General features: G+C 38.5%; 1 long non-coding RNA gene across 2 annotated transcripts; it reads right to left on the minus strand.

The window, feature by feature from the left end:
- Nucleotides 1–16,241: 16,241 nt before the first annotated feature.
- Nucleotides 16,242–19,784, minus strand: LOC149188506 (uncharacterized). 2 transcript variants are annotated; one of them, XR_016255816.1, is made up of 3 exons: nt 19,631–19,784; nt 16,668–16,810; nt 16,242–16,544 (listed from the first exon to the last, which is right to left on the minus strand). It is a non-coding gene; the product is annotated as an uncharacterized LOC149188506 (long non-coding RNA). The 2 variants fall into 2 exon arrangements; XR_016255817.1 differs by having other exon boundaries at nt 16,668–16,823; nt 19,631–19,770.
- Between the last annotated feature and the right edge of the window lie 52,305 nt (nt 19,785–72,089).

Consider the following 72,089-nt stretch of genomic DNA (forward strand, 5'->3'; position numbering starts at 1 on the left):
TCTTAACCTTCTTAGGCTCAAGAGGGTGGGACACCAATAACTCGGCGGAGTTAGAAGGTCTATGGCAAGGGCTACTTCTGGCGCAAGGTAAGGACCTCCTTCCTCTTATAATAGAGGGAGACTCCCAAATCATCATCAAAATGGTCTCAAGAATTCTACAGGGCTCCCCCTCCTCCAAGATCAGTAACAGTTGGAGAATGGCACAAAGGCTACAGCATATTCAATGCTTGTTTTCCTCCCACAGAGCGGTCTCCTTGAAACACATTTGCAGAGAAGGGAATAAAGTTGCGGACCTATTAGCTAATATGGGAGTCGACTGTGGGATGTATCTACATGTTGGATCACTCACTAACTTAGCATCTGAATCCCAAATCCTGGATTTTAACAATCTAGTGCAGAAGGAAATGCCTCAGATAGAAGAAATGCCCCCGGATGCGGGTGGCACTACAGCTCTTAATGCTCATCATGCAGCACATTAAAGCCTGGTATTGCCAGCTGCAGAGCAGCGTGGCTTCCCAAGAGTTCACCTTGCGCAAGTGGGAGGGAGGTTTTAAGGCTGGATTTGGTATGAGATTTTCATTAATGGCTCGCGCTGTTCAACGCAACATTCCCTCTGTTATAATCATGTCGACCCTTTGTGTCTTCCTCACACCTTGCGCTCAGTCTCACGGCAACGGAACCTGGTTAGATGTGGTAGATGGTGACAGGCTGATTCTTTCTCACAGACGCGAGCTCTAGGCTAAATTTTTCAGGGGTAAGCTCTCCTCTGTTCTTGACTTAAGCATTGGTTGTATTATGCCTTCGTCTTGGGTGTTTTCTGTGCATTCAGTTTGGTATTTTTGTCGTTTAAACCAACCCTGTATTGTAGTCTCTGGTTTCTATAATCTCTCTGCGCCCTACCCTTTGTCAGTCATAATGGTTCGTTCGGGTAAAAAACATCACTCTAGTGGGCGTCGTGACAGTGGCTTGCATTCATCTACCGGTCACTCTGTGGAACCTGAGCATGCGCCCATCAATCCACCCCCCACCCATGAGGTTGTGCCACCTTTGAGCTCTGGGCGCAAACCAGTTCCGAACAGTGCTTTCCAAACCACGCACTTTAAATTTCAAAGCAATTTGAACATGCCTCTGATTACTGCTCACATCACCATTATCCTTTCCAAGTCTCCCCTCTGGCCTGTATTGCTCTTGATCCTTCCCAAAGTAGTGGGCATTCCATGGATAAAGATAGCCCGGAGAATTGGAAAAGTGAGAAGTCTGGTTAGGAGGAATTTCTTAAAAGTATTATGCCCCTTGAAGACATAGGCCCTGCTGTTGAGGAAGGGACTCATGGTGAAGCAAGTCACTCCATGGCAATCCCTGTCAGCGAAATGGATGGCAATGAGAGTCTGAGGACCGGCAGTGCGTGTCTGGTTGAGGAAAAGAATCATGGCAAGGTTAAGGAAGGGTAGCGCCACCTGGGACCGCTTTTTCCTTTCTGTTTTGGCTACTACTCAGATAACCACCTACAAGCATCCTCTCTCACAGTCAGGATTCAGCACTCATGGCCTGTTGTTTTTGGCTTCCCGTTGGGGATTTGGTGATACACTTACTGTTGGTTTGCACTGATTTCGAGCTTCTGTTGCCAATGTCTCCTTCTCAGCTAAACATGTCACTCTCTATGTTTTATATTTGGATTTTTGCTATATGTAACTGGTCTCCCCATCTTCTTTTTGTAAGGGGGCAGTTCTGCTGTGTTGAGTGTCCTCAAGCTATGATATATGAGGCCTCAACTCTATGTAAAAATATTCTTCTTTTCAGTTAATAGAATTTAATATTTGCAGAGAAAAAAAAAACAAGAAAAATAATTATTTCCTCATCAATAGTCTTAATCCTATCTCCTCCATCGTTAAAAACAAATTCTATCTCATAAGGGCCTAACCAATGTGTTTGGAATTTCCCTTGAAAATATTTAAATTTTGAATCAAAGAGAAGGGCTCAATCACATGGTTTGAAGTTTTGGACCTTGATAAAATTGCCATGCCATCTTGTCCTTTGTTTCCAAATTATGCTTTTCCTTTGAACGACTTATTATCTAATTTCGTCCAATTCATTTAGCTTTGCCAATATTTTCTTTTGGGTTTCAGAGAGATCTAGCCCTATTTTTGTTGTTGTCTCATACGTATCCACTTGGAATTCAATAGGAAGTAGAACTTTCTTTCCATAAACAAGTTCATAAGGAGTATGTCTAGTGGTATTTCTCAATGTAGTCTCATATGCCCAAATTGCTTCTAGAATTTTTTTTATCCAATCTCTTCTATGTAGATGCACGGTCTCGGTCAGTATGGCCTCGAGAACTTTATTTGTGGACTCCACTTTGTTGAAATGTGGTTTTCATTGATGCCAACACCATAATTTAGCAACAATTTATCCTCATATCATCTTGCAGCAATTTAGCAATAAGGGATACATTATCATATCATTGAATTTCTATAGCAAATGGTTTCTTCATTTCAGGGTTTCATTTGTAGTAATGGTTTACTATAAGGTTTTTGTTAAAAAAAATTGTAAGAATGTCATTTTCCTTGGTATGTGATCCCACCATAGTTAGTTTAATTTCTTATCATTTTTAGGGTAGTTGGATGATGCAAGGTAGGTGATTGAAGTCACCTTTAGGTTGTAGCCTGAAAACACTTCAAGGTGGTAGAGTGGTGCTAGGGCAAGTTGTAGCTTGCAAAGGTGTTGGAGCATCCTATCAGTAGCATCTGATAAAACTGGGGAATTGGAGTGTCCTTATAGTTGGAGTTGGAAAATTGAATGTTTTTATAAAGTACTAGGGAGTTTGGGCTTCACTTTTAAGTTGGAGCTGAAGCATTTAATGTACTCATAAATTATCAGAGAAGCGTTCGGTTGTTTTCTCCCCATAAGGGTTTCCACCTAAAAATCTAGTGTCTACTATCGTTTGATAATGTGTATTGTTAATTTATGTTTTTGATCTGATGTTGAAGTTAATTACTGCTCTATAAAAAAAATTAACTAATTGTAAGTGAAATATTGATTCACCCCCTTCTCTGTATTTGCAACATAATTTTCCATTAGCTTGTGGATGATATGGAGTGGATTTGTGATGCCTAATATTGTATTGCTCCATGATATTTTGCACGAGCTTGAATGTAAATTGTGCACCCTAATCTAATACAATTTTTCTTGGTACACCAAAAAAAGTAAAAATATCCCCAAAAAGAAATGTAATAATAGCATTTTTGGTTGAAAAATTAAGTGGCTTAGCCTCTACCCATTTAGTAACATAATCAATGCAAACAATAATGTACCTCTTTTGCTTAAATGGAGGATTAATAGGTCTAAATATATCTAGAGCCAATTGTTCAAAATGTTTTGTTAGTACATGTGGTTGTAGAGGCATTTCATCAAAATGAACATATTTCCCCATCTTTTGACAACTATCACACCTCTTGACATCTTCTTTGGCATCCTTAAAAAGAGAAGACCAATAGTATCCTAAGAGAAGTACTTTATATGTAGCTCAACTATTGGCTAAATTTCCTCCACAAGGTTCATTATGGAACACTTCAAGTTTTTTAGGTACCTCATCTTCTCAAACACGTCTTGTAATGAATAAATCTGCTCCTGTTAGGTATAATTGTTTTTCTATCCAAGAATAAGGTGCACTGGATTTGATAACTTTGTCTTACTTTTTTTTTATAGCTAAAGAAAAAAGTTTCTAGTAACCAAATAATTAGTGATATCTACAAACCAATGAGATCTAGTAGATATTGTAAAATGATGTTCATCAAGAAAATTATGTACTACAAAGATTATAATACTATCATTTTGCATCCTGGAAAGGAAATCGACAACTATGTTTTCCTTTCATGGCCTATCTAAAATGGTAAATTCCTGCAATAATAAGAGCCATCAAGTAATTTTGTCATTATTTATTGGTTTATTCATAAGATATCTAATCTCAGAATTATCTATGTGAATAAAAGTCTCATATCCAATAATGTAGTGTCTAAACTTATTGATAGCATGAACAACTACTAAAGTCTCTTTTTCCGTGACTATATAATTTAACTTTGCAGGAGTTAAATTTTTGCTTGTATAGTATATGGCATAAAGAGTTAAGTCTTGTTGTCCTCACACAACCCCTAAATTTTTATGTGAGGCATCAATAGAAATATGAAATGGAAGGGACCAATTTGGCCCTCTTAGAATGGGCGTCTAAAAATTTTATGTTTTAACAATTCAAAAGATTTTTCACAATCAAAATCCCAATGAAATTCACAATCTTTGGTGAGTAATTTGAGAAGTGGTGAATTTTTATTTTTTTATAAATCTTCTACAATAACCTATAAATCCAAGAAAATTTCTTACATCCTTTTGACATTAAGGCGCTGAAATTTGGAGATGATTTCAACCTTTACTAAATCTACCTTAATCCCACAACCTGAAACATGATGTCCCAAAACAATTCCTGCATTAAATATCATAAAACGTTTTTCATTAATTAATGAAATATCATTTTATTGACACCTAACAAGGATTTTTTCTAGTCTTTCTAAATATTTTTCAAAAGTATCTCTATAAAAAGTAAAATCATCCATGTATACTTTTACACAATCATAGAGCAAGTCAGAAAAAATGCCCAATACTTCCCTTTGAAATGTAGTAGGTGCATTATATAATCCAAAGGGAATTATTGTATAAGCATATGTACCCCATGGACATGTAATTTTTTTCTTATCTTGATCTTCAAGTGCACTCTGAATCTGATTATATCCACTGAAACCATAAAAAGGAGAAATATTTTTTCCCTACTAATGTAATTAAAATTTGATCAATGAAAATTAACGAGAAATAATATTCTAGAATCTATACAAAATATCCACTTTCCATTTTTCTTTGGTACAATAACCAATGGTGAGACCCATTGGCTATTTGAAATTGGATAAATAAAGTTTACACCGATCAATTTTTGTAATTCCTCCTTAACAGTTTCCCTCAAATTGGGATTCATCTTCTTTGAGGAATTCTCTTGTATATAGATATGATGCATGCAAATATTTGGATTAATTCCTTTCATGTTTGTATATTCCCATGGAAATGCAGATGAATTTTTTTGCAACATCTTAATCAATTGCTCCTTTTGAAATTCTTCCAGATTCTTGTTGATATTAAATGTTCTTCCTAAACTAATTTCTACATGAGCATTGCCAAAATTTTCCATTGAGTTTAGAGAAATATTGGATTGTCATGTTGAAAAATCTTCAATACTACAACTTTCTTGAAAATTTTGCTCTAACATATGTGCACAATAATTTTTCTTAAAATGTTGAGAAAAATCACAATTATTATTTAGATTCATTAATTGATTTTCCTAATCATTTTTTTAATTGTAATTGCTTGTGAAATAGTTAAAACGAGTTGAATGTCTTCATATTCATCCACAATATCTTGAATTCATTCTTCATTTTCAATTTTAGTAATTGTTTTTGCTGGAGGATACAATGTAATCTTTTTTGTTGAATTACCATCATAAATGATCATGCTACCAAATCTACAGCTAATAAATGCATATGTTGTGGCTAACCAAGGCCTGCCTAGCATCAATGGATGTTCTCCTATATTGGTTTGAGGAGTTAACATCACAAAATTAATCGGATACTCCCATGAATTTAGGTATACAAGTACATCTTCTAATATACCCTCTTATTTAATAGTAGACAAGTTGGCTAACTATAATATAGTAGGATTATATTGGAGATTAGTCAATTATAATTCATCCATAGTACTTTTTGTCATAATATTTATAGTTTCACCTAAATCAATTAATGCATTCAAAATTTCAACATTATTGATGTGAATCTTTGCAATGGACTTCTTGGAACTAAGTATTTTTCAATCATAGTTCTTCCCATCATTATTTTTGCAATTTTTCTAATGAATTGAACTTATTGTATTTCTTTTCTCTTTCTTCCAGGTTTTCTAACACACAAGTCCTTTATTGTTTTTGCAATAATAATAATTCATTTTATTTCTTGACATAAAGGACTCTTTCTTTTTCAACTCCTCTAGCATATCATAATTTGGAAAAATTATTTGTTTCTCTACACCTTTGTCTATTCACATCTCTCTAGAAAAGGAGAATGTTGTAAGGATATAGAGGGTTTGTCTACTAAAGGAGTTGCAAGAGTTGATTATTTTGTTGTCACTAATTTTAGAAGGAATCTCTTTCTTTTTAGGAGTTTTTTCCTTCTCAAGAACTTCATCCTCTTTATGCTCTACAGTGACAACGGAAGTATATTTCTTTTGAAAAATTCTCCCTGATCTAAGATGAATATCATTTAAATCTAAGGGAGTTATCATATATGTTTAAAAATTTTGTACTTCAATACTGTAAGTAGGTTTTTCAGATACTTTATTATTGAGTTTTTGGAAGTGATTGTGCAGGTAGTTGGTTTGGTCTTTGAGGTAATGAAGCAAATGGTAATGGAAGAGGTTGACTTATGTTCAACTAAGGATGGAATTGAGATTGTCGAGCTTTTGGTGTAGAATAATATTGAGGATGATATTAAGGATAGTGTGGGAAAGATTGGGGGTATTGGGGATTTCTACCATAAGGACCTTGACATCCTTATGACCAAGCTAGATTTTGAAGTTGGGGTGGCCAAGTTTTACAAGGTAGGGGTGTATTCCAACTATTTTGAGGTTGTGCAAAAGATTGAAATTATGGATTGGCATCTTGCATCATTCCTGGTTGACGAGGCTACCAAGGCCTTCTAAGAGTAACATAGCAAAGTTGTTATGGTGTTTTACTTGCTCCTCCTTAGTAAACATCCTTCAATCCTAGTAATGGAGGACAATCTTTTTTAGCATGTGTTTTTGCACAAATGACATAAATATCAATGTTATCAATAGGACATTCTCTTAATGCATGATTCTTCCTACATCTCAGACATAATATAGATAAAGCAACATTTTCCACTTTTTGCTTGTTTTGCATTATAAGCATTCAATGTCTTCCCTAAGGTTACCAAGAATATATATTTTTAAATTATCAAGAAAAATACCAAATTCAACTCGACTTACCAATCCTAATGTTGACTTACTCTTGCCATAGTTGGATCTCTAAGATTTATACCATATTTTGTTTTCCCTCTTGATATATGTTTGCACAATTCATAAATTTCTTCAAATGATAATTGAGACACATCTCCTTTACCCATGAAGTTAAGGAGATCTATCCACTCATCCCTGATAGCTCTAAATAAGATGGATTTCAATTCATCAAATCCAAAATTATGCAATTTTTCTTTTTTAGTACTATATATAAATCCTTCTACTATATCCTCAAGGCTCTCATCTTCGTTTGAATCATTTTAAAAACTTCTCTAAGATCATGATGTATATAATAATCCTTATATTTTTCTAAAAGTAATATTTTCATGTCATCCCATCACCTTATAGAATTAGTTCCTAAATCCACAAACCATTTGAGATCATCATCTTTCAATGTGTCTGAAAATGGTTTCAACTTTTGAGCATCAAGAAAATAATTATAAGATCTACATAATACTTCAAATTTAAAGAGAAAAGTTCATGGATCTTTTGTATTCATACCATAGAAGTTAGAAAGCACATATGGAGTTATGTTTTTCATAGTAACAATAGTGTCAGTATCTTGGATGGGAAATCCAAAAGGATCTTCTTATTGATCATCATCTCCATCATTTTCTCTACCACCTCTACCACCATCAGGAGGAGGCCTTCTTCCTCCTCTACAACCTGCGAGTGGTGGTCTTTCTTCTCCTCTTCCTATCAGTGTGTGTCCATCATGGAATACTTCTCCTTCACCTTCTACAATTATTAATTCCTCAAAACTTATGTAAGGTTATTCAAATGGATTTCCTTCTTTTGGCTCTTCTATCAATGGTTCTTTAAGGAAAGTTCCTTCACTTTCCTCCTCTTTTCGCTATATACTTCTAACTCTTGTCCAATAAGTTGTTCTCCTATTGAAGAAAGGAAGATGTCTGCCTCTGCTAAATATGTCGGTTCTTCTACCATTGTTTCTATGGATGAATTTGGTTCTTATCCAGGAAAAATTTATGATCTTTGTACCTTAGGAAGTCTTCTTCTACTTTCAAAAGATGAAATTAATGATATGGGTGGTGATGACGCTCTTACTGCACCACGTGATCTAGTGAGGGTGGTTGGTGATGATGGAATTGAATTATGTTTTCTACAAATCTACCCCTAGAGTCCCCTTCCCTATACATGCATTCTAAAATGAATTCCAATTTTATGCATTTGAATGCAACTAAAAATGAGATGCAATGTAATAGCCTCAATTTGGAAGAAATCCAAAATCATGGTGCGCAAGTTCTTACCTCTCATCTTACCGCTCCTAATGAGAGTTGTGTAAATAAAAAGACATTTTAAATTGAAAGCTTATGCCTATGCATACTTCCTAGCGATGACGCCAAAAAAGTTGGGTAATTTAATTGTGAGTTAAATTATTTATCATTAAAATGTCAATCCATATTCGTACACTTATGAAGTATACTACAATATATGTGCTATGTGCTAGGTGATTAACTTTTCAATTTTAATGTGTAAATGAGAAGTCTATTCTATTGAAACCAATAAAATAAAAATGCAAAGTTTATTCTAAAATGTGAAATGGAATTCCTTTTTATGGAATGAAGTCTAAACTGAGCACACACACATTCAATAGAAGTAATTTGTGAAAAGAAATAAATTTGTATCCTAGGGAGAGCAAATGAATCAACTCTAATTTCTAGGAAATATTTTCAAATTCTATTTCATGAAATTTAAACAATGTATTCTAGGAATCTTTGAAATCTTAATCCAAAGAAAACAATCAACTTCTAATCACTATAATGAAATGGAAGAAAAGTTATGCTATGAAATAGAAGGCAGTCTATATTATGAAATGGAAGACAAGCTATGCCATGAAATAGAAGGAAACCTATAATATGAAAAATCATTGAAATTTTAATCCATGAAATGTAAAGATGGGTTATAGCTAGTTGCAATAAATTAATAGAAAATTAATGAACTCAATTCAGTGTGTGCATGCTTAACTTTAAAATTCATCCATTGAAAATGATGTTGTGAAAAAATTCTTAATCTATCCATGAATATGATGTTATAAGAAGAAATGAAGCAAAGAACTAATAGCAAATCCAATTGGTAAATGTTTTTATGGTTTTCAAAGGTTTATTCAAGAGCTTGGTGTTTGCAAAAAAACAAGAAATGAGTGAGCAAAATTCCTACATAGCGTAATGGAAAAGACTGAGCATAAAAATAGAGTATTGAAATCTTGCACAAACAAATAGAAAAAGAAACGAAATTATAGTCATACACAATATGGGGCCCTCCTATGGTGCACAAGATATGATGACTCAAAAAACTTTATATATAACACAAACTGGCTTCATTAAGGTGCAACCATTACAGTAGTAAATCAATAAGGCAGTGCGTACACAATCAAAGAAGCCAACTTAATTTAGAGGAAACTAACAACAACTGAATATATGGTTGCTTCCCGGTGAAACATTTTAGAATGTTTTATAATAAAAACCCTGAGAAATTCAATGCAAAAGCTAGTTCTAAAAATTGATATCTCAATCATTGATTTTCATAAGAACTCAAATTATCACGATTCACTATCAAAGAATCCCAACATGTGAATATTTATATTTAAAACACATCATCATTATTTAGATCTTCTCGTTCAGTCACGATCATGCTCCCTTGTTACAAAATCACACTCGATTGATACTTTGTTCTAGTGCCAAGTGCCCTATCACATTTTGCCCAAAGGTTTGACTTTGATGTTATGGCCAACATGTTAACTCTTGCTTGCCTCTGATAGGTGGAAATCCATGTAGGCATGATTTGGCAACTATCCATGTGCTTGGGTTGATTTGTCTTCAACGAAATTTGTTTAAGCATTGGACTCCACTACAAAATATTAGTAAGGTTGTGGAGTGTTAAATTCTATAACTCATCCAAATTAAGCCCAATTTACAAAGAAAAACAAATAGAATTGAGAGAAAACTAGACTTTTACCTTATTGCATTTTATGTAGCCTTAATAGCTATTTATTTTCAAAATAGTAGTGTAGTGATGCAAGGATGAGTAGTTAATAGAAGAAAATGAGTGAAAAGTGAAGTAACAAATAGTAAAAAATGATGCAATTCTTGTGGCCCAACATTACCCTTTTGCTTAAGATAATAGAAGACAAAATTTGCATGTTTTCCCCAAAGTTGGGGTTTCTTGGGTATATCTTGTGTTCTATGTGTTCAATGTGTTTGTCTTTTGATTTATTTATTTTCCAGTATGCATTCTAGGTTAGAAAACTTAGTGTATTTAAAATTTAAGTTTCTGGAAAAAATTTTGTTTGTATTTCTAGTTTTATGCTTAGAAAATTGAGAATCAACTATTGAGTTTTAAGGAAATCTAACATGGTATCAAAGCATAGCCTTTGATTGAATACCAAACAAAGTTTTTATCGTTAGAGCAAGTTTTTCCATTTAGATGGAACAAGTTCACCAAGTTGATATGGTTGCTAGGGTTTTTAGGCAATGCACGTTGTTTTTTGGGCAGTGCGATTTGGTAGTCTGGTGTATCGGGGTCTTAGATTTGAGGATATATTAGATGATGCATCCAACTTCTTCTCATGGCATGAAATGATAGCAGTGGTGTTGGAGGAGCAAGGGGTCTAGGAGTTTGTTGATAATGTCCCAACTGCACCCACTAACCATCAATAGTTGGATCAACATAACAAGAAGGACACAAAGGTAAGAAGAATCATCTTCGAGGGAGTAAAAGACCACATTATTCCTCCCATGAATGGGAAGAAGACAACCAAATCCATGTGGACAAATATCATTGGCCTCTATCAAGGTTTAAGCGAGGCTAGAAATTTGGTTTTGAAGGTCAAGCTCTAGAACATTAAAATATCCAAGTCTAATTCCATTGTGTCTTACCTCATCAAGTTTACCCAAGTACAGGAAGAGTTTGTTGGTGTGGGTGAGACAATTCTAGATAGGGATCTGGTAAATTTTTCTATGTTGGGTTTCACCTAATTATGGCAAGCCTTTACATATGGGATTTGTGTTGGACAAAGGATTCCAGATTGCGAGCAATTATGGGTTGATTGTGTCCAAGAGGAGATTCATAGACAAGCTCAATCTGAGTCACATGTTAAGACTAAGGAAGATGAAAAAATTTCCCTACCCAATAAAGGGGAAAGTCAAAGGGAAAAAAGAACAGTGGTGGTGGAGAACCAAACTCCAAGGGAAAGAAGAAGAAATCTCAACAAGATAAAGTTCTTTTTCTACCACCAGTTTTGGCATTATGCTACTAAATTCCCTAATATCAAAAAGAAAGGGTCCAAGAAAGACCAAGTACTAGCCTCTGCGAAGATAGATAGGTTCTCATTTTGAATATTTTTCACTCATTGCGTGCATGGAAAGCTCAGTGGCTACTAGTTTATGGTATGTGGGCAATGGTGCATCTTGTCATATGTCAATAAATAATAAGTATTTCGACAAGTGTTAGAAAGGGACATGCAATTTGACATTGAAAAGGGAGGTGATGGTAAGTATCAGGTCGAGGGTGTTGGTACAATTTCATTTGAGAGGGAGTCTAAAAATCCTCTATATCTTAGAGATATCCTTTACATACCTGGGCTCAAGAAGAGCCTCATTTTAGTTTTAGCATTGGAGGATAATGGGTACAAGGTGACCTTCAAATAGAGTATGGTTTTAATAAAACCCTTAGATTCCAAGGTGGCTAAGAAGATTGAGGTTAGGCACAAAATCTTGTACAAATTAAAGATTGAGCTAACTACAACATTAATTAGCAAAGGAAGTCATGACTCGAGCAAGGATCTTGGGAAGTTGTGGCATAGGTGCATAGGGTATTTTCACTATAGTACATCAAAGATTCTCAAGGAGATAATGACAGGGATACCACAATGCAACATGGATCAACATGAGGAGTGTAAGGGTTGCACACTTGAAAAACATGCCAAAACATCTTCTCCTTAAAGAGATAATAGGGCTAAGGGTATTTTGAACCTTGTTCATTCAAATGTTTGTGGTCCTTTCTCTACAATATCCCTCAGTGGGTACAAGTATTGTCACCTTCATAAATCATCACTCAAGGAAAACCTAGATATTTTTCGTGAAAAAGAAGGACAAGGTCTTCTCAAAGTTTCTAGAGTACAATGCCTTCCTTGAGAGCTAGACTGACAAGGAAATTAAGGTGTTAAGGTCTGATAATGGTGGGGATTACACCTAAAACAAATTTAAGTTGTGTCAAGGAGGGAATCAGAAGGGAGTTGACTACACCATATAACCCTCAGCAGAAGGTGGCAGAGAGCAAGAATAGGGCCATAGTTGGAGCATCGAAAACCATGTTGCATGATCAGGGGTTGCCCAAGTTTATTTGGGTTGAGCTATGCCATACAACATTTTTCTTGTAAAATCGAAGCCCACACAAAGTTGGGGCGAGTTACACCAAAGGAGGCTTTCACTGGTAAGAAACCTGATGTATCACATTTTTAGATATTTGGTACCCTAGTGTACTACTATGTACCCAAGGAGAAAAGGAAGAAGTTGGAGCTCGCAACAAAGGAGGACATCTTAATGGGTTATCGTGAGACATCCAATGGTTAGATATTAGTCTGTCAATGCTATCACAACTCATATGGGGTGAAGGATCCACTAAATGGACGTTAAAACAACATTCCTCAATTGGGTTGTTGAGGAGGAGATTTATATTGAGAAACCAAAGGGATTTGAGACATGCAACAAAGAGACACACATATTGAAGAGTCAAGAGAGCCTTGTATGGGCTCAAACAAGATCCATGAGCATGGCATGTTTGGATAGATAATTACGTACACAAATTGGGCTTCACCAAGAGTGAAGCAAACCCCAACCTCTACTACATTACTAGAGGTGAGCCACTTATCTTGTGTTATATGTGCACAATATGATTTTAATGGACATAGATAAGCTCATCTAAGACTACAAGAGAGATCTTGCAGTTCCTCCAAAATATGGGGTTGATGCACTATTTTCTCAGGCTTGAGGTTTGGTAGGGTAATGGGGAGATATTTTTGGGGCAAAAAGTACGCCTGAAAGATTTTGAGATTTGACATGTAGGATTGCAAGCCCATAACCACGCCTCTAGTCACAAAGTGAAGAAGGTGGATACATCTAGATCCAAACAAGCAAATCCTTCACTTTACCGACAATTAATTGGGCCACTGATGAATTTGGTAAACACACAACCATATATATGTTTTGTAGTTAACTCTCTAAGTCGGTGTATGATCAAACCTACTAGAACGAATTGGGTTGCTACCAACCATGTATTGAGATATCTTAGGGGGAAGACAGATTTTGGAATGTGCTATAAACAAATTGATGCGATGACGCTCGAGGGCTTAGCTGATGCAAATTGGGTAGAGAGCTCCACATATAGGAAAAGCACATTGAAATGCACATTCAATGTTGAATCAACAATTTCTTGGTTCAACTTGAAGCAAAGATTAATTGCATTAAGCTCAGCAAAGGCCGAGTACATGGCTTCCAACTTGGCAAGGTGCGAAGCTATTTTGTTGAGGAAGCTTCTCATGGGCTTGTTTGGGATAGAATTGGAGCCCACTGTAATACATTGTGATGATCAAAATTGCATCAAACTTTCTAAGAATCCAGTGTTTCACGATTGCTCAAAGCACATTGAGATATGATATCTTCACATCATATAGTTACACTCCAATACATACCAACAACGAAGGAAATAGCGACCATTATGACCAAGGCTTTGCCATGATGAACATTTGTTTACCTCAAAGAGAAGTTGGATGTAGTGCAAAACACCTTCCTCTCTAAGAGGGAGTGTTGATTGGAGTCCGTAAGGGTTATGTTTCCTAGGTGTTAAAGATAGCAAAGGGACACACAAGACAGCCACTTGGTAGAATATTAATTTATTTAATTATTTCCTAAAGTTGGACCTGGAGAAAATTTAAAAATCTCAACCCTTTATCAAGATCTAATATTAGCCATTGAGAGTGAATGAGGGGCTTAGGTCAAAATTATAAAAGGAGATAGGGCAAGTGGCCAGTTTAAAGAGCACAAGTAGTGTGTCAACTCAACAAAGGGAGAGACTAGGGTTTCAATAAATCATAGAGTTTCAACAAACAAGAGAAAGAGATCAAGTGAGAGTCAAGTTGCTAACTTAAACAACATTAACTGAGTTTTTTTGCGTGCACGTGTGCGCAGAGAGAGAGCTTCACATCTATACAAGGAGTAGATAGACCAATCTATGTAGTCATTTTGAAGATCAAATGTGAAAAGGAAGATCAATTTATCTTGGAAGATGATCAACTGTTTTCCTACGGTGAAAGGGAAATTTTACCTTACTGTAAATTTTCTAAAGATTACCCTTTTATTGAAGATAATAAAAGCCACAAAGTGTCCAGATTTTCCTTAGAGTTGGGGTTTATTGGGTATATCTTGTGTTCTATTTGTTGAATATGTTTGTCTTTTGATTTATTTATTTTCCATTGTGTTTTCAGGGACATTTAAGCCAACAAAATCACCTAGCCTAGCCTAGACTATGACTAAATTTTTACCCACAAAGTTTCGAACCAATAACCTTTTCACCATGAGTGTCATAATAGAGCACCCTATCATTATTTATTCTACACCTTATGGACTATGTTACACATATAATATTAATAAATTAAATAGATAAAAATAAAACCATAAAAGTACAAATGTATCACATATGTAACATTAATCAACTAAAGTAGAAAAATTTGAAGTTCATAAAAATTCAATATGAAGTTGATAAAAATACAAATGTATAAAATGTATAATATTAATTAACTATCAATATAATGTGAACTCAAAATTCAATGTGAAGTTGATAAAAATACAAATGTATAAAATGTATAATATTAATTAACTATCAATATAATGTGAACTCAAATAGAGGGGAATTTTTTTTGTACTTTCCTATTTCACCAGGTGCTTATATATTTATTCCAGCACATGCTTATATATTTACTTTTCATTATATTGGCATATAGAATTAAGTTATCTAAAATATAGAATTGATTTCATTATTTTATTTTTTTTGAATTTTTTTAATGAAAAATATTTTTACTTTTCAATGAATATACATGTTCTGATTTTCTGGAAATTTGGCCTCGCATCGCTGCCTCATTTTTCACATTGCCAAACTCAGCCATGGTGAACAGAGGAAATACCTATATCATATAAAGATACAGGATTTCCACAATCACCAAAAATTCCTCATAAATAGTTGTCAAAGAGGCTCATTCAACTCAACCTCTTCACAAGATAAAGTGTCAACCAGTTGTTCAAGATACTTTCTGCCAAAATGTGGAAGATTTGTACTTTTTTAAGTTTATGTGAACTCTTTGGGAGACTAGGTCCAGCATTAGGATCCTAAAGCTCTTCCTCCCAAAGTGACCTTTCTCTTTTGATGGTAATAGCTATCACCTGTGATAGCTTTACAGAACTTAAATTGCAAAACTAGAGGGCCACACCAAATGCATGGGCATGTTTGTAACCCAACGACTCTGTCTATCCTAGCTACCCTAGCGCTTCTGCGTTAAAGTTTTAACCCTCTTCACATTATTCTTCTTTACAATTCTGTAGTTATCATTGTTTTTTTTTTTATTATTGAAACTAATGTATGCAAGGTACATTTATAAATCAGCACTTTCAAAGAGGCATTTAAATGCCATCGAGACAAAGCTGCAAACCATAAAGCGCAAGGCTCTCCCTAATGGCATGTTAAAATGCCATCACGTTGACACGAAAATGCTTCGCATATATAAAATTGCAGAATTTCAAATAATCCAAGCAGCAAATTACTCAATCCTTTCTTGTAAAGATTACAATCAAACAAAATGCTCCCTTCTCATCAGTTGCCTTCATTTCTTCAGGATTTAGCGGACGAGTTTTCTATTTAAAATCTAATAATAGCCAGGCAAACGACAGTACCTTTGCAACGTCTCGCTCTAAACTCAATACTTAGAAAGACAACCCCATTGCAATGTTTGTTTCTGTGACTAGAATATTCATTAGCAAGCAAGTTCCTCCCCTCAAGAAGATACAGATTTATATAGAAATTAATAAGGTGTTCCTCATCAATATCTACGCAAGAAGCTGAACTCTATATACATTATTTATGTTGGCTGCATTTGGGGCCATTGCAGTCAAATAGAAGGGTAGAAAATCATTCGTTTTTCTTCTCTGTATGAAGTAGCATCTCCAGAATAGAGAAGACAAATAAGGGACCAAACAGGGGAGGCATAGGCGGCTTACTAAAGGCCACAGCCAGCTGCCCTGTGCTTTCCTTCTCAGATATACTGGCTTCCTTTCCGTTCACATGCGGTTCTTTCACATGATATTTTGAACTGGGCTTGAAATACCCCTTTGTTGGCTGGTTCTGCTGGATGAGCCATTCTGCAATACAGACATGCAATATGAATGTAGTAAGGCTCCAAAATTGTGCAAAGATATTAACTCCGCAACTGGGAGATCTAATTTGACATTTTCAAGAACCACAAGGATTTAATTTCATTTTACCAGCATTTCTTGGATAGAACTTTTTCAGGATATTCTTACAAAGAAACTCTGCAGTTATCCACATACTCTAGGGCTTCAGTTCAGAACACAAAAAAATGAGACTTTTCTTTTTTCGTTAACAACCAATGAATATCTCCAATGACCTGCAATCCAAGTCTACAAATTGTTTAGTATGTGTTCTTGCTTGCACATAGAAATTTTGCTATTATTTCCATCTCATAAAGTTTACAGCATTTGTTAAGCAAAATCCCAATACGTTAGTTTGAACCGATAATGATCCACTGCATTAATTCTCACTATATGCGCACTTTGAAATTTAAATTCAAAGACTAAAACCCCAAGACATATTTGCAAGTTTAGACACAAGACGGTACCTAGAACAAATTTGGTTTCTCAGGAAAGATATAACCAGGAGCAAAGAACTCTCATACTATCAAGGAGTGGCAGCTACTCTATAGAGTGGACCTATCAATTAAGGACATATGTTCTGTCCTTCGAGAACACAAGTTTGAGTCTAGAACAAATTTTGTTTCTCAGGAAAGATATAACCAGGGGCAAAGAACTCTCATGCTATCCAGGAGTGACAACTACTCTATAGAGTAGACCTATCAATTAAGAACATGTGTTCTGTCTTTCGAGATCACAAGTGTGAGTCTAGTGGGGTAGTGAGTTTAGTGGGGGTAGGGTATGTACACTAGCATAAACTCAAATTATCATTGTGTATAGGTGATTGGGATTTCGTCCATTAATTTGGTGTCTGACTAGGGCTTGGCCTAGTTTGAGTCTAGTGAGGGTAAAGTATGTACACCTGCATAGACTACACAGTCAAATTATCATTGCACAGATGTCATCTCTTATCCCATAAACAAAGGTTTCATCTGTTAATTTGGCCTTGGCCTTAAAATTATATCATTCCTATAATTATTCAAATAATTGACATCTAAATAGGCCCATTCCTATAATTATTCAAATAATTGACATCTAAATAGGCCTTGACCTTAAAATTATATTATTATTATAATTTAATTTGGATATTTTTAGTGTCTTTAAAGAAGAGAAGACTAGACTAAGATTGGGCTTATTGCTCTGTTCCAGAATCAACAGGACTAAAACTGGAACTCTGGAGCACCTGTCTCAATATACAAGAAAAATTTGGCCTCTCTCTGTAAAGAGGAGAAGAACAGAGGAAACCAAATCGGTACTTTACAGCAAAGTTTCCACAATACATACAGAGTCTATAACTTGTATGCAGTGCCAAACCCTCTAAAATGAAGTAGTTCAAATGAGTAGTCATCACCAATCCAGTGGACATCACTGAAAAATATGCATCTCCAGGTAATCCAAATGAAATCCCCATTGTGGCACATGTAGATCTGCAGCTCCAGAATAAACGCCAGATGGTCTCAACTGGACTGTGCAATGAGGGAAAGACTTATCTGTGACTCCGCCAGTAACAACCACTCTTTAGAAGGTAGGCCCCGATATAAATACAAACATTTTGAAAGAGTCTAAAATCCTGAAAGGCTCTAAAGGATCATAGTGTACAACGGTGATTTCCCCACAAAGATGTTTTATTAAGGCACGATCAGAGTTGAACGCCGTAAGGTAGGCTTAGTCTTGCACATTATACAAGATTTGATCGAGAAGATGATCCTCAATGTTTCTATCGAAAGCAAACCTAATTGAAGGTGGTTTTTCAATCATTGACAAACATAACATAGCACAAAATGTGCAAACTATTCAGGATATCCAGGATTCCTTAAAAACGGGGCACCTTAACTGGTTCATTTTGTACATGACTCTACCAAATAAAGGCAGGGTCCAGAAAACAGATTAACAAACCCTAATATTGCAGCTATTGTGGGAACTTAACGCATGTTGGGCATGTTTTCTGGAGACGCATCCTTCATAAGAATATCTGGTCATGGATACGAAATCTGTTTACAAGTATGTTTACCTCACAAATCTACTGGCGTTTAGCAAGTAATACTGATGGTCACTCTCTTATAAATGTTTGTTTTAGATTCTCTAACTACTCAGTGTTAGCATATTGGATTGCTTCAAGAGATTGTAATAAGCCAGATATAAGAACAAGAGCTCATGCAGTGTTGGCATATCTGATTGATTGTCTTGACAAGGGATTGTAATAAGTTAGATGTAAGAGCAAGGGCTCATGCAATATTGGCATATCGGATTGCCCTGAAAGAAGATTGTAATGAGCTACAAACTAGATCAAGAGCTCATGCACAATACCCCAATTGCAGGTGTAGGTAAGGGGTAGGAAATTTGCGTATACTGATGGCCAAGCACAATCTTAGGTTCTCAGAAATGAGATCCATGTTCAAACCCCTTAGAGGACATAATCAAGTGGAAAACCTCTTTTGTTTTGTTTAATGATTTGTCATTTTGTTTGTTTAATGATTTGCCAATATCTATTGCAGTACATTCATAAATTCATAAACAAAAAGTCGAGTACGTGGTACAGTCCAAGTATGTGGTTCAACCCTTAAGTGCGGAGGTTTGGACACTCTAATCCCAGTCAAGACCATGTACCCTAGGCTTCGCTCCAATCCCACACAAGACTATGTACCAGGCTTGGTAGCTCCAAGACTATGTAACCCAAATCCCAGGCAAGATTATGTACCCTAAATTGGGAAAAAAAATCATAAACAAAACAATGCATCTATCCACAACCACCAAATAAGTTAGAATTTCATACACGTTTAACAGAACACAACACAGGGCTGGTATGGTGGTAAGCTATGGGAGTCACCAACAAATTCAGTTGCATATTACCACTAAACCTAGAACTTGGAAAAAATCAACTCGTAAAACTTATCTCCCGATTTCAAATCTGATGGAGTATTTCACTTGCAGAACAGAGCCTAAACATTACATTAGCTGATGTTTTCCTGCAAAATTGAAGCCAAAAGATATCTTGTATTTTGCTCGGAAATGCTCACCTCAGAAAACGTAGATGGCAATGTTACCACGGCCGGTCATCAAACGACAGAATTCTGAAAGATCTGGTTGGATTGAGCTCGAACAGCTATGTCGGACCGATAAATCAATGTAAGTTAGAGAATGTTAATTCCGTCGTTATTTATTCGTTTATCGATTCGCCATTCGACGCGATTCCTCTAGAAATTTCGGTGTTACACGTGTCATCTATTGATTGAATTTTCTAGAACCACGTGTCCCTTATCTATTGAATTTACTAAAGCGGTAACAACAGAGTGACACCAGAGTGATAGTGGTCAGGGGTTAAATTTGACGGGCAACTTTACCCATAGAATTATTTTATGCAGATTTTATTTTTAATTAATCCGTATAATATTTTTCGTATAAAAACATAATCAATGAAAATTTATTATTTTTTATTCCTACTATAATTAGTATTAGTCACTTAATATAGCACAAATGTAGGATGCATTTTAATTACCAAAATAGATTATATTAGTCCGTTATTTAATTATTAAAATAGATTAATAGATTCTTGAGTAACTAAATTGGGAGTTGTATTGATAAATAAAATGTATTTTTAAGGGAAAAAATTCATTTTCTCTAATAAGAAAGTTTATTATATCTATATAATCCAAATTTCTCACTCATCTTAAATCTGTGGACCAAAATTCAACAGATCATCATAATTTATATGCATGTTTTGGATAACTTGCATTCCAAATATATGTAATCCTAACTTTTTTAGTGAATACTTAAACCCATTATCAAAGGTATAAACAATTTGAAAAAAAAGGTAGAGGGATTTTAGATTAGAGTCTTGACAAGTTTATTGTAAAATGGTGATTGCAAAAAGGAAAAAATGGTGTTTTTTTTCCTTTGTTTTTTAAAGACTCAAGATAGTGTATATGAATTTTTTTGGACAATTTGCTTAAGAAATAATAGGAATCACAACGTTTATGTTGAGTACTAAGCCTCATAGTCTAGACATAGTTGAGACATATTAGAATAACAAAGTTCATAGATTTTGGATGCCTGTTTAAAAATGGGGTTTAAATTTTACAAAAGGAAGAAAAGCTGTTATTTTTTCCCGTGACTTGTGAGAGTGTCTTGGCTTAGATTCCCCAAAGATCGGTGATACTTAAGGGTCGGCTTGGACTAGGAAGAAATCAGTGACTCTAATTGGAAACACCATAATATCGAGGTGATTCCCCAAAGATTGGTCATACTTAAGGGTCGGTTTGGACTAGGAAGAAATCAGTGACACTAATTGGAAACACCATAATATCGAGGTAATTCCCCAAAGATTGGTCATACTTAAGGATCGGCTTGGACTAGGAAGAAATCGGTGACACTAATTAGAAACACCATAATATCAATACCTCTGTGGTGAACACAATACAAAACTGGGAAAAATAAATAAATAATTTGCACAAAGTTTAACGATTTGGGTAAATATGTTCCTCACATTTTTTATAAGTTCCTTAGAAAAGGAAGCATTGTGCTTGATATCTATTTGAGTACATTTAAGTCAGGTTAAAGGAAAAAGTGAAATAAACCCTTCATACAAAAAACACAAACTCTAATATTCATTTTTTAGTACACAAGAAAAATATAAATATACCTATCAGAAACAAATACATAAAATACAACATACCAAAATCAAACATCAAAATAGATCAATTAGATAGTCACAAAATCATCGATTTCTTAATTTTACTACAAGCCAATCAATTCCATTTAAAACGACGGTAATATTGGTTATTCAAACAAATCCATCAACATCAAAAACCATTTGGGTTTGTATTTTGATGATTGCCAACAATGAATTAATTGAAGATCAAAACTAGAACTCTATGAAAAATCCAATAACTAACCTCGATCAGATGAGCGAGGATCGAACCTCCACTTTTTGAGTATGCTTAGCCAAATTGTCCCAAACCGGTAGGCATTTCTGACTTCGCTATATATATAATATATGTTTTAGTTCCTCCATTGGCCACCAACACAATAGCCAAACAACCTAGAAACTGTAACAACCTCAACCATTTTCTCATAGAAATCTCAATGTGGGTTTGTCTCAAATCTAAATCTCTTCTGCTGCAACTTCTAAGAATATAAAACTCAAAACAAACCCTGAACCCCACCTTCCCTCCGCCTTTCTTGCCCAACCCCTGGCCCATTTGAAATTTGGGTCTTCGTGTTATTCAAAAAGGGCAATCGAGAGGGCTCGAGTTATAGGACAACCAAGGGGGCTCAATGATGGAATCAAACCATTAGATTATCCAGCTAGCACATTGGTCAGTCGGAGAACCTCACGCAACCTTCACAACTTGCCACATATAGCTTTAATCCCTATTCCCTGCACGGCCTTATTATCGTAGAATCAACAAAGTAATCAAGGCACACACCTACATCAACTACCCTCCCATCAGCATGTGTCATCAACATGTCTATATAAATTGAAACTTTTAATTTTTTTATATGCCCATCATTTTGACGATTTCATAAAAAAATAGCAAGTTAAGAATTACGTGTTTATTTTGCAATAAACCGTATTTTACGGCTAAAAAGGCAAAAAACGGGGAAACACGCATCAATTTTAAAGCCTAATAGTGGGGAACATGCTCATTTTAGAAGGGAGCATTTAAGTTTACCAACTTACTTTGGGATAATGTTGTCCAGGAGATATCAAATGTACTAGATCATCTTATATTGAATTACATACAACAGATAGGATGATCTTATTTGACTTGCAGAAGTATCTTTTGTTTTTTTGTCAAGTGGGAAAATTTATCATAATTTAGTTGTCAAACTAGTGATGAGTATAGCCATCTTTCGTTGTTATTCCTGAATGCAGGCCGACTTATCATTGTTATTCAAGGAAAACCACACCACCTAGAATAACCCGTTGGTGGTCCGTAAGGGAGAAGACTTTCACTCCTGCCCGATGCCTCTAGGCCTTGAGCCGTTAACCTGCAGAAACAGTTTTAGGGCATACTATGCTCAACTTGCAAAAGCACTTACTATAGTTATAGTTATTGTATTATCATAAAATATTATTAATTTTTAAACATATTAAAATATATTTAAAAAAGAAACGGGTATAAATTGAATTTTTCCTTTTTAAAACATATACATCTCTTATAATTTAACTTTTTATTGCTTAAATTAATTTATTTATAAAAAATAAAAATAAAAATTGATTTTTTATTTTTAGAAATTGTATTATTAGTTTATTTAGAGACTTTGATGTTTCACATTATTTGACAGTTGAGGTTCTTATAATACATATTGTTATGTCACTGTTTACGTAGTGGCATTTATGATTGATTTGAAGATATTAGTTTGTTTGTACTGGTAAAAAAATTCAAATTTCTATAGTTAACATTAGGGTTTTGGCTGAAATTTTTACGTGACGTCACCGCACCGTCGCATCCTTGGCTCTCGATTTCGAGGGTTAACATCATCCTGCCATGCACGGTAGATCAAATTGTACAATGTAGGGACATGGAAGGGCGATCCATCGTGCAATTGGGAGTTAACTTGGGTTCCTTTGAGCTTTGGTGGTGTAAATTTCGTTTTAACAGTGTTGGTGGAGAATTTATTAGTATGGTTGATGGATTATGGAGAAGTGGATTTAGCTATTTTTGGTGTTCAAAGTGGTTTTTTAATTTTTTTCTTGGTGTTGTGGCGCTCAATGAGGTTGGATTTATTGTTTATGTGCCTGTGTTTTTTGTGTGACATTATTTCTCGTTGTCAGGGTTTCCTTGTTACCAAGTGAGCTTTTTTTTTACTTTAATGGATGTAAACAATAGACTTTTTGTGTGGAATGTTGACATTGTTTGGTTATGTTGCAGGACACACGTTTGCCAACCTCCTCGGCAACGATTTGATAGGTAAACGTATGAACACTATTTTTTTGTTTAATGGTCATGGTGCATAATTTGGAGTTTCTTCACTAGTTTGTAGAATTTGCAGGTGAGACTTTAGAATTTAAAGCATAAGAGTTGTTCAAGTAAGCGGATTGTTGGCGCAAACCTAGTGAGTTTTTGAGTTCTCATTGTCAACAAACTCTGGTTTAATGGGTTAGAAGCGTTGAATACATTATCGGCTCAAGTTTCAATGGTTTGGATGTAATGTTGTAGGAATAAACCAATATTGACTAACCAAAGCTAAGTCGGAGGTCGACCCATCTTTGCATTTGCACAATTCTTGTGGGCAAGGTACCGACCTCGATTCCATATATTTTGGTTTTAAATCGTCTCTCGACCCCCATTCCGCGATTTTTTGTAGTGGTTACCACGAAGATTTCCTCGAATTTTCTTTGAAACTTGCGAAGTCGAGAGTATACGGATCTTTGCATTTTCAAAAGGCTCGTGAGCAAGGTGGCAGCTTCGACTGCACATCATGTTGTTTTAGATAGTCGGGGGGTCAAAGTTCTATTGACATAAAGATCTAGATCGGGAACAAGATAAGTTTGACCTGAGTCGAGCACAACGCATTGCGATGTCGGAAGTTGACGCATGTTTGCATTTTAGCATAGTCGTGTATGTGAGTTTTTTCATGATTTTACGATCAGTTGATTATCATAGGGCACATAGCTTCTATTAATTTTTTTTTCAAAACACTAAATTTACTAGAATAAAAGTTATACTTTAAGAAATTGGAGATTACAGTGTCTGATAGTTGCCAACTATAAAATCAAAAACATAAAAGAATCGACGACAAAATTCAAATTTCAACAGTATTGGAGAACTTTTGAGACCAATTTTACCAATATTTTGAGTTTCCAAGGGTGGGATGTTGCAATGTACGTTCTTCCTAAATTTTATGCATATAGGAACATGTTTGAGTCAGAGGAAACCCGTAGTTGAGGTTGGCACCGACATCATGGTCGGGCAGTCAATGTATTTTTGGAGAAGAATCATAAGGAAAAGGTCGAGCTCTGAGCCATCTTGGCAAAGGCTGAGGTTCGAGCGGTCTTGAAGTTGCAACTGACGTTTAAGTTAGTTGTTTTCGGCTTTTGTAATTTATGAACCATATTCAGATTGTTTTATTCTTTGGACAAGGGATGACAAGTTCATATCTTTTAAGAATTTTAATCCTATTTTTGTTTTAATTTGTACATAGTTTTTGGATTTGTTATCTTAAACTATTAGATAGAAAGAATAATAATCTTTCTATAAAATTGCTTTAAATAAATGTCTTATAAAAATAATTTTTTGAATTTATTTCTTTGTTGATAAAAGAATAAGGTATTTTAAATTACATTTATTAAATAATATGTTATGTAAAAAAATAAAATAATAAATTATAAACACATGTTTATTTTGTGGGCCTTCGTAGAAGCAAGTCGGAGGTCGCGTTGACTATGAAGTCGGAGGTGGACATATATTTCTGTTGTGGTCCCTATGGAAAGCAAGTCGGAGGTCAGCCCCCACTATGAGATCGAAGGTCAGCATTGTCGTTTGAATGGTCTCTCTAGACACTCCTGATTACTGACACTCACCGACCAATTCAACTCATAATATAGGTTAGTTGTTGTTATTATTATTATTTCTTATAAACGACTTAAATGAGGTCTATGATAAATTTTATCATGAGTTGATATATTAAAAATTAAATCTTAAATGTAATTTTTTGAATTTATTTGTTACTTGATAAGAGAATAAGGTATTTTAAATTACATTTATTAAATAATATGTAATGTGAAAAAAAAAAATAATAAATTATAGGCACATATGTTTGTTTTGTGGGCCTTCGTAGAAGCAAGTTGGAGGTCGGGTTGACTATGAGGTCGGAGGTGGTAGTTGTAAACACGTGTAACTACATGCATATATTTCTTTGTTGCCCCTACTAAAAGCAAGTCGGTGGTCGACCCCCACTATGAGAGCGGAATTCGGCATTGTCATTTGAATGGTCTCTATAGACAATCCCCTGCTAATTCGGCTCAAAATCTACGTTCACTATTGTTATTATTATTATTTCTTATAAACGACTTAAATGAGGTCTATGATGAAGTTTATCATGAATTTATATGTTATAAATTAAATCTTAATGTCTTATAAAAATAATTTGTTGAATTTATTTCTTTATTGATAAAGAATAAAGTATTTTAAATTACATTTATTGAATAATATGTTATGTGAAAAAACAAAATAATAAATCACATACATGTATGTTTGTTTTGTGGGCCTTTGTAGACGCAAGTCAAAGGTTGGGCTGACTATGAGGTTATGCATAAGTATACATACATATTTCTTTTGTGGCTCCTACTGAAAGCAAGTCGGAGGTCGGTCCCGACTATGAGATCGATGGTCGACATTGTGGTTTGAATGGTCTCTCTAGACACTCCTGACTACTGACACTCCCCAACCTATTTGGCTCCAGCTTCAATACTTCATTTTTTTATTTAAAGAATTAGATAACGAGTTCCCATCTTTTAAACATTTTATCTTATAAGTATAATTTATTCAATTTATTTTTTATTGATAAAAAAATAAATTAATTTGAATTAATTTTATCAAATAATATGTAATATAAAAAATAATAATAATAATAATAAATTATAAAGAGGCCAATTGTACATATATGTTTTTTTTGTGGGCCCTCCCAGAAGAAAGTCAATGGTTGGGTTGTCTATGAGATCAGAGGTCAGCATTGCCTTTTAGACGGTGCTATGACATTCCGTGACCAATTGGCCTCCTTGTAAACACACCCAACTATATGTACACGCTTTTTTGTGGTCCCTACTGAGAGCAAGTTGAAAGATGGGTCCAGCTATGAGGTCGGAAGTCGGATTTGTCGTTTGACTAATCTATCTGGACACTCCCCACTACTGACAATCCCCGCCAAATCGGCTACATCTACAATACTGCATTGAAGCATCTTAAATCAATTTTGTTTTAAATTTGAAAATTGTTTATTTAAATTATAATTTTAGACAATGGATTCTAAAATATTAAGTTTATTTAGATACTTTTATATATAATACAATTTTATCAATTTATATTTAAAATACAACTTTAACTTTTGGTTTATAGTGAATTTTATATGAAGATTTTTTTATTTTGTTTGTTAAGCATGTTCTTTTTTGGTTTTTTTTTTTGGTCTTAATTATTTTTAATTGTGGCAAGTGAATAAATTGTTAAGTTTTATTAGTTTTCCTTAAAATTGTGGGTGGTTGCAAAATGAACTAAAGTTTCAGTGAGTGTTTTCATTAAATAAAAGAGACTTTGTTTAAAGTGATGTGAATGTGAATTTAAATTTGATTTTATTCATATGTTTTGGAAATTAAGTATTTGGAATATTAAGTAATTAATTAAATTTATGGTAATTTTGATATATATACATATAAAGATTTTTCATATAAAAAAAAAATCATATATTGAAATTTCAATAATTTTGTATTTTTTAATTGTTTACATAATGCTAAAATATTTTATTATAAAATTTTATTGTTTTTTCAATTACTCGCAGTTTCTCAATTACTAATTGGTCTTGGCACCCTTCATCTAATGCAGCTCCAATAATCAACATCCTTAATAGGAATTTCACTTTGTTACTCATAGCACATTTGGAATAGGCTAGCTATATGAGGCCCAACTCCAAGTAACCACTTGTTATGGTTTTTCTAGCATTGACTTTCTTAATTATCAGGTATTAGCTTAACTTGTCATTCACTCCAAGTGCATTAGTGTTTTTTGGGTATGCATATAAGTTTTTGAAGTTTCCTTGAGGCTTTGTTCTTTAGTCTCTACTCCCTCCCTTGTGCTCTATTCAAACCTACTTGGTGACCTTTGCCTTGTTCTTCCTCTCCTTATGGCCACCTCCTTATTCGTTTTACATTGGTTGGCACCCTCGACGACTTTGTAGCTCCTGGGACCTATTCTTGCTTGGTTTTTCTTGTCCTCTCGATCAAATTCTTAAGTCTTTTATGCCATTGCTCCTACTTCACAATCTGATATCCTTTCTTGCTCTATTCCCCCATCCCGACATGCCCCGAGAATGCATATGGAGCCACAAGGGTTTTGCAAACTAAGGCGGTGTCAATGTCAGGGCCCAATATAGAGCCTTCACTGTGTCAAGGGGATTTCATGCCAACACTCTTGGCCCTATCCAGAGGGATTTAGATCGTGCCACTATTGCAACCATGGCAAACCACAATCATTTCATAGATGTTGAGATTCTTGCCTCAATTGTTGAATGGCTCCCTAACCCAAGACACACATGTGGTAGTTAGAATCAATACATCTATATAGTTGACCTTTTACTAGCACATGAAATCCCTCTTGGACCAAGTGCTAGCAGACAGCCATGAAGCTTGTAAGGAGATCTCTATGTAGCTCAATGACATTTTAGAATAGAATCAAGACATGGTTATGGAGCATTGTGATTTGGTCATGTGATTGGGACGTCTTAAAACCATACTCGAACAAAAAGGACCTGCTTCACCAAGAACACATGTGGCTATGATTGGTGTCTCCATGTTGACATGATTTTCTATTGGTTTCAACAATAGTATGAGATTTCCCTCAACAATTTCATTCCATGGTTTTTGTCGCTATCTTCTATACCCAACACCATTGTTTCTATAGTATTGATATGCATTTACTTTGTTTTAATTATCATATTGACTACTATAGCCTTATGACAAGGATGAAAAAGTTTTAAAATCTTTTTATTTTTTGTCAAAAAATCATTTTCTTTTATCGTTGATCTTGATCTGGTTTCCCAAATGGCAAAACACAAAGGAAAACTCTTGTTCATAATTTTACCTTGTGACTTATTTATAAAGATCAATAAAATTTAAAAACTTATCAAAAACGATATTTATTATTATTTATTAAATAATAGATATAATTATAGTAAAATATTTTTAATTTGTATATCTTGAGTTAAAAATTTTATAATTAATATTTTAAAATAACACTTATATTTAAAAAAAAAAAACAACGACGTCCACCAAAATGAAATTAAAAATCCCTCGCATCATACCATCTTTAAAAATGGGATCCACACGGCGTGATACTTTACAGGGCAAGAAAACCTTCCCGTCGTATAGATACCAATTTTAAATACAAAAAGTTTCACGTGACAGGTAATAAAGTGTGATGATTAAAAAATTCAAACTTTGTCACAAAGTGTGACACTACAAAGTTTCAAACATTTTGCGAATTTTAATTTGATTGTTGTGCCGTAGAGAGGAAACAATCTTACCTTTTATAATTAAGTTTAATTAAGTTTAGGAATGTTTCATGTTAATTGAAATGATTTTATAATTTTTTTTATATAGAAGACTTCTATATTTATGAGTCATTATCAAATTTGAGATTAGAGTGATCATCAAAGAAGAACTCTGGAGAAAACTTTGAATCACAAGAAATTGGGCAAGAAAGAAACAACTCTCAAGACAAGCATGGAGAAAGCCTCACCCAACAACAAAAAAGTGAACTCGACAACCCCTCAAGCATCAACAATTATGAGGATTCGAATATCGCACAAAATAAATCTTCATTTAACAGCAAAGCAGATCTCCTAGACCAAACTTCTTCTCCGACTATCTTCAAAAGGACAAACACAATAGATCGCGAAGCTAAGACACCAATGTCCCAAGAACCAGAAGAGATCAAGGAGATGCAAAATAAAGGAAGTTGGAAGACCATAGAGAAAAAAAATAAAACTACAACATCAATCTCACCAAGAAAGACGAGGAGCCAAACAAGTAAAAACTAAGAAAATTATAGGTCCGATAGACCAATTTGGTCTCAGTGGACGTTAATCATCATCATCAATATTATTTCATTGACGCCTAAGGGAAAGTGTTATAGCTAAGTGTTATAGCTCCAAATCTCACTCTTATGGTTTGTGATGCTGTACTCATGGCCTAGGGCAACCCATCCTTCCAGACCTGGTCCTAAAATTTAAAAAACAGTGTTTTATCCCTTATACGCGACATTGCCCTGAGTTAAACACGTGTATACGCGGGTATGTGTATATCCAACCCGCGTGTATGTATTAAAACACTTAAAAAAATATAAAACTCCTTATTTTCGGGCGGAGATCGCGGGTTTTACCTGCTAATCACCTGTTAGTGCCCGTGGCCCAACTATTCCCAACCAACTCCTAACTAAAAAACTACTTTGGAGATGGTATAAAAAGACCTCAAAGGGAAGGCCTAAGGGAGGAGAGAAGAGAGAGAAAAGTTATGCTGAGATTTTTCCCTTGACCAGGTCTGAAGTCCCTTGTGCCTTCTGCACTTCCCCCATTTTGTACAGGAAACCTTTTTTTCCTTGTGTGTTGATGTTCATCCACCATTTATGACATCATGGAGAGAGTCATGGAAGGAGTTTGTTAGAGGCTTGAGGCTGGAACGGATCCGGAAGGAAGCTTTGCTTGGAGCCTGCTGAAGGTGACTCAGGTGAAAATATTCCTTTTTATGTACTTTATTTGTCTATAATAAAAGAAACACATGTCTTGGTTCCCGAAATGAATCTTCTTTATGTTAATGATATTCATGTTTAGAATTCATGTATAAAAGGTTGTTTGGATTTCATAACTAACTACCTTTCTTTGTAACATGAAGATGATTTCTTTATAAGTTTTTGTCCATATACTACTGTGTTCTTTGAATTGGTTGTTTTGCAGGACAAAAGAGAAGAAGGGAACTCCAAGAAGGGTTTGGACCCTAAAGGCCTTCTCAAACGTAGGACCAAAGGTACGTACCCTTATCATAGAATTTGCTTATAATAGCATAATGGTTGTATGAATGCATGTTTCTTTGAATAGATAACTTTCAGTCTGCTAGGGTTTCAACCCAAAAAGCCCTAGGGGAGTAATTCCCTCTATCAGAATTGGCGACTCCACTGGGGACAACACTCTTGTTGTTCCTAGTTTGGGTGTTTTTCAAGCCAATCAGGGCTCAGCTGCCTTGTCTGCTTGCTGTTACTATCTGGTCTGTTCTTGAACTTTAAGCTTTGCCAGTTTCTTCAGTTTGTTTTTTATTTTTCTTGAAGCTTTTCATATACATTGTTTTTCTTAGATACAGAGGCGTATATACGCTTGTTTCTTTGAGTAAACCCGCGTATACGCAGGTTTCCTCAGATACAGTCGCGTATACACGCAATCTGTACTTCAGTATAGTCGCGTATATATTGCAATTTTCAAGATTTATAAATTTTTTTAGTCTCTGAAGGTTTGTCTGGTGGTTTGAGTCAGTCTGAAACAGTCATTTTCCAGTATCAGTTATTTGTTTTACAGTGAGCATCTCGTTCTGATTTCTCTCTGAGTATAAGGAGTATTGGTCTTATTTTTTGTTGATTGCAAGCATCATCGTTTTTTTCTAAAGCACGGAAGATTTCTTGCTAGGAATCTTGGCTACTCTGATTCATCAGAGTAGGGAGATTGATCACAATCTTTGTGTTAATCATGCTTTTGGTGACTTTTTTGTTTGCTTGACAAAATCGCTTTTTGTGACCATTCACTTCTTTCTTTCATGAAAGTTGTTGTTTGACATTTTCTTGGAATTTGTCTTTTTGATCTTTTGGTTTTCATTGCCAAAGCTTCCATTGCTGCTTTTGATTGAAGAGCGATTTTAAACACATTTATTTTTGTTGAGTTTTCATCCATTGAGTGATGTCAATTCACAAAAGTGTTTGATTGCCTATTCTTCAATCACAAGTTTCAGTGTTGAGAGCATCTTTTGAAAAGACTCTTTTGTTTGTTACTTTGAAGAAAATCTTTTGAAAATCTTTTTTTTCTTTCTTGAACTTGCTTTTCATTTGGTTTCCTTTTAGTAAAGTGAAAGTGCTTTATGTTTGTCTTAGTACTTGTTTTTAGTGTTTAGACAAAATGAATGGTAACATCTCATATTCCATCTATGCATTTTAAGTGGCAAGATAAAGATTGATAAGCAAGCAACTTTCATTTTTTTTGTTTTTAGAGTAGTTTTAAATCTTGCATCCACATATAGTTGTCGCATTAGGATAGATTTGCATCCCCTTTTTTAGGCATATATAGCTTTGTTAACTTTTGTGAGTGTGAAGTGTGAATTAACGAAAAGAATTTTTTTTTGTTTTATTAGAAGTACCTCTGAACCCTATAGAAATTTCTCTTCATCGAAAAACGAAAAAGTGCATGTGCATGTAGTTAAGTTTTTATTAATTTCTTTTGCGTCAAAAAACACCACTAGTTTCACTTCCGTTACCTTGTGACTTAAAGAACAGCCTAATAAAATCAAGCGCTAACTAAAATTCACTAGAACTTTTTGTTTTAGTCAGTTACACCAACAAGATTAGGATTTTAGGGCCTTGGATTAGGCAAGTGGAGAGTTAACTCTCCAAGGCCATATAAACGTCAAAAGTAGGAGTCTGAATAATGAGAGAAAATCCAATAGCGTTAGGAAGACCAGGAAAGCTCCGGATCTGGGAGTTAAGCACGAGGGTCTGTGAAGACAGGGAAGAGAGATACCCCCTCTCCTACTTGTCCGAACTTACCTCACGACTGTTCCGCCTGGCTTCTGCGACGAGTTGGTATCCATAGTTGCTGCTCCTAGGGAACTACACAGGTGGTTGCGGAGGGGAATCCCGTGGCACCTGAGGTTGACGTTGCATCACTCTCGACAGTACTACTGGAGGGCACCCTTGCGAAGCTTGGGGGCTTGCACTGGCGCAGGCTATTGTTAGGAGGTCAACGTAACTTTCTCTGATACCTTCGCTGATAGGATTGGGCCCTCATCATCCCAGACTATCTTCGGAAGGCCCCTTATTTCACTTTCTCGTATTTTGGTGTCCGGTCTTAATCACCCGGAGCGGAAATACTTGGAAGTTGTTTGACTGGTTGTATCTTTAGGGACTTTATAGTGTGTGCTCTGTGCTCCTAGTTGGCCTAGCTTTCAATTTTTTTAGTCTTTAGTGAGATCATAACAAAAAATTCAAAGTGGCTGACCGATCTCCTAGACGGTCTCGAAGACTTTGTGGTCTTTCGCCACCAAGTTTAGAGCCTTCTCCTAGAAGGCGTAGAGGCAGTACTACCGGTGGGTTCCGTCCCACGCCGGTTGACGGTCGGGGATTGATCCTCCTCTCGGGGGCATTAGCGGCCAAGAAAGGCCTGGCACTTCTGAATAAGAGAGAGACACTCCAGTCCTTTCTCGAGTTCTCTTTCAAGCGGAGAATAACATAGAGGTAGAATAATTTTCAGAGTCGTTAGCGGCTCCAAATTCCCCACTACCATCTAGTCATCCAGACGTACTGCAATACGTTGGGACTCCGACGCATAAACCGTCAAGTCCAGGTTACGCTACGTGCTTACCATCGATGACCACTACTGGAAGCATGGCTTCCATAAGTGCTACGACTATGAAAACCCCAACATCGGTGCAAGGGGGAGGAATCATTTCCGTCTCCTCTACTTCCTTGTTTGGATCTTTTGCTAGCACATCTTTAGTTGGGTCTACCTCCATTCCGTCCACGAGTGGAAATGCCCAAACCAATGCTTTTGGTACTGGATTCTTCCCATTTGGCACCCACTCACAGGGTATTCCATCGGTTCTGTTTAGTGCCGCTACGTCCATGATGGGCGGATCGGCTTCATTCCAAGGTTTTCCTTTTGGAAGTGGTCATATACCACATTCCAACCCGACGGTAGGATCCATGCCTTTTTCTTCTGTAGGACAAAGCAGCAATCCTTTCCAAGGTTGGAATAACCCTGGGGTTAGTAGCGCAGGAACTGGGAATCCGTTTATCGGCCAACAAGGGAATAGGTCGTACTCCACGGTTAGCTCGTTTCAAACTATTCCTCCTCTAGCTTCGGCTTGGAATCCGTATCAGGGGTTATCAACTCCTTACAATCCTTTCGGAGGAAATTTTGCTGGTTATGGAGATTATACGGCCGGAGTTGGTCAAACTATGAATTTTTCTGGACCACAAGGCTTGCCTTTTGGTTCAGCCGGTTCTACTGGTTACTTCGGGCAACCTGGTGCCTCTCAAATTCCAGGACAATCTTTTTAGAGCTTCGGAAGTTCTGCCCAGTCCAGGTGGAACCTCCAAGGTCCACCTAGGCTTCCATTTCTGGAAACGTTGAACTTGCCAGATCTCACTAAGTTAACAAATGACCCAATCAAGTATAATCCGGCCTGGCCTCCGGTCCCAACCAAACTCCCTTCGAACATTCCAAAATTCGAAGGGAAGAGTGGTGAAGACCCAGGCGACCATGTAACCACATTACATTTGTGGTGCTCGTCTAACTCCCTTATCGATGACTCGATTAGGTTGAGACTCTTTCAGCGCACCTTGACTGGTAATGTGGCCAAATGGTATATAGAGTTGCCAGGGGGCAGCTTTACATCGTTCGCTGACTTAGCCAATATCTTCTTAAAACATTTTCAGTTGCCTGTCCGCTATGATGCCGGAACTGAACTTCTGGCCACCTTTCGTCAGGATAAGGCAACCCACATTTCTGACCATATTCAGGAATGGAGACGGAGAAAGAGGCTCATTAAAGCTTAAATCCCTCCGGAGTACTGTCTCGAGTGGTTTTTGAAGTCTTTACAACCCGAGATCTCCAAAGATGTCTCCATGTCTGGAGTCTATTCTAAGGAGCAAGCCATTTTTAGGGCCCAACAATTAGAATTGATCTACTCTCAGTCTGGGATCCTACAAAAATACTTGTCAGATGCTCCTGGATCTACGGTTGACGTAGCTAAGTTGAAGCCAGGTCCGCAAGCGGATGGTATCATTGGGTCAGTAGACACAACTACAATGAACTTGTTGAATCAATTACAACAGTTGTCCTTGCAAGCTGCTTCTAACAACCAAGTCACATCGTCTAATCCCCCCGCTCCCCAAAATTCTTCAATAAATGTCGTCCAATCTGATAACCCCAAAGGAAATCAAAATTCCAATGGGAAAAAGAAAGGACGAGGTAAGAAAAAGAACCAGGACGGGAAGCCTGATGCAAATAAATCCGGCAACAACGCTGGTGGTGGTAGAAATGAGTAAAGAAAGTTAAGTTTCCATGCAAATTGTGCAATGGAGACCATCTAACTCATCTCTGCCCTAAGATTGAAGACGCTCAGTGCTTGTTAGGACAGCAAGGGACTTCTAGTTCTCAAGTTGTGTTAACCAACCCGTTTCCCCAAGGGCAGCAACTTCTTGCTGGCGCGAGTTCAAACCCTGGAACCTCCACTGGGGGCAACCAGGAAGGGGAAAAATCATCAAATGTTTTCATGATGGGTTCTAATGTCCATGTGGCTACTTGGTCACGTGATTATGGTGAAGCCGAAACTTCCAAGGACAAGACTGTTCCCAGAAGTACTGACCTTCATATTGAGTGACCCCCTGTCAAGAATATACCACGGATACCGAAAGGTTCCGCTAAATGCGCGACGATTAATCCTAATGCTAGGGCCGCCCAGAATTACTCCATTGTGGAGGATCTGGCTCAAAGCCCATGTGCTATGTCCTCTTTAGAGGTTCTCCAGTCGTGTCCGGCTAAGAGAAGTGCTTTACTCTCTGCAATTGGAGCAGTCGATCCAGCTAACTCTTTAGTGCTCACTTTTGACATGTTAAATGTCAAAAAGCGACTCCCTCATCATATGGCTTTCCAAATAAAGTCTACATACCAAAAAATCAATATTTTTCGCACCGTGATAGATGAAGGAGCTTCCACATGCGTTATGTCGATGTCATGCTGGAAGGCTATTGGATCACCCTTGGCTATTCCTTCACCCACCATCTTGACTGCATTTGATGGTCATTCTCATAAGCCGCATGGGATTATCCCGGCCTTTCCAATATGTGTTGGGGGAAAGGTCATCAATATTGAAGTAGAGGTCGTATACGCTAACCTAGACTATAATCTCCTATTAGGAAGGAACTGGGTATACAAGATGGATTTCATTGTTTCGACTCTGTTTCGTGTCATTTGTTTTCCTCATGAGGGGAAAATTGTTAAGGTTGATCAATTGGACTATTGTCCAGTCGATCCTCAAGCAAGCTCTGACTCTACTGTCCCTTTAGTGGATAACCCTCGCCTGCCAACTGAGAATTTAGGAGTAGGGATGTATTCCTCATTGATGGGTACATTTGATCTTCCCTCTCCTTTCACTAAAATCAACGTTATTTCATCATCAAAGGAGTCTCCTCGAGAAGAGTTCTTTTGAACTCGTTATTTTTCAGACCCTTGGACCTTGCCTTCACCTACGACCACATTAGTTGAAGGACAAGTAAATGGAATGGCATTCCCTATATCTGCAGCTGAGCTTAGATATCAGTCTATCGTAGACTCTGCAGACAACCATTCTACTCCCTTTTCCAAAGAGGAGTTAGATGGTCATGTGGCCTCGGCTTGGAGCCTTGATTCTACCTCTGCCTTGGACTGCTTGGATTCAGTTTTACCTTCTGAAGAAGCAATCCTCGAAGTAATGATGGGTATAGATCGTCCTTGGGAAGACTTACACCATCATTCATACTTTCTTCCTCCATTGCAAGAAGTCGAATCTAGATTCTCCGAGCTCCTCACTAGTGATGTTTGTACGGTGTCAAACCCTTTGGCTCCAGCCCACATTCGTGACGAAGGTAATATGTCGGTAATTTCAAAAATGATACCTATAAACATCTCTAGGGACCCTAGCGTCATCGAGAATATCTTCATCGGAATTGAGTGTTCCCCTGAAGAAATTCAAATCTACACCGACCTGTTCAAGGAATATCGTGATGTATTTGCTTGGTCTTATGAAGAAATGCCTGGCATTGATCCTTCTATAGTTCAACATGAGATCAAGACATATGAAAACGCGAAACTAGTTCGTCAGAGGCTTCGGCCGGTTAACCCTAGGAAAGCTGCAGCTATCAAAGCTGAGGTTGAGAAGCTACTAAAGGCAGGTTTTATATACCCTGTTCCTCTTACTGATTGGGTTTCTAATCCAGTCCCTGTGGACAAAAAGCAAGGAACAATCCGAGTATGCATCGATTTTAGGGACCTAAACAAGGCTTGTCCAAAAGATAATTACCCCACGCCATTCATTGATCAGATTATCGACGAGTGTGCGGGTAATGAAATTTTTCCTTCATGGATGGTTTTTCAGGTTATAATCAAATCTCTATCCATCCTGAAGATCAACATAAGACAACTTTTATATGTCCCTGGGGTACCTTTGCATATAGAAAGATGCCTTTTTGTCTTAAAAATGCTGGAGCCACTTTTCAGCGGGTCATGTCATATGCTTTCCACGACATCAAACATGTCATCGAGGCATACTTGGATGATCTCGCTGCTCGTTCTCGAAAGAGAACCGATCATCTGTTAGGCCCCTATACTACTAGTGTAACCCCTTATTGTTATTAGTATAACCCACTTATTATATTGATGTACCCATGTAGTGCCCATATTGTTACTATTATGCCACATAGAAGCCCACCATTGTTACTGTTGTGCCCTACAATATTATTGTTATGTAGGCTTTGATTGTATTGGGACCACATAGACTCCTATATATAGAAAGGAGGTATTTTCATTTGTATCATCCAAGAATTGTTCATTTATGTAATGTAAAGGAGGTTGCCCCCTCGAAGAGGCTGAATTCTAAGGCGTGGATCTCTCTTTTCTATCTTTTTGTGAGCTGGTTTCATAACATCATCCTAGTCATCTTCGATTGGTTTTTGAACGATGACATTTTTATAAAATCCGGTTAAATCCCAACAAGTGCGTTTTCGCGGTTACGTCCGGTCGGTTGTTAGGGTTCATTGTGTCTAATGAAGGGATTCGAGTTGATCCCTTCAAGGTTGAGGCAATAATTCAGTTGCCTCCCCCGTCCTCAATTCGACAACTTCAAAGTCTTCAAGGGAAGGCTAATTTCTTAAGACGGTTTATAGAAAACTATGCCGAGATCACTAAAGGGTTTATGCGTTTGCTATGGAAAGGAGTTCCATTTGTGTGGGATGACTTTGCGCAGCGGTCGTTTGATGCTTTGAAAAAGGCATTAGTCTCTGCCCCGCTTTTGAGTCCACCGGATTATGGTAGAGACTTCCTTTTATATCTCGCCGCAGCAGAATCAACCATTGGTATGGTTCTGGTTCAGGAGGACGATGCTCTCGCCGAGCACGTGATTTATTATTTGAGTCGAGGCTTAATAGGTCCTGAACTTCGCTATTCTCCGGTTGAGAAGTTGGCCTTGGCAGCTGTCCATGCTGTCCAGAGGCTCCGTCATTATATCTTGCTACGCAAAACTTTTGTCTTAGCGGCAGTCAATCCATTTCAATTTGTCCTTAGTAGGCGAGTGATTGGGGGCAAATATAATAGATGGATTGTCATTTTGCAAGAATTCGATCTCGAGTTCTTCTCTGCCAAGTCTAAGAAATCCATGGTTTTCGCGGAGCTAATTTCTGAGCTTTCTTGTGGAGAGGATACTGTTTATGAGGAAAGTTTTCCTGACGAACATTTATTCCTCATCTCTTCACTCAACCCTTGGTATGGAGATATCATTGTCTATCTCGAGACTTCGAAGTTTCCCTCTACTTTCTCCAAGGATGAACGTCGAAAATTACGTCACCTGGCTAAAAGCTATGTTATCATTGGTGACACATTATACCGTCGAGGGGTTGATTCAATCCTTCGACGTTGTTTAACCTTAGAGGAAGCAGAGTTTGTGCTCAATGATTGCCACAATGGAGCTTGTGGCGGTCATCTATCAGGGCTTGCTACAGCCCAGCGCATCTTACGTGCCGGCTACTTTTGGCCTTTCACTCTTTAATGACTGTGTGGAAGCGGTCAAACGCTGTCACCCATGTCAAATTTTTACTCGAAAGATGCGCACGCACCCAGCTCCCCTTTTTCCCGTTGTCACCATCGGTCCCTTTACTAAGTGGGGTATTGATTTTACAACTTGTCATCCGCCTTCAGCGGCAAATCACAAGTACATTATCGTGGTTGTAGACTACTTTACGAAGTGGGCTGAGGCCATGCCTACTTATAAGAACGATAGTGACATGGCAGCTTTGTTTCTTTTCAATCAGGTTATCTCAAGATTCAGTATCCCAAGAGAGATTGTCACTGACCACGGCAGTCATTTCCAGAATCAACTGATGTCTGAATTGGCTCTTAAATTAGGTTTCCGCCAAGAGCATTCTTCCCCTTATTATCCTTAGGCCAATGGACAGGTCAAGGCAGTTAATAAAACTCTTAAGACGATACTCCAACGGACAATCGATAAAAATCGGTCCAATTGGCACATTATGTTGTATTCGGCTCTTTGGGCATACCGAACCTCCGTCAAAACGGCTACTGGTTTTACTCCTTTTCAGTTGGTTTATGAGATCGAATCTATCTTTCTAATTGAATTTGAAATTCCATCTCTTAAGTTGGCTGTTGAGCTTCTTCCTGAGACTTCAAGTCTCGAAGAGCGCCTAGTTCACTTGGAACATCTCGATGAGCAGCGTCGAGATGCCGCCACGATGAATGAGGCCCATAAGAAAAGGGTTAAAACGCAGTATGATAAGTCTGTCCGTCCTCGAGTCTTTTCTGAAGGTGACCTTGTCCTGGTCAATGACCAAGATAAGGACGCCTTGGGGGCAGGCAAATTTAAGCCTATGTGGTATGGTCCTTTCATTATTAAACGAGTTTTAGAAAAAGGATCGTATGAGTTAATTGATTTCGAGGGAAACAAGCTGGTGGAGCCCCGAAACGGGCTTTACCTAAAGAAGTACTTTGCTTAGTTTTGACCAGGCAATGGCTTCTTTGTATTTTATGTATATTTGTACATATATCATCAAGAGTTTTCTGATATCAGCACTTTTTGGTCTGCTGTGGCAGGTGTTTATGGATGATTTGGTCTATTTTGGGTTCGCCGATGGTGCTAGTCGGCACACTCGGAATCTTGTTTCCGCAGCTTGGGTACTCTATTATCCAACTGGTCAATTGATGGCATCAAGAGGCGTGTGCATCGGTCCTGCTTCAAACAATATGGCCGAGTATACTGCTGTTATTAATTTATTATCCGAGGCAATCTCTCATGGGATTGACTCGTTGGTAGTATATCTTGATTCTCAATTGATAGTGTCTCAATTAAATAACATTTATCGGGTACGGGATCCATCTTTATATCGCCAATATTTAAGGGTGAGGTTGTTGCAAAGATCATTTACTTATATTAATTATTTGCATATTCCAAGATCTCATAATTGGTTAGTTGATTCTATCGCTAATCAAGCATTAGACTGGCATATCAATCATTCATCACAATAAGATCAAGCATCAAAAAGTCAAACTGTATATATATATATATATATATATATATATAGATATATATATATATATATATATATATATATATATATATATATATATATATATAGATATATATAGATATATATAGATATATATATATCGTAAAACTTCTCGAGTGTACATATGTGTGTCCAAAAAATATACAAAATTGGGACTCAAATGCCCATAATCATGTCCGGCATATCTAATGCCTCGGCTCAGGATGAGCATCTAAGTATGTCATTATAGCATTGGCCACACGCCGAAAAATGCGAACCCAGTCACGTGGCATGTCAACCACGTGACGTTGCATATCCTCAGGAAGGTCCTCTATGACGGCCATCGGTACTCGGCAGCTCAGTCTCGCCAAGTGTCGCTGGACGTTGTTCAGAGTCTGTTTTGTATCAGCAGCCGCCTCTTCGGCTCCTCGGCCGCGCCGTCCATGCCGCGGGAATCCATCTAGTCGTACTGGCCCGATGTCTGGAACATGATCATCATATCTGTCATTTGAATCTCATCAAAAACATTTTTCAAAATTCATCATATTTGAAAAATCCAAAAAATCATAAAATCAAAAAATCTTACCAATCTCGCCCCATGTTGCATTCGGTGGTAACACTAGATCACGATCTCCTCGGAAATCCAGCCCAGCATAGGGGTAGTCATCCACGGCGATGATCTGTTGATCCCACCAGGTGAAGAAGTCATCGTCAAAGGCAGTCCTTGGGACCTCCCCACCCCCCAGACGTTTCATCAGATCAGCCCACCGGCCCATGCGTGGATCGCGTGGGGTGCTGATGGAAACTGCTACCCTAGGGCAGAGTGCGGGAACCTTCTCGAAAACGAAAGTACACAAGATGCTCCCATATCCAAAGTTTTTAGTCAGACCCCTCCTGATAGAAGTGAGTTGGCTCTTCATGATGGCCAGAAGAGGAGTACACCAGTTGAACACAGTAGTGAGACAATCAACTGCCACACTCATGTTTTGTCGTGATGCCTGATGCAGAGAGGATGATCCGTTCACTCGAGCCATGGTAAACAGGATTATCCTAAGTGATAAACTCGCCACACGTGTGATGGAAATCTGGCTCCCAACCTTCTTGGGATGTCTCGGGCAGTATATCTGTACATATTCCTCTATTGAAAGGGCATTTTGTGTCCTGCCCCGGGACTATACTACCTCTCCCCTTCGGGAAAGGCCCGTGATAAAATAGATATCCTCCACTTCTACCCTGAGCAGCATCTGATCGATCATAAAAGCTTCCTCATCGACATCCCAATAATCAATGAGCATCTCCAGCAAACACATGTTCGCTTTCATATTTGGCAATTTGAAAAACTTAAGCAAACTGCATCCCCAGAGTGCATCTAATGCTTCTGGACTATTCATAACTTCATTGTCTACCGCTGCATGTTCTCTTTCACGCCACGTGACAGGCATCCTGAGAAAAAATCGAGTTTAAACTGTCAGTTTTTGTTTAAATGATTCGCGGCATATACGCGGGTCCCTGTGCACACAGTCGTGTATAGGGCCTGCGTGTATGCGGGTTCAATATTACCAACCCTCGTATATGCCGCGAGCAAATTTTTGACAAAAGTTCAACGGTGAAACATCAATCAAAGATCTTAAAACCAGTCACAATCAATTGCAAGTTAAGTATAAGGGTTACCTGGAGGTATTCAACGAATTTGAACGGTTGAATCTAGCTGTGGGAAGTTTGCTCCTTTTGCTCCAAATCTTTTGCTCTCAAACTCAAATGGTAAAAATGGTGAGTCCAAAATGCTTTTTATAAGTTTTGAAAATGCAAAATTTTTTCAAAATTTTATTTTGTTTGGCCTCATGTGACTTTTAACTTGGGAGCTTGGAATGTCGAGATTGGTTTATTTTTCAGGACATTTTGGACGTTTTTCGACAGTTCGAGACGGTTCCATGACTGCTGACCCGTCATGGCAGGTATTGTGTTCTCACTGGCATATAGGTTAGGGACACCCTTTTTCCGTTGCATTATGCATACTAGCCTCCATTTGACCGATACATCTGCCATAGGGTCGATCCCATCGTGTTATGGTTCGTAATCCATCTTCACTCGCCGATTCTTTAAATCATGACACGATGGTAGAGCTATTCTTTACATGGGCATCCTAGTTAGCACCTCACTGACATTTGTTGCCCATGATGCTCCGTTTTGAGTAGGCTCGGGAGTCCTCTGTAGTCCCGCCATGACTTATGCGTTGAAGGCTCATTCCTCTTAGCTTCTCCGCTTTGTTCTGGCCATATACCCTAGAGGCTCCTTTGTGTTGAGTTGTACTACTGCATTGCATGTTGACCACTTGCACCTTTTGGCCTAGAGCCGGCTTCACTTGGACTCGTGTTTAAGCCAACTTTTGACCATGACATATGCAAAATCAACCTTGCATACCTTTGACTTCTGCAGCTTGACACACCTTGACCCGTGGAAGGAACATACCTTTGAGTGTCACTGACCAGTTTTCACCTCCCTGCATTGAGCATAGAAATGTTCCTTTCCCAGGAACTAGATCATCTGTTTCACCAACGCTCGTTCTTTCCACTGTACCATAGCATTCTTTTATTCTTTTTCCGGCTTAACAGAAAAAGACAAAAAAATTAAATATTCCAAAAAGAGCGGGAACGGGACATTATTTCCATTTATTGTTGGTAGATAGAGTCAGTCGTGTCGCCCTTGAACAAAGCACTCAAAACAACGTCTTCTCCGTATGGGTGGGATTTATTTTGACTTAGGTACACCATAACCTTGTTATTGAGTCAGTTCTCCACCGATTGGTTATCTCTTCCAATCACATGGAGGGTTCATTCGTGCCTCCTGCATAGCGAACTTATACAGAGTCATCATATGCTGCCACATAGTCACATTGAGTCGTGCTTTTGTTCAAGGGAAGTTAACTTGAGTCGGCCTCTCTGCGGTGTATCTTGACTCATTTTTCAGTCGGCCATCCCTATTTGTCAGTTTCATGTCTATCATCACATCAGTTATATTGGTCCTTTACTCGTGCCGATTTGAGAAGGTCCCCATTGACTTCTTGCTGACGGGTCTTGTCCTTATCGACGACGACATCTTGCTCTGAGGATAGGCCTAGAGCCACACCCTGGCCCTATTTTCATTATTGATAGGTCACCTTGTGCTCAGCATCGATAAGTATCATGGGTCTTTGACTGAGTGGTTTCCCTTGTGTTCGACATCAGCTTACATTATCACACATTGGGATTCATGCAGTACCTTGGTTTCCATTTGACCCTATTGGTGGATACCTCACCTTTGTGTCAGCTTTCATTATTGGTTGGTTCAGAGGGTTTCTGTCGTGCGCTAGCCACATCTTGTGTACGCCGGAAACGTACTTCGGTTGGGTTACTACATCTTTTTCGTCTGATTCCTTCCACATTATTTGCCTACGGGTTACACTCGCGCTAGATTGATGAAGGATGTCTTAATGCCTTCCTTCTAGCGGATCTTTCCCTATCGACTCCGACTCATTGCTCTGGGGCGAAGATCTAGAGTCCATTTGGCAGTACCTTGGGGTTTGCAGTCATTAGTGGCAGATCCTTCGCTATCAACAGTGGGAAACCATCATTGTCTCCTGATCGATAGATTCTTACAGGTGTTCGACTCCAGCTCATCTATTCACACTTGTTAGATTGTACTGGGTACCTTGACGCTCATTATCATTATCGGTCAGTAGTCTCGCGTTTGTTAACGGTATACATCAATGACCGGTAATCAAACGATTTCTCACATGGTCGACTTCAGATCATTTATTCCCATGATGTAGAAATGTACCACGGCGGTCGGTGAAGACCTCAGGTTGTATCAGCATTCATTGGTTCAATTGACAGTTGCTCCTGTTGCTGCTAGTCGATACCACTCCACTTTATATGTTGTAGTCAGTCATGGCGACATTCTATATGCTGGTACCTGAGTTTGCAGTGTAGTACCATCCTATTCCATCATGTTCAGTTGGTACCTTTTAGGGATCAGTCTTTGATATCAGTGATCCGTTGCATCTTTCAGCATCATTGACAGTCTTATATGTGATATTCAGACATATACTTGTGCATTATGATCAGATGATCCATTATGTATCTTTCAGTCATTTATACTTGTATACTTAGTGGATCCGCTTGTACTTGATATGCGGACATGCTTTACTTTTTCTGGGCATGGGTATGCCCGCCTCAGACAGTGTTTCTTTCTGATCTCCTTTGGTGGCTTGGTAGGCTGAATTCTGGTGAAGTCCTCCTCGGTTTTTGACAGACTTCCTTTCCATGTACTCGCATAATATATTTCGGCCATCATGTACCCCTTCTGACCTCATATATTAGGGGGCATCTGTTATAGCTCCAAATCTCACTCTTATGGTTTGTGATGTTGTACTCATGGCCTAGGGCAACCCCTCCTTCCAGACCTGGTCCTAAAATTTTAAAAACAGTGTTTTATCCCTTATATGCGACATTGCCCTGAGTTAAACGCGTGTATACGCGGGTATGTGTATAGCCAACCCGCGTGTATGTATTAAAACACTTAAAAAAATATAAAACTCCTTATTTTCAGGCGGAGATCGCGGTTTTTCCTGTTAATCACCTGTTAGTGCCCGTGGCCCAACTGTTCCCAACCAACTCCTAACTAAAAAACTACTTTGGAGATGGTATAAAAAGACCTCAAAGGGAAGGCCTAAGGGAGGATAGAAGAGAGAGAAACATTATGCTGAGATTTTTCCCTTGACCAGGTCTGAAGTCCCTTGTGCCTTCTGCACTTCCCCCATTTTGTACAGGAAACCTTTGTTTCCTTGTGTGTTGATGTTCATCCACCATTTATGACATCATGGAGAGAGTCATGGAAGGAGTTTGTTAAAGGCTTGAGGTTGGAACGGATCCGGAAGGAAGCTTTGCTTGGAGCCTGATGAAGGTGACTCAGGTGAAAATATTCCTTTTTATGTACTTTATTTGTCTATAATAAAAGAAACACATGTCTTGGTTCCCGAAATGAATCTTCTTTATGTTAATGATATTCATGTTTAGAATTCATATATAAAAAGTTGTTTGGATTTCATAACTAACTACCTTTTTTTGTAACATGAAGATGATTTCTTTATAATTTTTTGTCCATATACTACTGTGTTCTTTGAATTGGTTGTTTTGCAGGACAAAAGAGAAGAAGGGAACTCCAAGAAGGGTTTGGACCCTAAAGGCCTTCTCAAACGTAGGACCAAAGGTACGTACCCTTATCATAGAATTTTCTTATAATAACATAATGGCTGTAGGAATGCATGTTTCTTTGAATAGATAACTTTCAGTCTGCTAGGGTTTCAACCCAAAAAGCCCTAGGGGAGTAATTCCCTCTATCAGAAAGCACTTTAATAAAAAAAATATTAAGATTAAATTATTTCTAACTACAAAATTTCTGGATTGGTTTTTTAAGTGCTTTCACTGTGTTTGATGTGATATTATTAATCTTACCGCAGGTAAGGCAGGGAATATAGTAATTGAAATAGTGATATTTAACATTAATTTAAGTGGATTACTATGATCAATAACAAGTTATTATCACGAATAATCAATTTTTTTTTGCACGAATCACTTTGATCTTCTTATTTGGCCTCTTCCTGAGGCGGGGAGGCTAAAACCATAGGTTATATTCTTTTCGCTAAAAATTTCGCTTCGCATCTAGAGAAAGAGTACACTGATGCTAGTATTAGTTAAAAAAATTAAATGTTATATCCATGAGCCTAGCTTGAAATCACTCTCGGCTTCAAAAACAATGTTCACCGCTTGAAATCACTCTCGGCTTCAAAAACAATGTTCACCACTTTTCTACATGTATGTGGCCATTGCTTTCTACATGTCTGTCTGCCGAAGGTTTCTATCTTGTACGCCTACCACCACTTGCAATCTAGGTGCCATACCCCGTAACAGTTGTACCTGAGCCCTCTATCCCCATGCCTGAAGCAAACAAGAGCAAAGAACACCTCGATCAATGCTCTACATTAACAAGATTTCTTTTATATGGTTGGAATAGAAGGACAATTTACTGGAATAGCAAGACAACTTATGGGAGGAACCAGACAACTTACAAGAGGAACCAAAAGATCGGCCATGTGCATGTGAACCTATAGACAATTCTTTAAGCATGGCAGAGGCAGGATAGACTTCAGGTTCTTTCTCTTCCAACCCTGCAAAATTGTTATTTCCTTTCATAAATCCCCGAGTGAGGAGAGCAGTTGCTGCAGGCGTAACTATGCATTCAATCGATATACAAGGTACGAAGGCCCCATTCAAGATGCACCCAATTTTCCTGCCAAGTAAACATCAGCTAGGAAGACATAGTACACTGGAAGCAAGTAGCAACAACCATTGTATAAAAGCTCTACTTAATGCAACTACTGGTTAATTTCTTTCACATACTTCTATTCCTATTCGCACACTCTTGTACTTGCAAACAACACAATGGAACTGGGCCTGTTACTTTACTTCTTTACTTCTCATTTTGGGATCATAGCCTAAAAAACCCCCCTCTTCTTTCTTTTCGCTTTAGCTGAGCAATAGCGGCACTTAACAGGGTCGCAACTATTCTTTGTTTTGGTGATTTCCCCCTTCCCATTCAACGCAACATAGTCTATAGCAAAAAGACTCCTCCATACACTTATCCCTTGGATACATAAGGGTTAGTATTGCTTGTATTACACTTGTTAATAATAACATCTCTATTATGTATCTCCTTAGCTAATATGGAAATCATAATAGCAAAGAAAGAAAATCCTTTAGGTGTTGAAATCCCAAATCATGGTATGCATGTTGAGTTTTTCTTTGAAATGATTGTGCAAATTATAGTGAGGGTTGAAAATTCTATTCATGGAATGAAAATTATTTTGAAGTTGTTCCCAAAAATTCTATTTTTCTACGCTGCTAGTAAAATGCAAGCTTTCAACTGAGCCTTACTTTCAAGACCAGTAAGTAACCTTACCATACCAAATGCATGATACATCCTTTAAAAGCATGGAACACAAGTTAGTAAAGGCAAGTGAGGATAAGGCCGTCCCAAAAATGACAGCCAGCGGACAGGTTCAAATAATACCTAAGAAGTACCAGGTACTATCACGATGTAGACTTTTTTCCTTGGTCGCCTTGCCAACCCTTAGTGATACTAGGGGAAGAAATTGTTTCAACCTGGCCCCTTGCACACACAAAAACTCATACTTATTAGTTTCTTTATCCAAAACGATTTGGGGATGGCTTGTTTCATCTTATTTATGACTGCATCTATCAGACGAGCGAGGTACTTGCTCTATTTTTCCATTTTTCCACCAAAACAGACCCCCAAAAAGAGAGGACGAATGATGATTATAAACCTTGAAACTAAGATCTAACCGGAAAAGCACTATTGCTTACTAGGATAACTGGACAAACTGATAAGAATTCACAAAACAATAGTTTCCAACAGAGAACACTAAAACTTGGTGATTAAATGTAACTTCACACACTTGCTTGAGCTTCAATATTTAGCTACTAGTGATTCCAAACTCACTATTTCACTTTTCTCTCAAAATCTCCCGATGTTAACTCGTCATTTTGGTTGATCTCAGCGTCATCTCACGAAATTGGATTTATCTCACTAAAATTGGCTTTATCTCGACATCATCTCCACAGAGGCCTGCAACAACCTCTATAACAGGCTCATTCTTCGCTCATTCTTCCTTAGAAGTAGGCGGCTGCAACTAAACAGGCCACTAGCTTTGAAAGTCGAAATAATGAATTAGTTTGAGATTTATGGAGGGTGCATGTGTTCAACATGCAAGCCCATGTGCCTTTCATATTAGTTTTTCTTATTATTAATACTATTTACTTTTTGTTTTTTCTTAAGTGTTTTTTCAGAACAAACGGGTAAAGATACCCTTATTTATATGCGGGAGACTTTATATATGCATGTAGCGCAGGGCCCTACGGGGCCCATAGTTCACCTAGTTAACTTCCACTAATGAAATAGTACTTTACCTTACACTCATTAACTTGGAGTGGGTCGTGTTCACCCCTGTGAGATATGCTTATCGGATTAAACTGCGCTATTCTATAAGGTCACTAGTTCAATAGTTCATCTCCTTACTTGGCACGTGGTGAGAATCCTATCACTGCTATAATCCTAGCTATAAGGTCACTTTATTCGTAGCTATTCCGAGAATAGAGTCATAATCTACCTTTAGTCTTAATTCACGCAACTATTATATATATAATACTGGCCTGCTCTCACATGAAATGGTTGACAAGTAAAAAGGATTTAGTAAGGAGAAATGGGTCACTCAATCACCTGGAGTTAAGAAGGTTAATGTGAATACATGTCAAATAACTATCACTGTGACAAATATTATTTTTTCATTATAATAAAAGTGGACCATAACAAATTGTATGTACATAAATATTATCTAGTCTATAAATATTGGATAAATAGTATGTGATATTCATACACATTATGCACCTTAGAGGTGCCACAGAGTAATAAGAGTAATAAGTTAATCTTATACACTCTTTTAACTTATATGGACATATACACTTTGAATAGATAATTCATATTTAACATGTTATGCACCACAACATATACACTTTGATTTCACAGCGAAAAGGTCATAAGAATAACAAATTCTCTAGCCTCACAAATATGTGACCATTGCCTCGATAATTTTGCTAATGAAACTCAAAGGAAAATTGAACGCTTTGCAATCGTACATATCTCCAGATCATTCAATGGCTTACCCTATGAAACGAAATCAACCCCAGCTTTGAAAAGTGCTTCTTTCATCCAACAACTTCAACAAACATACCCTTCGAGTTATCCTGGGGTAAATCAATGAAAAGGCAGATTGAAAAGGCAGTACTTGGTAGGAATCCAAACACATCTCCATCGACAGGCAGGTGCAAGAACAACTGAATCATCTTTCTCTTTCTTCACGGTAACACCATAGGAATGAAAAACCAGCGGTTTATAGAGCATAAATAGCTTATTTAGGGGCGACTAACGTAACTAGCTAGGGCAACTAACATAACTGCTTATAGGGCGTAATATCTTTTTATAGGGCGATAGCTATACCGACTATTTTGCTATAGGGCTATAGGGCATTATAGGGCGACTCTAACATAACTGCTTAACGTAACTGCTTTAGGGCAACTTTCACTGCTTAACTAAACTAGCACTGATGAACGTATTTATGAACGACTTAACTAAAGCTACCCAGCTTTGATAGCTACCTGGCTACCCGGAGAGGTTCTATATCCCGGTATAGACATTCTGGTATAGGCCGATGCCCACTCACGAAGCTTCCTATCTTTTTATTGTGCCTGCTATGTATTTGTTGTGCCCGCACCCAAGCAGCAATAGGCCTGTCATACCCCAAAGAATTCTTTGTGTTTAATTAGAGTGGTGGTGTTTGTGTTTTTGGACAAAGTAGTTGTTGTCCCAATGCAGTCAGAAGCTCAATTCTGTAAACCTTCGATTTGGCACGTGAGCACGTGATAAAAAATGAAATTCACATAAACCCGAACAGCTCACGTAAACCCGAAAAGCAGAGAATAAAAAAATGAGAACCCTCTCAAATTGAAGAGGAGCTAATAAGTGGGACCAGCTGTCCTTTCTTTCATCTCGCAGTTGGACTGGCTCTAATCTCGCAGTTGGACCAGCTCTCTCTCCATTAATCTCGCTGTGGTACCTCGCTGTGGTACCGGCTCATTTCTGTCTCGCTCGACAACCAGCTCTCGTACGCAATAGGTGTTGGCTGATCCCTGCAAAAAAACTTAGTAAAGGTAAGTGTAGTTTGTATACGTAATATAGGCCGAGGGGGGGACTGCTAACCAATATGAACAATTCTGTGGGCCCACGCATATATATAGGCCGATGTGCTTAGCTGACCTGGGTATTCCATCGTATCCGACCCGTAATGTCATGCCGTAATGACGTAGAGAGTATCTTGGGCTAACAGTAATGTCGTACGTAGAATCATCTTGGGCTAACGGTAATGTCATCGTTCAATAGTATCATCGGCTAACGGAACTGATCTAATTCTCTCTCGGCTAAGCTCCTGGAATAACGTATGTATATCAATATCTCTGCAGCTAACGCAACTGTAATTCCGTCTGTGACTAATATGCTAACGCTTCTGGTATTCCGTATATGAACTAGGGAGGTCATTCTTATATACAATATATAACGGATATATAACTATGCTGGCGCTGCTGTAATAACATATATAAAGATGCTCCATTCCTTCCTCCCTAACTTCCTAAGTGGGCTGGGTTATATTAAATCACTGAACCAGGATACATAACTAGATCCGATGTATAAAGGTCCGTTCTGTTGCTGCGAGCTCTCGTTGACCTGTTTCTAAGGGCCCTTTCATATGTTGTAATTTCATCCTTCCTTCTGGGCCCATCTCTCGCTCTCTCTCTCTGGGACCATATATCATTCATTCTGGGCCCGGCTGTTTCTCTTTCCTCTCTGGGACGAGCTCTGATTGCTCTTGCTGTGGGACAAGCTGATCTGACCCTGCCGTAAGATCTGGGACTAGCTTTCTTCGTTGGACCATTTCAAAATTCCTTGGAAGCAAAGTGAATCTGTCAGATTGTATACATAATAATAAGTAACTAGCCCACTCCATGATAAAGCTAGCACTATTGAAACAAGCAATAGTGTTAGATCGGTGTAAGGTCCCTGCCTGTAAGACTATCCTATGAATGTCACTCTCTGCCTAAATAGAATCTGGGTATAGCTGAATGTGCGGTCTAAGAGTCTGAAGGCACTGTGTCGAATAGAGCACGACGGTAAGAACAAGGCCATCCAGCCTTCCACCATACCTTCCTTCTCCAGGCCGGAGGATGAAATTATCTCTCTTGTATTTCTCTCTTGCCTAACCCTACTGAGGAATAGGTGCGTAGCTTAACCAAAGGAATAGCTCTTCTATTGGATATTTTCTATGGCTTACTCTTTATGACTGGATTTGACTGACTCCTGCCTTACTTGCCTTATTACTTGCTCTAGCCTGTCGATTTCTCTATCTTTCTCTGGCAATGCTCTATCTTTCTATCACAAGGAAGGTCAGGTCACTGAAGTGTAGTGTAGACTCTTTCCTACCTCAATGAAATATAGAATCTGTCCCGTTCACCCTACTTAATAATGAGGCTTATGTCATTACGCTTTAGCAGAAAATGCTGTAATTTTATATGTCATTATGCATTTCTGCCGTCATTACACTTTTCCTTGAAACCTCTCTAGTCATGTTACCTAAATGGCACGTGTGGATAACAGATGTTGCTATTATATATGTCATTATGCATTCATTCATTATATATGTCATTACGCATTTCAATTAGTCATTATGATTTAGCAGACAATGATGCTATTATATACGTAATTATGTCATTACGCTTTAACGAACAATGCTGCTATTATATATGTCATTATGCATTCGACAGTTTCAAGCAATTTTGTAGGAAACTGCTGAAAAGGGATATAAGAATATATGGATATGACGCTAGCGCAGTTCAATTAGAAAATTATCTTTGATTTCCATTCGGTAGTTTCGCTACAAATTTGCTAATAAACTTCGATCAATTTGATTTGGATACTTGGCTACTCACCTTGGCCCCTCCGACTGGGCTCCTAAGCTGGTCCAGAGAGATAGATATTGATTCAATTGATGGAAACATAGTTTGAGGTGAGGCCATACCTACGGGCGAATGGATCGAAACTTACCCAAAAGAGAAGGAAGTATCTTGAAGTTACCCAAATTTTTGAAGTCCGAGTTCGTATTCCCCGTTCACATTATCCCATTACTGCATTCCATACACCTGCTGAGTACACTCATCCAAGATGGCCCAGTACGCATTCACTTATTAACGATTCCATTCAATCCACATCCCCTCCGCATTACCCAGCCCCATTTCACTAATCCCCTTTCACTTACCGAACGGACAACAACAGCCTTAGTTTTTCGGGTGAGGCCCGGATACCGAAGTCAATCAGCCCACAACTGACAACTCTCATGGGGGCCCTTAAAAACCCCATATCCTAGAAAAGTACGAGGATAACACACATTAGACCAGAATATTGAACCTCATATAAGTAGCTGGAGAGATTACACAATAAGGGCACAATAAGCGAGGTATTATCCGCTTGAGCTATGATCCACCTTTCGATTACAAGATGAGGGACAATGCATGAGGTTCATGCTTAGGGTTCCACGATGAGGAGAAATGCTTGATGTTACACAATAAGGTGTTTCCAATTAGGTTTGCTTACCAATGGAGGTGGTACCAATGCATGTTGAGGTCAACTTTTCTTTTGATTGGCGTTGGCAATAGCGATGGTGAGAAACAATCTATGATGGCTATGGCGTTGGCAAGGGAAGATACACACTTTTAGTTACCCTGCCCAGTACACATTCTATTATATACGCATCCCATTACCCTTTCACCTTCTCCCCTTTTACTTGCTCTGCTTGATGTGAGATCTTCGATGCATTAGGTTCAATGCTGATGTTACACAATGAATTACAATTAGGTTAACCCCATGCATGAGGTTACTAGATGTATGTAAAGTTCGATGCCAATGTTTATTTTTTTTTATTACTTTGAAAGAAGGAGGTCATTGCCAGAGGGTGGCAGTCATTATCAATAGACCCAATACATTGTCCGCGAGCTCCACGTTTTTCCTATTGATTAGATTGATTGATTCTATACCCAAGAGAGGTGCCCACGTCATACCCGATATAATAAAAAGAAAGAAGGAATTACATAGGAGATATGGCCTTGGATAATCTCATATATAATAAAGTGACCTTATCCTTAAGAAGGGGCCTGATCCCAGTGGATACTTCCATGGATACCAGCTTAAGCACCACCATTGGGGGCAGGCACAATATTGGCTTGGAGCAGATTATTTCAAACAACCTTCGCATTTTATGTTTTCATTTACAAAAACCTTTCATTAGGGGTGGGGGGTACGAGGAAAGATCCTTTATCGCGGGTACTCAATTGGATTTTTTATTACTCACAATTGGGGACATGGATGTTGGTGAATTCATTGTACCGATACCATATGTTAAACACATTAAGGTTAAGCTTCATCCAGCTTTTGATGTAAATGGCCTATTCCCTTTTGTATTTTCCTTGTATGATGTGTGTGTATATCTGGGCCCTTCCTTTGGGCTCTACATCTTCTATGAGATACTTTCTTTTTCTAATGCGTAATGATGTTTCATTATGTACATTGTCCTACCATAGACCACTGATATTGTAGCTCTCGAATGCTGGAGGTAGGCTAAGAATTGGTTCTGATGGTGTATGGGATGCACTATGCTCTTAAAAAGCTGCAAAGGCCTGCAGAGAACTGCCAGTTGAACTTGCTGCAAGACAAGTTGTAAAGGTGCATGCCTACTTAGATCTACATTCACTGTAAATGGTTTCACATTGTTGTGATACTTCCATCATTTTCTTTATTTATTTCAATTGAAGGTTCTCATTTCTGAGAAATATCTAGGCTTCCAGGCAATGATGTATGCTCATTTCAGGAAAAAGGAAGGTAGGTGAAGCTGGTCGTAATCCTCATCGGGTAAAGAGAGAGAGCCCAATCCCACCTAGCAAGCCAACAAAGCAAGGCGCAAAGAATTGAAAGCCTTCCTGGCTTGCTAGTTGTTTCTCTCTCTCTCTCTCTTTCCTATGAAGACTAGATAGGAGACCTAACCAGGAGACCTAGACCCTTTACCTCAAACTAGAAATGTGGCCCTCGAAATAGACCCTATAACTTGTTGACCCTTGACCTCTATATTGAACCCGACCATCTACCTTGAAATAGCACTTAACAATGCAGAACACACGTTCCTCAACTGCTGGATGCAATGACGAACCGTTACATATGATGATTCACCTTTTTAGGGAAGGTCAGACGCAATGGAAAGGAAAGGTCTTACCAGAAGGGCCAGATTGAGTCTTCTTGGAGGGGGAGGGAGGTTGCCCTTTGGACCAGATTCTTTCAAAACTTATCAGTCGCTGGTTTCGTCCAATCAATTCTCATCTTGGGGGTACAAAGCATAATGTCTCTAGGCAGTCCGGCTAGACAGTCAAGTGCATAAAGCTCTAGTCATTGCCAGTCAATTTTCGTCAGAAGGAGTCGATCATTTCTGGTTGTAAGAGCCACGTTCCCAATTTACAGTCATAGCTGGGCTGGGATACTCGGCTGGGATGGCTGCTGCGCTATGAAACTGCACTATTCAAATGAGCTAATCGGCTTGGCAAATCAGTTTAGATAACGGGCTGAGTTGGATACTGTCAGTGCCTAGAAGCTACGGTAAGTCTAGATAGCCTATAACGCGCCCAGGCGCCTGTACTCATCGAACCTATACTCAGGGCATGAAGTATAGTATGTGCCAAGTAAGTACTCAATCATAGTTGATGCCGCTAATCAATGTTGATTGACGTTGACAATGGCAGAGAAGGAACCAACCCACAGTTGCTAACATTGCACGATACGGAACCGGAGTTACTACAACGACACATAAATATAATCCAAGGGACCTAATCGAAGGGACCTAAGACACAAGGAGGGAAATAATCAATGGGGACCACTCAATGGGGCAGGGTTAGCTATATCTCACAACAAGAGCAAGCCGTATGACAACTTGTGTTATATATGATTCACCTAGGCTAGTAAGGTGCACCAATTCACTAATTCACCCAACAAGATAGGTCATAAAATACCCCTTACCACCAAATGAGAATGAGTGAGTGATGGATGAACTACCCGGTGCAGAGCAGGAAATAAGTTAACTTGGTACTGATTCTTTCAAAACTTATCATTTGCTAGTTTTGTCTAATCAATTCTCATCTTTATAGGGTACAATATAAAATACCTAATCGAGGTACTAAAAGTATATATATATATTATTATATTATCTATTTTATATTTCTTTAATAAAAAAATCATTTTTAGGGAAGGGGGAGGCGAGATCTTGTTCGGGCACAGAAGTGTATTTTCTTTTTACTCAACTAGGCCATTTAAGAACTTTTTACCTAGGATAGGTAGGATGTCGTCCCCCCCCCCATAAGTGAGAAAAAAGGCCCACATCAATAGACGAGAGGATGGATAAGAGAAGTTAAACATCACGGGCCAACAGGGTAAAGAAAGAATGCATCACTGGCCGAGAGAAAGGAGAAAGACGAAATGATTGATTGAGTTCCATGGCCAGAGGGAACTGAATATTATGATGTTGAACTAAAGATGCAGACAGGGGGGATAGATTATCTACTGGTGTAAGGTGCACCCATTTCCCAAACTACACCACCCATTCCAAATTCCCACCAGATGAGAGAAGGAAGGCCTTATCGCAGAGAAGTTAAACATGTTCTCAACAGACGAGGTGGTGTCAGGAAAGAAAGGTAGAGCAATAGAGCTAGGTTTACAACAGCTTGGTTATATACGAGTCGTCATACAGTAGGTTAGGTAGAGTCCATTCAACCAGGATAGGTTAAGAGGAGACGTTCAAATACCATCCCTGTTTACAACTGACGATGAGAGAAAGATCCTCCGTTACCCACCTTCCTGTCGGTCGAGACTCCCTAGTCACTGGAGAGGGGCACAGAGACACGATGGGGGAGCACTTTGATTGAGGGAGCAATTGATCGAGATACTCATTCACCAACGAAATAGGCATGGAGGCCGATAATCATTCAATTGAGTGGCATAGAGAATAGACACGAGGAAGGAGGAGCACTTGTAGGGAGGGAGGAAGGTTAGATTGAGGGGCACAAATATCTGATTGAGGAGCAATTGTTAGGAGAAATTGATGGGAGGAAGGAAGTCATCCCCAGGATGCAGGGAGGTTAGGCACCGATTTACCCATTGATGCCCATGGAGAAAAATTCTAGTACCACATTGCCGAGACACATGATGCACATTGAGGAGAGCGCTAGCCGATACACCGTATGGAGGGATGGATGGAGGGAATTATAATGCAATTACATACGTTGCACCATTCAAAATCATTCGCCAGACATACATAGCTGGTCATTTCCCGTCATAGCAGCCATACCTCGACCTAGACATAAGGTCTCTACACCTCGATCTCTACATTGCTACATAGCACCACCCTACCAGACACACATAGCCCCACATGAAGACACACATAGCTTAGTTCATACACTTACTAGTGATTATACTTCTTAATAGCATATAAAATACAGTAATTAAAGTACAAGCGCATGGCGCATTATGGTGTAATCTCATATATAAGGCATTAGATGAAATTGAGGGAGATCTCCAAAGCAATATCTATTTTCCACAGCTATACCTTTGTGTCTATTTTGCACCACCGCCATTATATATGACATAATCCATTATTTCGTGCAGTGTGTCTGGCTTTCTTTTTTTGTGGCAGTATTTCCGTATAATAAAGAGAGAAGGTATAATTCAACAACTATTTCATAGCACTAGCGTGCCTATTTTCATTGTTCCGTTATTAAAGCACCAGCGTCCTTGTCTATTGGTAACTCGTATTCTAACATCTAGACCCTACCAAGTCTCCTCTTCTATCTGTGTTGCACCTAGTCCCGCCGTGCTGTTCACTGCACATAGAAGTCGTTCAAAGAATCCATCCAAATAAGTTGTTCACTTAGAAGCCGTTGTTCACGGGAGCTAGGCACTTCAGTTTTTGTACTTTTGAAGCCTACTTGATTGATCATGTGGTTCCTGTGCAACAGAAAGTAATAAAGTAGGCATATAAAGAGAAACAGTCAAGGTTCTAAGTGCTTGTACCCACAAAGCATTGCTCAAGCAAGTGGTGCTTTGGAAGCGCATACAATGCTCAAAGTTCAGGTCAGTGAGCCTGCCTATGCAAGGTTGGTAAAGAGAACAAGGTTGATAGAGTAGATAAATAAAAGGTAAAGCAAGTAAGCATCTAAAGTGCCTTTCCTTTCCTAGCAATGTTGTTTTGGCATATCCTGGCAATGAATGCTGGCTGTCTAAATTCATCACTAGTATCTGGGGTTTAAGTAGCATCAATTCGAGTAGCAAGATCATTTAGACCATTATAGTAATAAGAAAAGTTAGGTCTATTCGTGTTGCAGGAACAGGGCATAATAGAGAACCTAAGACCCAGGTGAAACAACGTAATGCTATCATATCTATAGGGTCTATCTCGTAGATTGCCTTGCCCAACTAGGGGTAGCGCATTTCACTATCCGTGTTGTCCTTTGAGTAGGCAGGTGGGCTTACATAGCATTTAATCGGGGCAGGAAACCATTGGTCACGCCTAATTCTATTGGAAAGACTCTGAAGGTTTTCTGGGTATATTTTCACTTTGTTACGCCAATTTTATTGCTTTAGGCCCTTTGCTTTTGGATAGGAAGCCGACAGGTGCCCATGTGAAAAGAAGACCCTACACTGAAAGACAATATGCTCATAATCCACAATCTAAGTCCAACAACGGTTGCCATATCTCAGGACTATTTGATTGGGAATCCCTTTACTTATATCTTCGCATATGCAGAGGCGAGCAAATGTAGTGGCCGCCTTGGCCCTAGTGGCATCACTAATATAGACGTACTCACCCAATACGTCTCTAATAGCTTCCAGAGATTGAGGACTCAATAACTCCAGGGGCAGTTTGACAATCTTACCCAAAGCGGAACCAGGGACAAGGCTAAGCCAGAAAACAACAAGAATAAGAAGAAGGAGTATGAGAATAAGATTAATGTGAGTACACCTTGACTAATGCTAGCTCACTACATAAAAGTTGATCTTGAACCAATCCCAATAGTTTCATACCCTGATCCCACGCTTGTTTATCGGGGCAAACCATCACTAGCAGCAAAGGGAGCAAAGGCAAAGACATAGGCAATGAAGAAAGAAGTAGTGAAGGCGAAGGAAGAGATGGAGACAAAGGCAGAGCCCATTCGAGAGGCTGATCCACTTGTTTATCCAGAAGCATAGGATGACCCAGTAGCAGATCCACCAACATCACCTTGTCCAGTTCCAGTCATTGATCCAGTTAAGTATAGCGATCGAGAACCAGTCCCGGTAGTTTAAGATTAACCCATTGGTCAAAAACCACCACTAGCATCAGAGGCAAAGACAAGCATGGCCGGGGTGGATTCATAACTCGTTGAAGCAGCACCACTCACAATTTCTCTTGTTTACTAAGATCCATATGTAGATTTAGTTGCCCGAGTTTATGGACTTTACCCAGTTTCTTCGGTTGATCCATCAATTGAAGACCCAGTAGCGGGGGCAAAGGCAGAATAGGCATAGGCAATTCGTTCCCCTGTTAGATATCAAGATGCATAACCTGTTGGAGAGCCCATGGACTTAGTTTACTCGGAAGCGATTGATCTTTTTCAACTCGTTGAAGCTGCGGTTTACTAATAATCCATTGAACTAGAATCAGTGGATCTCGTAAAGGGAGCAAAGGCGGAGTTGGAGGTTCCATTTCCAGTCGAATAACCAATTGGAGTTTATCCCATTCCAAGGCCATATGCATATACGGATGGACCTACCTACTTAAGGTTCAGTTCTAAGGCCACCACCTCGTAAAGATCCAGATCCCTCTACGGATGATCCAGTTTCATAACCGGTTTACTCAGTAGTTGGCCCAGCCCAAACATCAATTGAAGCATATGGAGAGGCAGAAGCTGCAGGCGTGATCATGAGCACGCACACTACAGGTATAGGATAGACCGAGAATTCGTCGTTTACCAGGTTTAAGCAATTTTAGGTGAATCCGCTCCTACCTCTGTATCTGTCCCTGTCTCTGCGGTGGTGGGTTAACCGCCCCGCCCCTCCTTATGCCTTCACTCGGTAAACTGGATATGCAACCTCTCTAGCTTCGGCCTCTGTAGCCACCTCTTATGGTTATTAGGCGGGTGGTTTTGACTTCCCGATAGATAGGAACTGGGCCTTTGACTTACCATGGACGTGTGTTATTTGTACGGGTGGGCCCTGGGTTTGATCGGGGCAGAATGGCAGGTGGTGATGGATGGCAAGATGAGACTGACTGACGTATGTTTGGTATACGCGGATGGATACGTTTGGGGAGTTGTTAAAGATAGCTCCTATAAAGTACAGGCAATGGCAGAACACCACCACTTCTAGGAGGAGCTCTAGCTTATGCTGGAAAAAGGGTTCTCACTGGCCAAGGAGCTGGAACTGCAAATGGATCCGTTCGAACAATATTTGGATCTGCTTTCGCAACCGCCTCTGTTTATGCTTTCTTGACCTCTGTTCTTGCTGCTGCCTTCGGTACCAAAGGCAAAGGTCTACGGGGCAAGGACCGGCAGGGGCTTGCTTGACGTTAGGAAAGCAAGGGGTTCCCCCGTAGGGACAAAGGCTTCCCTTCGCTTGATTCCAAGACCATAGCCCGTTTCATAACCCGTTGAAGCATCCTTAGAACAATCCGTTCCAGGTTCCGTTAATGGTCGAGTGAAAGCATTTGACCATTACATATTTTTACCACCATATATACTCTACTTATTAGGGGTTATGCCTTTACTTTGACCTCTGCCGATGGTAGCTTTGCCTCTTAAACGAGAGGATCTCAAACTGGCAATCGAACTTCAACCACACCTGGAACCGGGACAGGATATGTCCTTGTAGGATATGCATATGGATCTTTATCTGCGCCTGGATATGCTGTAAGTGATGGTGGTTAATCTGGAGCCGTACAAAGGGAAGTAGCGGGCTATGGGACCAGGGCAACCAGATCTGTTACTTGAACTTATAGGTACAGGGCAAGGGCTTTCAATCCGGGACTGGCTCGGATGGTGATAGTACTGTTCCTACCCTTGAGACTTATATATCCTGTAGGAAATGGCCCCACTTCGGGATGGATAATAATAACATAGGTAGGGAACTGGTCTTTTTCCTGTTACCTTTTCCCCCATCCCTGTCGTCTTCACTTATTCAATTCCTGTTTGAGAGTCATCGTCTCGCCCAGATCCTACTTTCTATTTGACTCAGTATTAGTTCGATGTGTGCTCCCTACGTCCTAAGTCTCTTTTATCCATGCTTTCTTTCTATGGTATGCCCTTTTATATGGCTAAAAGGCAACAGGGGCAAATGCTTCCTTCCCCACTATGATGGTAAAAAAGATGCTTATACCGAGGTAGGTTATTCTGTTCTTACTTCTCCCAGCCCCTATCGATTATTTCAGGAGGGAGTGAGTTCTTATATATAGAAGGGGGAACATGGGAACTAGATCCCTCGATCCATTAAAAATATCAGTCAGCTATGTTTTAGCCACGATCATAAACATATTGGACACTAGTAACCTTACCCATAGTAGCACCTTGGATCCACAAGTGGTACAGATAGATATACCTTCACGACCAGAAACTGAATCGTCACTCATTGCTGAACGCACACGCTGGGAATTCGAACAGTCACCCAAGAGCGTTTCAGACAACATGGCATTTTTGTAACTGATTCTTAATTTACTGATGTATAAATATTTCCCTTGTACACCATTCAAACGAGGATGATAAGGATAGTTAAGATTGCTCTCAGCATACAAGATTTTGTCTCACAATTATTCTCCAAACTAACACACACGGGACTCATCAGTCTAACAATCCTAGCTGATTGTATTATTCTTTATTTCTATTGCCCAATCACTCCTTTGAGTATATTACGTGTCTCTCTTTCATACTTGTGTGTGTTACTTAGATCTTTCAATCCTTCTCTGCATACACTCCCCATAACTTCAATTCCCCACAGGTTGGAGTTGTTCTCCGCACCGACACATCCTGGGCTCTGGGGTGCGGATCAGGTATCCATTACACCCCACTGGCATTCTTCCGAACTAGCTTGAAACTGTGAAATATTTCACCATTTAAACGAGATAACTTCCGGTCCCAATCTAGCCGAGAAACGTGAAAGACTACCTTCAATAAGAAATAAGCCTTGTATCAGCAATTGATAATGGCATTTGGACTCACTAATATGTCGGTAACTCTTATGACGTTTATAAATGGGCTTAGTATAGCCATTTCAAAATAGATCTGTGGTTATGTACCTCGAAAAAATCCTTGGCTATAGCGATATATGTAAAGAACACCTCAAGCACTTGTGCCAAGTCTTATAATATGTTAAAGAATAAAAGACAAAAGTAAACTTTAGCAAGTGCTTGTTTGCCATGAAATGAATTCAATAATTGGAAGAGTTTAGTCAAAGCAAGTTGAATTAATAAAGAGTTAATGAACGACCTTTACCAGTGAGGCACAGTAGGGCTTGAGCAACCTAATGAACAGAGCTGGTTAGATAGGGCGGTGGGCAGCAACCAACCAACCTAATGAATGACATTGGAGCTGAGGCTTTTGGGTTTCCTTACCTCGTGGTAAAGCGTACTCCCTGTTTATGGCATTTGTTGGTAGGGCACTCTTCCTTCGGGCTAGTTCCCTCCCCAAAAAGTGATGTCTCTCTACCTCGGTATCTTTCCCTGCGGTGATGATGGATTATAACCCAAGTCATTTTCCTGGGTCATCGGGCTGTGGGAATATCCTACTCTGGGTCATCTATGTTGCAGATGTTTCCGATAAGAATCAGACCCTTCGAGAAGTCATCCTAGCTATTGATGGCAGATGTTGGAAAGTAGAATAAGCCTAGGGTCTAGGTTCCTGCGATCCAAAAGTTTCTAGGGAATTCCTCCCATCGGTGAAGTGGTCCACCTAAGAATGTGTCGCATAGGGTTTGTGAGTTGCATATTCCGTACATAATGATGTCTGTTGTTTGGAAGTAGAATCTTTCGTGGTTGGAGCTGCAGTCTGATGTGGGATGTTGGAATCTGTCTCTCTCCATGAGGTCGGCCTCCTTCGGATCCTATCTTTGTTACTTCTCCTCACCAGAACGGGTGTCGGAAAAAACAATAGCTCCAGTCGGCACACCAACCAATTGAAAGAGGGATGGGTATCCTATTCGTTTTTAAGCACTTTCCAACATAATCAAATATTTGAGATCTTCCGCTTAGTTGCTATTTATTCCTTACACCCACTCCTGAATGGAATTACCAGTCGAACTATCTCCAATGACCTTCACTGCTTTTTCCACATCCTACCATTACCATCCACTCTATTGCTTCCGTATAGGATTGGTGATAAGCCAGCTTTCGCAGCTGCTCAAATATTCTTTTCTAGCTGGAAGCCGTACGATAAAATAATAATTTGAGCATCTCCCCACTGGAACCACTGGCAACGATCCAGGGCGGGTATAGAAGAAAATCTAGCTCGATAGCCTAAGGACAAAGAGTCTTTTACTCGTACGCGGAGCGATAGCAGCGGTGTGAATTCACTATCACTATTGCTTCGCGTTATTTCCAACTTCCAACCAGACACCGTTAGCTATATTCTAGATATTTCCCCACCCAACACGCTCTACTTTTCCAATCGGTGTTGGGACTGATAGATGTGGGAAATAAGCCTAATCAACACTAGTTGGCTATATGGCGTCTATAGCTTCTATCCCATGCTATAAATAATGTATATAGTGTCGATCCTAGTGTGGAGAAAGGTGGATTCGACGGATCGGCTCATCCTTTCCGTTCTTGACCCCCTCGTCGGTGTTGGTTGGACGTAGTAAGTAAGGCTTCCATTCTGTAACAGGTGGTGCGAGTCGCAACTATAGGACACTAGCTGGTGACTGAGAAGCTTGGCGTGGCATATGCGTGACATCCGAATCGAATCAGATATGTATGTAGGATGCGTACAATGGGCTACGTTTTACCTTGGTCTTAGCGACTGGCTAGGTTCCAACATGGGAAAGCGGCGACATTGACGTAAAACTTTGTGAATATTGCGGAGTTGCATTAGTTGGTCTACGGCTTCCTAAGCATGGAAGCAGGATCGATCTAACTGGTGCGACGACGAAGTCCCCGTCCCGACCGATGAATGGTAGAAGCATCCAAGGATAGCAGGGAATCTAGTTGGTGCAGGCTAGCAGTATATATGAGGGCCTTCGTAGGTAGGTGCAGTTGGGTATCCATATCCCTCTATGAACCTCTAGTGCCGGTGAATTATGGATTCATAGTGCGATCGGAGCTTAGCGTGAATAAGTAAGGAAGTAGGGTTGCAAAATTACTCATTAATAGTGGGATCGGTAACCCGTCTTATGCGCTACCTTGGCCGACATAGGCATATTCATTTACCAGTATATGACGCTTTTTGCTCCCCACCATTGTATCTCGTCTGTCGGCTAAGCCCTAAGTATCTAAGTATATCCCCTTATCTCTCTTCTATGGTGGAATCCATGTTGATTCGGTTCAGGCGACTTGTTCGAGGAAGGAGTAGCATAAAGGAGTGGTAAGTGATTCAAGCCTGAATGTATTGGATAGAGCTAGCATTCGATAGCCGTGCGATAGTCCCCCCCCCAAAAACCCAAAAGATGTGGGAAAATAGCTTGGAACTTCCTAATGAAATGGGTATGGAATTATCGGTAAGATGGGTAGGGAGTAAAAGTAGGCGGTTCTCGAAAGAACTTATCAGGATGTCGCAACTACCGCTTTCTCTCCTCTGCCTCGAGGCGGTCTTCCTCTCAATAGAGAGAATTGGGTAAGCAACTATCCTTCCACCCGTCTATTGGTTAAGGCTAAATTCCAAGTATTCAACATGTTTATATCCCTCCATTCTTAGTAAGGGATTGATAGGTCAATTCCCAGAGGTCTTAATAAGGCTCATCAATATAGTTATAGTGGTGGGTTCTATTCTAGTCTCCGTCTATCGGCGAAAGAAACCAATAAAGTGGGCCGGAGTTATAGGTGGTTCTATTCCCTCCCATGGGTGTGGGTCTATGATTCCCCGCATATTCCTCGACTCTACTCGGTCCAGTAACCAATTACTACTACGTGGACGAAGCCCGGGAGTATAGGGAAATTGCCTCTATCCTATGTTCTAAGTGCGGGCAAATGATGGTAAGGTAGCTGCGGTATTGGTGGCCCAAGCTTCCGTAACCTCCCAGGTGCGGAAGGAGCCGCAGTTCACAAATAAAGGGGGGTGGTTCAGGTGGTTAGCGAATATGACGGTTGAGCGTGGAATGGGAGCAAAGGGCAGCTTCCTTCGGACCCTTCCTTTCACTCGGGGCAGGCAGGACTAACTAGTTTGGGTGGGCAAGGGCGTATAGCAACGAGCGGAGGATACAGAGTCATACCCCCCCCCAACAAATCGCTGTTTCTATACCTCGTGAGTGGGCCATGGAACGAATACAAATTGCCTTTAAAGGTAAGGTCACTTTCCCGAGGGGCACTGCGATCGATAACTAAATTCATTTGCTAATTCCCTTCCTTTGTCTGGGGCCTGGGCGCCTACCTTCATCCAGTAGTATGAAGAAATCACATATCTAAAGGCTAATCCGATCCGATCTAAACCGGTTCGGCTTTGTTATAAGTAAGATACCTGAATCCACCCACTAAGCTAAATGACCTGGCACAAAGGGAAGTAAGGTTATAAAGAAGAGTCCTGGATATTTAAAAAAAGGTGAGGTGGAGGATCGAAGAGGCGAAGATATAACAAAAGAGAAGGAGCGGAGCCAAGAATATTCCACTGAAGATGAGGTATGGGTCTGTCTAAAGAATCGACTCCTAAATAGAAGGCGGGGTCTGAATCATAGCAATAATCAAGTTCCGAGTCAAAGTTCCCGTGGCATATTCAACTCAAGGTTCGGTGCGCAGCGAATAGCTCTAAGAATAAGGTGATTCAGAATAGTGCCTGCCATCCCATATCCGGTCCTTATAAGAGGGGGGAATAGTTGTACCTCCTAAGCGCTTCATTCAGTAAGTGGAGGGCTACGTGGTATAGGGCTCACGGGTCTAGTTCTATCTATAGGTGGGTAGGTCTAGTCATTCCTTGCAGTAGGCTCTTAATTGAAGAAGAGTATAATAGGCTCGGCCGGACCCCAATAGGGTAATAGGTGGTACCCAAATTCATAGGGCAAGGCAGTAAGTGAAGTAAAGGGTTCATAGCAGTCCTAACTCACTAAGTGCATTCATTCATCAAGTGAAGGCTACAGGTATAGTTCTTGGAGGTGGGTAAAGAGTGAGTAAACCAAAGTAAGGTAAGGGATATTCATAGTGTCGTACCCTACTGATATTCCTCCTCTCCTTTTAAGGTTGAATGACTGGGTTGGTCAGGGACTCCTCCATCGTTCTAGGGTGAAGGTAGTTTACCGTTTGAAAGGAAGAGATGAAATAATAGATTTGGGTGGGAAGGTTTCAGCAGGCCAGTTTCCAAATCATTGAAGCAAAGGGAAGGTAGGGAATCAACAGGTTGAGGTGATTGATCCGTTCAAGGTAGAGCGTTTGTTTCCAGTACTGCTAGCTGGGATCCTTGAATGGGAAGATATCTTGTTAATCTATGACCTAACAACTAAACGAGGGGAGAGGAATGAGCACATGAGGTAGTTCTTTCTCGGACAGATCCATCCCTCCCAACCACAGAATAAAAGAGATCCACAATGACCTAGGCTAGAGCAAGGGAGGAGTTGGTAGGCACAGTAATCAAAAGAGACAAAAAGCTCATAGCTCAGGTTATACTAGGCTGGTACCTAACTTCTAAAGCTAGGCTAAACAGAGCGAAACTATGAGTTGAAACCCAAAGTTCCGCTCCCTATAGGCACAAGATACAAAAATGATACAACAAGTCACTGGGGGAATGTAGTATCGATTCAAGTGTCGAACGTGTTTCTCGTACCCGGTTTGGGAGATGTAAGCACAAGTTACATGGGCTTTACACTCTATCATGCTTACTAATGGGATTAGAGCTTATCACTGCTTATAGAACATTGATCATTAGTATTACTAGTACCTTATCATTTGGGTTACATCATGCTTATTGTACATATTACCTATATGGTCTTACTTCTACTAAGCTTATTAATAGTAATAAGATATAAATACGTACAAGGTCATGGTGTTCTTACTATCAAACCAAGTAAGCATTGTTGAGTCTTGAAAATGTCATTCATTTCCATTACACTTTCACTATTATGTCCATCATATCACCTCCATTTCACTACTATGTCACCACATTCATCCCACTTTCATTATCATTGGGCCACATTTATGTTTTTCCAAACTTTATTAATTCTAAGCCTTTTTAGTGAATTTGTGGTTAAAAATTAGAAAATAATGTGCATATGCTTATACTTAACAAGTGGGTTGAGATTGTTGACATGTGTAGGTTGAAAGGAGGCTTCTAGAAGACTCTTATGTGGCACTTTAAGGCCAAATTGGCACTCTAAGGCCAAAGTCGAATTTGAGTGGAAAGAATCATGGGATCATGAGGATATGTGTCACATCTCCTAATTGTATTGTAACTCTAAGAAAACATGTGTTTTATCAATTCCTATTTTGATTAGGACTCTAGAGGTAGAGGGAGAAATTCATGGACTCTCATTAATGAGATGGCTTCTCATCTTTTTGTATAAATAGGAGATCTCTCTCCTTCATTTGTTAGCTTATTAGTCTCAGCTAGCTTGGCTTGGCTTTTAGTTCTTTAACTTGGAGTTTGTAGTTCTTCCTTGATGGCTTTTGAAAGCTTTGGAGGGCTTTGTTGTACTTTGTAATTTTAAAGAATTTTGAATAAAGCTTTGATGTTCTCAACATGGAAGGATATGTGAAGTAGATTTCATGGAGCATATTAGAATGTAAGGTAGAGTAGAATTCATTTTGTAATTTTGCTTTGATTTCATTATGTCATTTGATTGCTTTCAAGTTTGATAGTTTAGATTTTCCATTCATGCAATTTTAATTCATGTAAGTGTGTTCAACCGGTTGATCGTAGATTAGTTTTCTTCTTTACATGTTTTTGCATCAAATAGTAACATGAGATTTTCCTCTTTGTTGACTTTGGCTTTTTTTTGCTTTTCAATTTCAGTTATGCTTTGATTTCAGTTTTATTTACTTGCTTTGTTAGTTAGTTTAGATATCAGTTGCTCATGTCATTTGCAGTTACCTCCTATAGCCAAAGCGAGTCGAATGGTGAGGGATTGAAGTATGAATGCGTAGTTTGATATTAGTTTATTTCTCTACAAGTTAGGTATTGAATTGCTCATGTCATTTTCAGTTACCTCCTATAGTCAGAGCGAGTCGAATGGTGAGGGATTGAAATATGAATGCGTAGTTTGATGTTAGTTTATTTTTCTGCAAGTTAGTTATTGAATTTCTTATGTCATTTTCGGTTACCTCCTATAGCCAGAGCGAGTCAAATGGTGAGGGATTGAAGTATGAATGCGTAGTTTGATATTAGTTTATTTTTCTGCAAGATAGTTATTGAATTGCTCATGTCATTTTCAGTTACCTCCTATAGCCAGAGCGAGTCGAATAGTGAGGGGTCAGAATATGAGTTGATGTAATGTGATTTTATTTTACTTTCCTTGCAATTTTTTATTTGTTTGAGTGCAATAGCTTAACTTTTATTTTCAGACAAGCAGCAGAGACAGTAATTTCATGATCAGTATTTCATCTTTTGTTTGATTGAAGTAGTTGCATATTTACACTTTTGTTTAAGTACTAATTCCATCAATAACATGTTTTGAGATCTTTTGAAGTGCTAAGTTTTGGAAGTTACCATTAGGGACATAGACCTTGTCTTGAAATCTCTATCTATACTTGTCCTTTAAAAGTATTCTTAAGACCTTAGAATAGGATTTCCATTTGCATTAGACACTTTAGGAAACCAACAAGAACAAAACCCAAAAAACAACATAAACTATAAAGCGACGAAGTAAGAAAAAAGTTAACTAAGCACATATGGTGCACCGCACTTCATCAGTTTACGATACCCAGATTGATAATTTATGTAGAGCAATTTAAGACGTTAAATTGACTAAACATTTTGGCGTCGTTGCCGAGGAAGTGTAATTAGGAGACCTTATTTCTTACATCTGAAAAAAATTAATAATTCTTGAGTATGCTCTCCTCTTGCACTTCGTGTGATCTGGAGGATCAGAAAAAGGATTGTTAAGTAAAAAAAAATTATTAATTCTTGATTATGCTCTCCTCCTGCACTTTGTGTGATCTGGAGGATCATAAAAAGGATTATTATGTAAAAAAAGAAAATTAAAAAAAAAGGAAAAAAAAAATGAGACAAAATAAACTTCATCATTTCAATTGATTAAAAATAAATAAAAATAAAAATAATAAGTTTTTGAAACCCAACTACTTTGATAGGTTCAAATTGTCCAAAATTGACTGGTTATGGTTTGTAGTGGTCCTCAAAACATTGTATCCTTTTCAAATAAGGTTTTGCAACTTAGCTACGGAATGTAGCCTGATTCCGCAGCTAGTTGAGAATTCCACAGCCGATTTCAAGGTTTAGCAGGTTACAGGTGTCCAATGAAAAAACCAACCACATAGGCATCTCTAGAATTGTCCCAACATGGATCCTATCCTAGTCACCCAGCTCAGACTAATGAAAAATCAGCCTAAGACATCAGTCAAAGTCTTGCTTTTAGCATGTTTTCCTTGAAGTCTTTGCTGCCTGAAATTGAAAATCATTAATCCTTCTTATAAAAATTTACAATTTCAAAAAAAAAAAAAACCCTTGTGTGGCTTTCAAAAGAGTGTATGTGGCATCCAATTTATGTGGAAATTTTTAAAAACCTCCCAATGTCAAAAACCTGAAAAATCTGCATACACATTGATTTGATGTTTTGGCCTCTTCATGATTTCGTTTCAGTGCATCCTCAGCCCTTTGTAAGCAATCCATTTGCATTCATTTGAACTGTGCATCTTATTCATATAGGAAGCTTTTGGTTTTGGAACGTTTTTGGAAAGCCAACATAGGAAATTTCTCAATCATAACAAAATCTGAAACCTATGGAGGCCTACATAAACTGTGCAAATAGATTGAAAGTAGAAGCTTAAGGCATGCTGCAGTCACCAATACTCAGAGAAAATGCTGAGCTCATGATCTCCATTGTAAGCCTCACAAACTTCTTTGAATTCTTGGTTATTGGCAATTCGCTCATTCCCCATATTTGCTGTTGACTGTACCTGAAAACAATCTTTCTTTGAAATCGATTTTACAGAGCATTCCACTTCACGAATTTCATTTGAATACCTGAGGCTAAAACCAAATTATGTGTTTCAACATTGTGCATACTACCGCTGGCAAATCGTCCTACCTCTGATTCAAAAAAATTTACAGCCGAATGCAACAAATTCATAAAGTGCAGAACAGTAAAAAAAAAAATTAACTCAGAAAAAAAACATAAACAGAGAAAAACGTCAAACTTCACACGCACGATTTGGCCAAACGGAGACGAATTTGAAAAAAATAAAACATGGGTTTTCTCCAGTAGGGTCAATTAGATAACCCAGAAACCGTTTTGAGAGATTCGTGGCGGTCTGGGAGAAATCCTCGGTTCTTTGGAGTGCATTTTTGCTTGCCGCGTGAAAAAAACAGAATTTTCAATTAAATGAATAGGCTGTAATGTAACTCGGCGTGCCTAAGGAAGAGAATTCTAAATAGGAATAAAATTATGTGTTGGCATTTAACCTTACTCCACCTCGCCTCATGACTTAATGTTTTTCGTTTTTAACTCATACTTCATTATTCCACTCCACCATGTCTCCTGCCATGTCTCGCACTTCACTGTTACATTGTTTAACGGCTGATTATGTGACTTATCCTAATTGAACACAGCTATTCACAACCAAATCGATATACGTGGTGAAGATGAAGAGAATGAGTGTGGTGTTGAGGTAGTAGGAGAACACGATGCTAATCTTTCATTTTTCAACCAAACTTCTCAAACACTCCATTGACTCTCACTCTATTTTGTTTTTACATATTTTACGCATACATCCACTATATTTTTTTTGTATACCCTCCATGTTTCATTGCCATATCCATCATCTTCTTTCTACAATACTTTGATATTTCATTTTCATCTCTGTAATTGTTTTGCTTGATATATACCACTGCCATTTGCATGGTTTTCTCCACACAGACAGTGCAAATAATTAAAAAAAAATGAGCAGCAAAAGAGTAGGTACTCTGGTATTCCATTTCCATCACTAAAACTGTTTTGCTCCATATGCCACTACCATTCACAGAGTTCCTACATGCAGACAATGAATTTTTTTTTCAAAATTGATGGTTGACTGTTTCAGCACTTTCCGCAGCTGATTCAACTTTCCGCGGCTGGTTCAACTTTCCGCAGCTGTTTTTGTTAAACTCTAGGTTGCAGGTGTCATCAAGCAAAACAAGCCACATGGGAAGCTAGGGGAATGTCAGTACATGGATGGTGTCCTATTCATTTGGTCCAATTCGATGAAAAAGACCCCGGTCAAAGGGAAGTCAAATTGTGTGTTATCACTAAGTCGCCACACTAAGTCGCCACATGTCAAGAAAAAAAAATAATAATAATTTTGAATCAATGAAATGAATAAGTTATTTGCTCACTTTTCTGAAGGTATTGATTAATTTTGGACTGATCATGAAAGATGAATGGCTAACTTTGTATTCAAGATTTTTAGCTATAGAAACCGTCGACATTCTGCAGCTAAAGTCCAATTCTAAAGCAGGTATAAATTCTTTTGATTTTTCCTTTGAGAACTTGTTTCATTAACACAAATTCTTAGTTTTGTGTGTAAATATCATAACTAGAGAGATTGATCACCTCTCTCCTTTGATAATCTTACATTCCATTGCAGAAGAAGTATTAGTTTTTTTTTTACAGGTTCCAGGAGGAAGGACAAATGAATACAAGAGAATGGTGTCTCTCTAAGAGACCAATTTGTTTCATAAGAGGATGATCAGCAACAAAGAAGAAATATGCTGATGCAAAATCAAATCCAAACACTTAAAAAGAAAACTTTCAAATATTATTGTCTCCATCACATCCATACTTCATAATAAACCATTCACCTCATTTCACTCCATATTTTCCATTTACATTCACATACACTTTCCATCTCTTTTTGTCCATTCATAACCCACAAATAAAAGCAAGAGGCTCATTCACATGCTTATTGCCCATTGCCATTTCTACTCTCCATTGCCATTTTCCATTTTCATCTTCCATTCCTTGTCATTTTCATTCCGCAAATAAGCCCTGCTTCAATGCAAATTATTAAATCCATAGTCCTTTGAGTCTAAGTTTTTTGTAAAAGCACCTTGAGGCTTGCATGCCTTAATGGCAAGTCCTCATGCTGACAAACAATGGGAATATATTAATGTCCCTTGTTCGTTAGATACTCTAGGTGACTCGACATCGACAAATTCATTCGTACCTAGCAAAATGCGTTTGAGCATCTTGACTCTCATTGTCATCAATGGTGAGAGTTCTCGTGTTGACTAGTGGCATCCATTAATGGCCACTAAGCCAACAATTTCCTACTATGTTCGACATCACAACATCTTTTCACATAATAGGAATTGTGCCAACAAGTTTTGAAGACATGAAGACTATTATTTTCAGCATTTTGAAGCAAATTCAGCAAGTTTTAGTAGAAGCAATAAAAAGTCATCTTATCTTTTTATCCATGACTCCTCTTGTTCAGCCACTTGAAGAAGAATATGGTCAGCATTTTTCAGCCACCACACATACAACTCATCCATTCCAAAGGGTAAGTGAAGGTAAGTCATTTTCTAACTTTTGACCATAAAATTCCATAAAAAGCTAGAATGATAATTGTTGGAAAAACATTTCTCTTCCTCATTTCATAAAATTTCCAATACCATCAGTTGCCGGGGGGGAATACATTCATCTTAATATTTTGCCATGTCCATATCATATTCAGGAGCCCACATACTTCCAACATATATTAACTATTACATTGTTATTATGAGCATATAATGGCTTTTCAAAAAAAAGTGCTTAAAGGATAAATTGGATACAAACAAAATCATGGTTGTCACACAAGAACCAACCATCATGCAATCCAATAGAGATATACTTTGCAAAAATAATCAAAATATCATTATGCAAAGTTCAAAGATCAAAATAGAATGCAACAACAACAACAACAACAACAACAAAAATTGGTTGTAACACAAGAATCAACCATGTTGCAATTCAAGTAAAACACTTTGCAAAAATATGAAGTTATCAAATGATATCATGCAAAGTTAAGCCAAAGCTCAAAGATCAAAAGAGTTAATGTAATATATATATTGCATGAGGACATGCAATAGCTTTAGTTGGGGGG

This window comes from Pinus tabuliformis, chromosome 3_1 (assembly GCF_031772625.1).
Source record: "Pinus tabuliformis cultivar Carrire ecotype Pingquan chromosome 3_1, CPIR1, whole genome shotgun sequence".
Taxonomy (NCBI): Eukaryota; Viridiplantae; Streptophyta; class Pinopsida; order Pinales; family Pinaceae; genus Pinus; species Pinus tabuliformis.